The sequence below is a fragment of the Drosophila eugracilis genome, unplaced genomic scaffold, assembly GCF_018153835.1.
Source record: "Drosophila eugracilis isolate 14026-0451.02 unplaced genomic scaffold, ASM1815383v1 contig_367, whole genome shotgun sequence".
NCBI lineage: Eukaryota > Metazoa > Arthropoda > Insecta > Diptera > Drosophilidae > Drosophila > Drosophila eugracilis.
The window spans coordinates 325,156-386,586 of record NW_024573224.1 but is presented as its reverse complement, the minus strand read 5'-3'; the positions used below and the strand labels follow the sequence as shown (position 1 = coordinate 386,586).

Below are 61,431 nucleotides of genomic sequence, written 5' to 3'. Positions count from 1 at the left end.
ATGTATTGCTAAAGGTCATCAGTTTTGTAATCAAAGTTAAAATTGGAATTAATGATTGCGAATGTAATTTTATTTGCACTACAAACCATCAACAAAATCTAGTCAATTTTGCTTAGTTCATTAGGTATTAGGAAATCGCCTATTTTAGCTCTAGAACAGCTGAATATTCATATTTCAAAAGGAATGTTGTAGAAAATAAAGAATCATAAGATCGCTATTAACTTAATGCAGGGCTTATGAGCCATAGACACTTTTCTAGCCACCAGTGTGTTCTGACATGCAGTTCGAAGTGCTTGAATTAAGCTAATGCAAACATATAATTATTGTATCTAATGCTAAGCTATGCAAATGCGAAAATGCAGCCGTAGCCATATAAGTTTGTGAGCGGATTAAGCCGAACTTGGCTCTATTAAAAACGACGTTTGTAAAAAATGGAGAGCAGGCTTTAATCTGGAAAAGTGTTTGGCTAATTACACTGTGCAACAAAGTGTTGATTCCGATTGCTTATAGTTTGGAAGAATATGTTTCGAGAAAAGAAAATATATTTAGCATAAATTTGTAGATTCTAAAATTTTTGTTATCGACTTTAGCTAATGTAAACTTTTGTTGCACAGTGTTTAATAAGGGTTCAAGCTGTATAATGTTTTTGTTTGCCTGTCTTTGAATTGTCTGAGTGTATGTACGTAAAACCTTAATTTAAAGAATATTTTCGAGACAGAAATAAAACTGATAACTATTTTAATTAAAAGACTATAAAAGCGAGTTTTCAATTTGAGTCCAAGCATAAACTGGAAAAATGTTCTTTCAAACCGTTGGCTTTCTATTTCTGGCGGTTTTTATCGGCGGACCCTTCCTTGTTAACTCCGAAGGGATCGAGTCCTATGAGAACTATTACAATGAAATCCATGTGGATGATGAGCAGGCGGAGGCCAAGACCAGAAATGCATTGACTTCACCGCTGCAACGCTGGCCTGGTAATAAGATATATTATAAAATATCTAAGGACTACAATGAGCAGGAGGTGGCTAATGTCAGGACAGCAATGGCAAGTTTTGGTGAACAAACCTGCGTGCAGTTCGAGGAGATCGAAGGCTCTGCACCCTCAGGCAAACGGTATGTGTCCTTCAAGAAATCACCCAATATGTGCGGCACTCGAGTTGGCTATCAACCTTTATCCTTTGGCCCGCATGAAGTCGTTTTAAATGAGAAATGTCTAACTATGCCGGCTGTAATCCAACATGAAACCCTTCATTTGTTGGGTCTTTTCCATGAGCAAAGTCGTCCTGATCGTGATGAGTATGTGGAAATCGACTATGATAATATCCCTAGGAAATATTGGTCGCAGTTTATGGCCATGGATCAGACTACTACTTTCAATGTTCCCTATGACTATGAGAGTGTAATGCACTATTCAAAGAATGCCTTCGCCAAGGATCCCTCAAAGCCAACGATTCGAGCCTTAATCGAAGGCAAGGCTGTGGAGAGGGAAATGGGACAGGTGCGAGGTCCTTCGGAGGGGGATTGGACCAAGATTCGGCTTATGTACAAATGCTAAACGAGGAAATGAAACCGGCGAGGACTGGGATTGGTAGGCGGCTTACTGAAGATGTGTTTAAATCGGTTTGTGAAAATAATATATTACTTATGAACAACAAAGTTATGGATTTATTTTATGTCTTTTAATTACAAAATATTTCTTGTAATACCGGAAGACCTTTTTTCTGTCATTTACACATTCAAAAGTGTTAGCAATGTAAAGCCCGTTAACTGAAAAAGCGTTTTTCCAGCCCCTTGAATGGTTAGTCGTTTTAACAAAAAAAAAATGCAATCCAAATCCAAACCCAAGGCGAATGCATTTGATTTCACAGAAGTGCAAGTGTAAGTGTCAGTTAACTCTGAAGCAGTTGAAGAAGAAGAAGGGGCTTTTCGATGCTGAAAAGGGACTGCAATGGATTGGGCATGGGGCCAAACGACTGGGCAGCAGCAAACAATCCAAATCCCTGGCACTTAATGTGCACTAAGTGCTTAAGAAGGCCGAGTGTCTGGAGCTGCCTTTTTGATCTCTCTTACACCCTTAGCCAGTGTCCACCCACCATCTATCGTTCTTAAAAAATAGTTTGTGCCTGGTTTTTGGAATTAAAATAAAGGTTTTTATAGTTAGGAAGACTAAGAGAAAGATACGTTAAAGTATTAAATAAAACAGTGAAAGCAGGTTTAATATTACCTTTTTGTAATGCGTTCTAGGCAAGCGAGTAGAGCATTTAATTCAAGGTTAAGATTGAATGACAGTGAACTTTAAAAGAAATTAAAGGTAGAGGTATGCTTGGCGATATTAAATCTGTTTTGAATTATTTTCAGGAAAAGGGTATACTGTTTGACATTTGAAAAAGGTCTGCGGGTTTTTGGTTTATTATTTCAAGTGACATATTACATTAAAATAAGGTTCCATATCTTAAAAGTCATTAAAGGTGGCAAGGTAAAAGATTCTTAACTAAGAAAAACATTCTTAAATGTTTATTAAAGTGGAATCGTATCATAGCCCTCCTTTAAATGCGTCGAAAACAAGCCCCACGCGAAGAATGCTGAATACCTTAAAGCAGGCCGAAGAGCTGTGGCATTGTAAGGATGTCAACAAATGGCCATAAAATGCTGCATTTAAGAGAGTGAAAAATAAAAGAGTTCAAAGCCAAATAAGAAGTTCGAAAACACCATTCGTGAGAGAGAAATCAACTGGAAGGAACCACACAGGATGAACTAATTTCGACCCACTGTGCTAGGCGAAAAAGCTCGCTCTCGTTGGCCATAAAAATGAGGGGAAGAGGAAAATGAAAGCTTTGGCTGGTCGCCTGGCTTTTCAAGCCGATGCCGTTCGTGTGGCTTTCAGTGTATTAAGTGCAGTCGTATCGTTCGGTTCGTTCTCACGGTGAAAAGTGGTGGAATAGGTCCTGTTCGGAGGACAACCTCAATACGGCACCAACACATACGCACAACTCGGCCAACTCACACGGACACGGGTGCGGTAGTTGAAAGTAAAAGTTGTCCAATGTGCAATAACGGTAAATAATAAATGAGCCAATGTGAGATATATGGGCACGCAATGTGAAAAATAAGGAAAAATAATACAAAAAAGAAATATAACCTGCGTGCCAGGATGCCAAAATCAAGTATGCAACATTAAAGTGAAACGGAATAAACCTAAATAAAGTGTGCTAAAGTGCCAGCGATCCTTGCATACTTAAATTCTATACTAAAAAAGAAGCAAACTGAGTAACCTTAGTAACTACACTTGTTCCAAAACTGATCCTTCACCTCAATTCTCACCTGTCAAGGCCACACGGCGGCTGTGGAATATTATTACATTCAGCCATCAACGAACATAAAAAATATTTTTCAACTTTGTTTGCAGTTTGTTTAGAACGCCAAGGTCGTCCAGGAATATAACTCCTCTTAAAGGAGGCTTGGGAATTTAAGAAATAATAATTTTAAATACTTTTTAAATTTCGCGGAAAATGTTACGATTTTCCCTCATCTGAACTTTTGCTTTTGAACTTTTTTCGCCTTTCTTTCGTATCTCCTTTGGGGCCCATAAATTAGGGTCGCATTCTGCTTAACCAGAAATATTTGCATAAAATGGGGAAAATGTGGAAAAAGGGCGAGAAATGGTTTAAATACGGGAATCACACGGCCGAGATATTCGACACATGAAAAAAGGGGCAAAATGAAATGATTTTACATGCTTTGATGGGCTGAGATAGCCCGGCCAAACATTAAAGTCCCTTTTTTTTATACGCAGATAAAAAATTGTGAAAATTAGCAGAGAGAAAATTTCAAGGTCTATAAAGCTCGTGACCCGAAACTTTTGACTAAACCTTAATTCAATCAAAATCCAATCAATCAACGAAAAGCCACCACAGAAACGGGAACAAAGGACACAAAAACAGCGTTGAGAAGGTAAGCCCGATTAATTTTATTGAACTAATTATCCGATAATTTCTTATTTTATTATCTAGTTAACACCGATAATCATGTAATGCTCCGAAAAAACAAAAAAAAGGGGGGAAATCCCACACAATTGTGTCATTGTTTGTCCTAGGCTGTGGTTGGGGGCGACGGTTTTTCCGGTGCTGGTGGAAAAAAAAGAGGGAAGTGCCTGGCTCATTGTTATATTTGTTTATTGTTTTATTTTCCCTCTTTCACTTTGTTGTGGTCAGCGGTTGGTCAGTGAAAGTGGGCGGGGTGATGGGTTTTGGATTGTCAACTCAATTTAATTATGAAAATGCCAAGATGGGCTCTGTGCATACCCTTGTGCCTAAGCACACAGGTGGGTGTGGATCCAATCAGCTTATTAGCAGTCCTTGCAGAAGGATTGAGGTACACTTATTGTTTGCTTATGCTAATGAAAGTCATAGGGAGCTTCTAATCAGGATCAGTGATGAAATGTGGATGATAAATATGTTTTCAAGGATGGAAATGAAAGCATAAAATGAATATCAGATGGGGAAAACCGAAAAATTATTATTGATTTGGTTCTTTGAAATGCATTAAGTTCTAGTAGTGCCTACAATTTTGGGTTGTAATCATTTCTCTTTCTTGAATTAATCATAAATCAAAATTCAAAATTGTTCCAGTAGAAAGTATAAATCACAAACCAGACAAACTGCTTACAAATATTTTAAATTTTATGAAAAAAGAAATTCGCAGTTAGCCCATCCAAGTAACACATATTCCTTTCCCAATCACCACAATAATCCATTACTAAGATTGCCTTAGAAAATATGCTTAGATACCTCTCCATAGCCCAGTTTTCTATAGGAAAAGGTAACTAAGATTCTCTGACAGGTAAAATTGCTACTTTTTTATGCAAAACATTTCTGAGAAAATAAAGCAGAATTTCATTTACCTCTTTCCCCGGCAAGGTCATGTCTCATGGCTGCAAGATTTAACTTTGTGCCCCCAAAAAGTTACCCAAATACATAAATTATTTTTATTGTACTTAACCTTTTTCATTGCCTCAACTTTCCTTGTACATTGTCTGCCCCAAATCAGCTTAGGTCGCCTCAAAAAAGAAAATTCATAAGCCTGCTTTAACATGCGAGTCTTCTATATATACGTATATAGGAATATTTATATTTTTGTGAGTTTTGGCAGCCCAAAAGCGGGATCTTAGGTAGGCCGAACAGAAAAGGCATTTAAGCTTTGTAAAAATAAATAAATTCAAGGAGTAAATTAATTCAAAAGTTCATTTTTTCTTATTTTTATAGAAGTCTTTTTTTAGATATAGTCAAAACGGAAATTACTTTCCAAGACTAGACACTGCAGAGAAAATGCATAAATAATGAAGCTAGAAAAACTTTTCTTACGCTTGATGAAACTTCCAAGGATTAAAAAGCTTAAAATTATTAAAATCTTATTTGATTTTCCTTGCAATTTAGCGAGTAGGATTGATTTAAATAGTAATTTAAGCTGATTAATGCTGACCTAAATTGCCCTTCTGCTCATATTTGCAACATAATCAGCTTACCGTTTATTAATTTGTTGTATTTTAAAACTGCACAATAAACTTGAATATTTAATGCAAGTGCAATACAATGCATTCAATGTGTTTGCTTTGGCATTGACATATTTATTTAATTTCAATTTTTATGAATACCCCTTTGTTGTGCGCGGCCTCGAACTCTTTGAGCGTACAATTTTGAATGAATGAAATATTATGCAAATGTTTGACAAATAGCAGGAAATCAAAAGCAAACAAAAGGAGCAAATTGTACAGGGAAAAAATGAAAGAGAAAAATAATAGATGGGCAAAATGCATATGCATTGAAACGGAGAGAAGACATAATTAAAGCAAAAATGTATACGTATATGTGGGTGTTAATCAAACATAATTACTCTGGTCATGCATATTTGATTAATCGGCGGTGTGGTGGGAGATCCTGCCGTCGTGTTCCACTTTTGTTTAACCTGACAGCTGTCGCTTTAAATGTCAATGCATTGATGTCCCATCAAAAGTTCACTCAATTGGCCTTGTTTCACTAAGAAAAAATGGGAATAACATAAAAAATATTTTAATGAAATATTTAAGTTTAAAAAATGTCTTTATGGTCTCAGAATTATCTCTTGATTTGATACTAAACTAAGATAATTTTCTCATTAAGACTTCTAACATAATGTCAAATTAACTAATACATCCTCCTAATTGATATTACCAACATTAATTACTTTGGCATTAACTACTGTTTTGTGATTTATTAATAGCAAATCGATATTTTTCCCTGTGCAGAGGATTAATTTATCCTTGGAATGGGGTTTTGTATGGATGGCTTCCTACTTTTTAATGGAAATTATAATGAGACGTTGGTCTTTAATTATGCATAGACTTGGACTTGGGTTCAGGTGGGCTTTCAATGGGTGGATCAGTGGGTGGTTGCACGTTGTCAGGATGGCTGCCTGGCTGACTGGCTGGCTGGTTTGGTAAACTGGGAGCTTGGTTAGCCGGTCACGCCCTGGCACTTACAACTTAATGCCCGGCCATCAGCGTGACGTGCTTAACCCACGACGGACCTTGGCACTAATTAAAACTAACCACCGACAGCAGCCACAAAAAAATGCTTGAGAAAAAGGAAAAATTACGGCAGGCATCACCTTGAAGCTTTTCCTTTTTCCACATTTCGACAGGGTTTTCCTCTCCATCGTCCATTGTTTGGCCGGCGAAAGTTTTGTGGCACATTTCCCTCGGATTTGCCACGCATTGACACTCTGAATGGTGAAGGAGATGGTTGGGAAGAGATGCTGTGAGGGACGCTGCTGCATATTTTGTCAAGCTCTGACATTGCACTTGATGACTTTTCCTCCATCCCCCACCATTCCACCAGCCACCGCCGTCCCATGGAGGACACACATTTTTTTTGCAACTTTCAAAGTGCCAAGAGGGGGGCAGGTTGAAAAGTTTCGGCGACTCAGCTCGACAGTTTTAAATGAAACTTTTGCTGTAACTTACACTGTGACGAGTCTGGGTTTTGTTTCCTTTTTTTTCGCCCTTTTGTTTAACGCTTTGTGCCCCATTATTTCGGATTCTGTCAGGCACTTTGTATCTCTGTTCCTCCCTTACTTCCTCTCATTCCACTTTTCAACAGTCGGTTCTCTCGTTTTCATTTGTTGCAAAAATGAATAATGAAAGTTGTAAATAGACATAATACGATCAGCGCTGGGAGGCATTAGCGAAAAGTTTTTCCTGCAAATGGAATGCAAGTGCTCTCCAGGGTCGCTCTCGCCCGAAAACAAATGCCGAATCGAGTGAAAAGTTATCTCTAAATTAGCCAGTGGGCCACCTACAGTTTTTCATTCTCGCCTTCTGATCTCGAGTTTGCGAAAAGGATTTATAGGGAAAGTTGCCAAAGGGACTTAAATTATTGCGACCCGAACTTTTAATGGGATTTATCTGCGGTTATTTATATTAAACAAAGTTTAAGTTTGTAAATATTATTTGTTGTTCTCAAAAACAAGATTAGAATTTAGTTATTTTTGGAAAATATTTTACTAAAATTGCTGTTTTTAAGCTTATAATATTCTTAGCTTTTCCCTAGCTTAATTTTTGCCAACATTTCTTTATTTCATTTTCTTCTTAAAGACTTCAAATTCAAATTCCTAGCCCTGTTCATTTTCCCTCCTGCTTGTTAGAAATTCCAGAATTCAAGCTCTGTCGCATTTAATTTATTATTTGTTGCCTTTAATAAAAAATCGCATTACGATATTGCCAGCGCAGCGCGAATTTCTGTTTTCCTTTTACAAATTTCTTGGATTCCCACAAATATAAAAAAAGAAGGAAAAACTGTTGTCGCCAGTTAGGGAAACACATTCATAAAGCAAACAGAGCCAATCCAACAAGACAGTCGAGCCACGCGCCAACAGATAATATATATATATATATATATATATATTCAGAATACAAGTCTTGTTTGCAGGTGGAAAGGGCGGGGTGATTTTTGGGCGGTTTGCGTAGCAAGGACAACAGCACGTGCCAAGCGGGGCCACCAGCACCAACAAACAGGCACACAAATTTCCATTTATTTTGACATTGACGTTTGAATTTTTAATGAAATTCCAAACATTTTTAACGCCCCGAAACTGTTTTTCTGTTTTGGCCTTTTCATCCCGCAGGCAGCTGAATCCCGGCATCCGTGGAAATCCTACAATCCCGAATGGCCAGCAATCGGCTAATGAAGATGAAGTGAAATTGTGTTCGAGCCGAAATTAAATAGAATATAAATCGCTGGAAAAATGGCGGCGATTTGTCAGCCTCTGTTGAGCAGAACAAATGCAAAGTAGTTCTACATTTAACCGAAGGATAACTAAGGATATATATTTAGAGAGAGACAGAGAGAGAGAGAGAGAAGGAAATTCGGAAGTGGATTTTCTTTTTCGAACTTGTTGTTGTTGCGGCAATTTCACGCATCGCAGCGGAATGATGATGACGGCAGGCGCTAATCAGGCCGCCCCCAGCCACGCCCCACAGTTATTCCGCAAACACATTTTCAAATAGGTTTCCGTTGCAAAAAGAGAAGGAGCCAAGCAGAAGGAAAAAAAGGGAAAACCCAAAAGAAGCGTAGGGGGTGGCAGCACCACGCTCGCAAGTGAAATATTATGGCAACTTTTCAAATGGAAATGCGCCAGCAGCACCAGCAGCAGCAACAACAGCAACAACAAACGAATTTAAAGCAACGAGCAACGGCAACGGCAACGGCAGTGGCAGTGGCAACATCCAAAGCCAGGCGACAACGACAACAACATTTACAGCCGGAGCCCTTTGACCCACCACAATTCTGCGAGGATTGCACAAGACTGTGGCCAGGAAGTGGCTCAACCACTGCTGACAGGGTCAACAGCAACAACCCACTCACCTGCAACACCATCAGCAGCAGCAACAGCAACATCACTGGGCCCAGCTGCAACATCAGTCGCCCAAGAGCGCTGATAATGCTCAGCATGCTTGTCGTTGTCGTCGCTCTGATATCAGGCAATGGAGGTGAGTGTTACACTTAAAGAAATATTTGTGGTCTAGTAGTTGAAGAACTAAGAAAAAGTTATGTACTTAAAATCTTATAGTTGAATTTTAAATTCGAATAAAAATTCATAAAACTTGATACTTAAAACCTGACTACATATATATTTCCAAAATTCTTAGCAAGGCTTTTATCAATTATTTCCCCAAGCCATTAGCAATTCTAAAAAAGTTAAACTTACCCCAGTTTCCCATAAAAGACAACTCAAATATTGATAATCTGCTGGCTTGAAAACTTTCCCGTTTTCCATGCAAGAGAAAGTTGCATTCAGAATGCCTTTTCCCCCACCTCCTTAATTCTGGCTACAATTTTGGCTTTATCCACAAGCCAAGCTCATTTCCCATTCCAATTGCTTTTTCATTTTACGGCAGGCACAAGACCAAGCAAACAGGGTAAAACGAAAACTTTAATCAAATTTTGTGCTCCAGTTTCCTTCTCTTTTTTTCCTCTGTGTGCCCCATTCAGAAAAGTGCAATTGTTGCCAAATTGATTTGACCAATTTCATTTATTGATTTCGATTTTCGATATCATTCATTTTGGCCGTTGTCATGCCCAAATGAGTCAGCAGAAAAACCCGAGCCAAATCAAAGCGAGCCGGGGAAAATCGAGAGGGAAAATCTATCAGCATCGAGTGGCTGGGAGAAATGAGAGTGAGCCTCCTTTTTGTTGGGGCTCGGCAATTTCTGTTCTTACATAATTTTTACGTCTTTCGTGTTCTGGTTTTGGTTTTTCTCTGATTTTTTTTTTTTTTGGGTGTATTTTTTGTATTTTGTGTTCTGTATTTTACTGCCTTGTGGGCTGAGTTTTTAGGTTAGGTAATTAATTTTGTGTGCCTGAAAAGTCTTGGGAAATCAATGTTTTGGCCAGGCCAGAAGGAGAACTCCCAGGCGATGTGGATATTCCAAGACCTGATTGCGTGGGTCTCAGCCCCAAGTATTCGGTAGAGTGTGTATTTGTGCCTTGGCTTCGTTTATTTGACTTTCATTTTTCATATGCCGTGCGGCTGGCTTAATGACGCGCCAGCCTTTGGGCCAAATTCGAATGCCATGCCAAAGGATTAGCAGAGGGTTGGAGTTAAATCATCATTAGGCCCTAATGAACCGGGCAGCCGTGGGCAGAGCAAGACAGATCCACAGATAAAGAACATGCCATCGGGTTATTCTAATTAGTTTACAACATTTTCATTTTCCAAGGAAAATCAATTCGGAGAAGTCATGATTTATTTTCATTTCTCATTGAATTATTAGGAAAAATTTTAATTTATCTTACGTGATGATAAAGTAGTTTGGGTTTTCCCTTAATAATAATAAATTGATCATTAATTTCGCTTTTAAGCTTATCTTTATGAACATTTTGCCAGATATTATTTATTCTATTGTTAAATTTTCCGCTTATCTAAAGTCATTCATCTCTAAGCACCTGTCTTTATTGCCAGTTCACCTGTAACACAGCAATGTTAGCCACAAAGTTTTTCCCAGAAAAGAAAAGAAAAGTTATCTCGCGGCCATTGAAGCTTGTCCAAGGCTAACCAAGAATATTAACCTGCGGCTCAAATTACCATTACTAGGAGTTCTTCACGCAATTCCAAAGAAAAATCACCTTCGAAATTAAACAAGAAAAAAGAAAGAACAGAACGAACAGAAGACCCCTTAGGAACTTTTCCTTTTTAGCCAAGAGTCAGGTTAAAAGCCGCACAAACAATGCCCAAGGCTCCTTGACAAATGGAAACCTTTAAATATTTAAATATACAATTCCATTGCAAATTGTTTTGGGGGTCACAAATGATTTTTAATTTTTTAAGTGAATTTAAAAATTTAAGCGTGACTGTCGTTTTGTCTTCTGTTTTTTTTCTTTCCTCTCCTTCTGATGATATTTTTTTGCGAGTTCACCTTAGGAAGGCAGACTAACAAACACTCACATAACACGTGCAACGAGGGGGGAGCTAAAAGTTTTGACATTTCAAATGTTTCTGACAACAACAACCGCAAGAACATCACATCGCACACCCCCTCCCTTGTTAATAATAACTGTGCGGGCGTAAAATTTCAGCAAGCCACGCGAGCTCAACTGAATGAGAGGGGAGATGTGGCGAAGACCAAGAACAAGACAAAGACGAGGCTACAGATGAGCAACAGGAACATGCCCTGCGGTCTACTTGTGTTCAAGTTGCTGACGTTGACGTCGACGTAACAAACCCGGACACAAGACATAGGACTCAGGACGCTGTACCCAGGACTCGGTACCCGGGACATGAGACATGAACACGGCAAGGACTGCGACAGCCACTGCCACTGCCACTGAAACTGAAACTGCGACCCCGGTACATGACTTTCTGGCTCCTGCAGGGCGCTTTTAAGACAAAACAGAAATGAAACTCAAAATAAGACGTAAAATTAAAGTATACGAAAGAAATTGGTTTTGAAATACTCTATAAATAAAGAAGTTAGATAAAATATTTAAAGATTTTTTTTAAACTTAACTAATTACTACGACTAACAAAGTGAACTTTCCCAAACTGAGGTCTAAGCCCTTTCAAAACTTAACATCCCTTTAGACTGCACCGCCCAACTAACAAAAGCTAATTGAGCTTAATTATAGTTTAATAAATTAAAATATATTTGTTTAAATAACTAAAAAAACCTTTATTTTCATTATAATATGATCCTTAACTAGGGTAAAAAGATACCAAAAAAAGAAAATAAATATTTTCGTTTTGCGGTCTAATTTATGTTTGGCAGCCAACAGTTGACGGTGCGGTCTTTTGTCCCAGGCAGTCAATTTATTTTAATTTCTAGCCAGAGGCGTTTTATTTATTATCATGTTTGGCCCACATTCCCGCCCACGTACGCCCCATCCCTATAACTCCCACGCAACAGAACATGGGTGGAGTCAAGTTATTAGCAACATTGTTTGGGTCTTGCCAATTGAAGCCAGCCGGCAGACCAAAGAGCAGATCCAAACTGCAGACGGCTCCAAACGGCTTGGCTGTCAATAGCAGTTGGCTTAGGGAAAATGGAAGAGCAAGGGAAATATTGGCTGTGTAGAAGGGAAAACCTCTGTGGGAAAGGAAGGGAAAAGCGAAAGCTGGAGCTAAAGCAGTTGAAGCTGAAGCAGATGATGAAGGATATTCGACTTATCTGGTAGGAACATGGCCAGCGGGCTAAAGCTGATGCTCAGCTAATAGTTCGGGTAGTAAACGTAAGGGGGCGTTGCGAAGGCCAGAGACAGGAACAATTCAGAGAAAGAGAAAGAGAAAGAGAAAGAGAGAGAGGGAGTACACGATAAGAAGACCATGCATGTAGGATGTGTGTTGGTTGTATGGGCGATGAGCTGAATCGCACATTACGTGACCAGAACTTTGCGAAATGCAAGATTTTGTTACTAAAGATAATGGTAACTTATGATAGATTTGTTATGAAAAGTTTAGAAATTTTAGACAATATTTTTAGGATCTTTTGGATGTTTTTGAAGAATTTACTTTATTCTGAAGATATAATTCTAAAAATTAAAAAATGTATCATAAAACAATCTCTTCATTCATATTAAGGCCAATTTAGGCATTCAAAAGCTTACATTTTCGTGAAAAACTCCTAGTAGTAAATATATATTATTAGATTATTGTTTCTAAACCGTGACTTCTCTCAATGTGACTTGGTCACTGTAAGCATCACAGTCTGTTTAGAGGATTTGTTCGATGTCTGGTTCTCCGGGCAGCGATGTGCACAACATGTTTAATCTAATAAAGTCGCTAGCCAGACTTGCCGGCTTGGTCCATAAAACTGGTGGAGAAGAGAGTGTCATAAAAAGACGTTAGCTGCGACGTAATAAGCGTATCAAGTGCCCCGAGATATATCCGAGCCATATTCGAGGGTTTCTGTGGGTGGAAGAGAAAGAAGCAGCTTGGTTCCTGGACCAGACGCAGTGGCGTCCTCGCCAGCTAAGTGATGGATAAATGCCGGATAAAAATTGCTCGTAACTACGACAACAACCAGTTTTTTTTTGCACACAAACGCAAACACACTTGCCTGTGGGGGCTGTGCGGGAAAACATGAAAATTTGATAAACGAAAAATTGCAAACAAACAAAAAATGCGGAAAAATTGGAAGGAGAGAGAGAGAACAAACCGAAAAAAAGTTGGATTTACCTGCGAACGAACCAAAAACTTTGTTTTTCTCCCCACACCCCACAAAAAAAGTTGTTAACGTATGTTCCGCATGGTGTGGGTGTGGGTGCTGGTATATGTGTGTGCGTAATTCGCTAATTACCTAAATGGCTGCCACAAAAGGTGGAAGTATTTGGTAGTCCGGGCTGTTGGTTGTTAAAAGTTCAACCCAAACGAGTTACAAGGTTTCCCCCATTCGGGTTTCCAGTTTGTTGTTATGGCCATCGATTGAAGGACTTTATGGCATAGTTTTCGAATTTGAAACAGTTGTAAACGAAAAACCACTCTGGGAATTACATCGATTTAAATAGGAGCGCAGGGCAGAGGCTATGAACGGGAAACCTTTAGATTTTGAAAATAAAACTAGTTTGCAGTAAAAAATCCACAAAAATTCTATCAAAAAATCCTTAAAAAATAGAATGAATCCACTTCTAAATCAACCATTCATCTTCCTCCCTTTCCATAGTTTATGCCGCTCAGCGTGACTCGTACAAGTCGAAGGATATGAGCAGCAGTAATAATGCCTTGCCCAACGAAGGAGTGGGAGGATCGGTTGCTGGAGCGGGCGAGGCTGCTGGTCCCACTGGTGTCGCCGGAAGCGGAAACGGAAGCGGCAACAATAGCAGCGGAAATAACAAAAATGGCCAGGCAGCTGGCGGATCGAGCTCGGTCTCAGAATCCGCCGCTTTGACAACCGATGCCAGTCGAAGTTCTATTGGCAGCTCCACCACCGTCACGGGGATTCCCAGCAGTAGTTTGCACAAGGCCAGCAACAGCGGCAGCAACAGCAACACATTCTCATCCCAGATTGCATCCGGTTTCCATCGCAACAGCATCGATTTGGAGGAGGCCCGCAATGCGGGTCCCTACTTCGACAAGGCCTTCTCCAAGAATGTCACCGCCCTGCTGGGCAAGACGGCCTATTTGAACTGCCGGGTCAAGAATCTGGGCAACAAGACGGTGAGTTTGCTAGTTAGATTTAGCTTATTGCGTTTAAGAATGATTTATATTTTTTCATTTAAAAAAACAATAATGAAGATTTAGAATTATATTTTGATTAATTTCACCTTCCAGTCTAATTCTTGCCATCATTTGACAATTTGCCTTGTAATTATCGTGTAATTCCTTTGTCGCTGCCATCAAAATGCGATTTGTGCCTGTGCATGAGTTCCTGCTGCTGCCCCACTGTGTATTTGGGGTTTTTTCTTCTTTTTTTTTGGCAGGCTAATTAGCACGTTGACTGGGTCCCGCAAAAATGTGGGTGGAGCTTTTGGGGGAGGTGCTGGTGGCTAATTGTTCCGCTTGCCAAAGAACAAAATGATTAATTATACCCAAACAGGAAACAGATTTTACTTTATTCAACTTTTTCGTCGTGAGCGGAAGGAAATGCCGCAAACATTTCACAAACACAATCTCCAGCACCGCCACCATCGCCACTTCCACTTCCGGTTGAGGCCTTCATCTACCTGAACTATTCAAATGCCAGGAAAAAAAGCCAAAAAATTTATTTTGTTTTTTCTCTCTGGGCTCTCAGCAGGAGTTCAGTCCGGTTACTTTTAGGCCGTAGTCATTCGGTTTCCGTCACTTCCGGCGGCGTCGACGACCGGAGAAGGTCCCTGCCCGTTTTTCCGATAATAATATGTTACATGTCCCGGTTTCCTAGGCATGCACCACCCACCCACTGGGCGTTCCCACTTTCTAGTAAACTTTCTGGCAGCCTGTGATTAGCCCAGGGCTCTGGCTTGTTTGGGTTGCGGTTTCGAAAACTAATTTGCGTGATTATTAAATTGTAGAAAATGGGTAAGAGAGCAGGCCAGGCAACCTCAATTCGGGGTGGGTGGGAAATCAAGCACGCTGAATGCCTTTCACCTTGCGGTAGGACGATGGGAAAGTTTCAGGCTCGAGGATGTGTGGCAGTCTCCATTCCTGGGATAACTTCATTAGACGTGTTAAGTGGGATAACCTCATCGATCTCTTACTACCAATGTCTCTTGGAAAATGAGTTAATTAATGATAGGAAACTCTTAGTTTGATGTAGGGGAATGGAGAGATAAACTTTAAATATATAAAAACTGAAAAACCTTGACTCTGTAAATATTTTTCTCTGAACAAAAGAGTTTCTTTCTAAATATTTTTCAAAGCTTACCATAAAAATGCTTCTAAATAAACAAACAAATTTTCTCACACTGCTTTGTAGCATTTTGTACGTAATTTGTATAATCTTGAGACCTTATATCCCTCCCATAAAACGCTATTCGCCAGACAGCTTAAGAAAATATCCATTTCTTTCTCATCAGCTGCCTTGAAAAAAACCTCAACACATTAGGCAACCTGTAAAATATATTCATTACCTTCGTGTGGCAGCTTAAAATCTAATTAGCTTTCAGTTCTGCGGCGAACCACAAGCTCACCCAATGGCCACCCACTTCCGCCCTTGCGCTTTTTTTTTTCTCCCAGTTTTTCTCATACCTCCTTGTCTTACCTCAAGCCACCCACCTACACCCACCTGGAGTAATACATCATTGCTGCTGAGATTTGGCAGCATCTGGGCGAGAATTAAGCTTGGGTGCGATGGGAAAATGCCAAGGAGAGGAAAGATAAAGAAAAATCCTTCTGTTTTATGCTCGTGTATATAGAGAGGTGGTACATACTCGTATACGTGTGCTCTTTGCTTCACACCGTCTATAATGATAAACAGCGAACGGATGCTGATGGTCCCTGCATTATTAATGACGTTTTTCATTTGCGCTTTGCTCGGGGAAAAGCTTTATGTTTTAATACCCAGACACACACTCACATACATAGCAGGAGTATGAAAGTACGTCGTTTTTTTCATAATTCTAAAGAACTAAGGTGGACCATTTAAGAGAAAAGGTGAAAGGTACAAGCGATAGAGATTTATTTAAAAAAGGTGTAAAGGTCCTTTCACTATTTTTTTTTCAGTTTTCACTGGTTCGTAGGAAAATATAATCATGCTAAAAGAAATACGTAATCTAACTCTCCTGTATTGAAATGCAAAAATGTATTACTTTCCATTAATAAGCTTCATTTATTGAATTTTTCTTGATTTTATATCAAGGTATTTCCCCACAACATCAAAGTACTTTCCTTACCCCGAAAAATCGCAAAAGGTGGCAGGCAAATATTTCTCTCGTAATTTATGTACTTTTACTCGGCTTCACAAATTGAGCTGTAAAAGAATATTTTTTCAGATTTTGATGTTCGTTTGGCAAGCAGTAAATGAAAGAAAATATTGATATGCTTAAAATTTTACGATACTGTAAACAAGCTTAATGCGCATAAAAAAGAAGCCGTGAAAATTTGTGTGAGTGTGCGTGGTTGAGGGAGAAAAGTTGTTGCCTCCCAGCCTTCGTTATCACTGCTTGAGGACTTTTGGGTGTTAATTACATGCAACTTTGCTTAAGCAGCTGGTAAAGTTTACCTTTGTGTCTGGCAACTAACACCTGGTCGAGGTCTCCGCCCCCTATCATCGCTCATAGCTCCACCTTCCTTCCTGCCCAGAGTTTCTTCTTGTCCATTAACTTTGGCAAAGTCGTCCTCGACGTCGTTCATCGTTAGGCAGGATGTTGCTAAGCTGTTGTCATTGAAATTGAAAATTCTCGCAGCTGACGTATGACACGCAACACAGCCAGGTGTGTCCTTCTTCCCCATCTACTTTTCCACCCACCCTTTAGCAATGCCACTGCCTCCTCCACTCGAATTTTTAGGCCCTCCCTACCTTGGCCGTGACTTAGGCAACCCCTAAATCAGCGTCACTTAAAAATGTTGCGCCCTTGGGCAGGGAAAAGTTAAGCATTAAACAGCAGGTGGTTGCCAAAGGCGTTAGGGGCGTGGTTCCATGTTTACAGAAAAAAAAAAATTTTGCTTTTTTTAATTATTTATGTCTAGCCAAAAATGACTTTAATTTTAATGATTTAATTCACAAAAATTTAAAAAAAAATACTGGAAAAGAAAGAAAAATTTTCAAAATAAATCTATTTTCTTTGACAAATATTTCTTTCAGTTTAGGCATGTGTGTTAGACCTTGTTATATTCAATTTTTTCATCCCGTTTGTGCCTGGCAAAAGAAATCACTTCACCGTTGTATTGGCCCTTTCAAAGTTTTCTTTGCCAAAGCACACAAAGCACAGGACGAGGAAAAAATGTGTAAAAATCATATAAAATATTTGAAAATAAATTTGCATTTTACACGTATGGCTGTGACACAAAGGGCGAACCACACGTTCAAGCAGCTGCTTATGAAATTGACTTTTTAAAACTGTTTGTCAAACAAATGAAATCTGAAAATCTGAAGTTCTTTTTGCTGAAAACTTTCCCGCTTTCTCTAAATCATTTTAGATGTTGCTTCAGGTGTCGTGGGTGCGACATCGGGACATACATTTGCTGACAGTTGGCCGATATACATACACGTCGGATCAGCGCTTTCGGGCCATACATCAGCCGCAAACCGAAGACTGGATGCTGCAAATCAAATACCCGCAACATCGCGATTCTGGTATTTATGAATGCCAGGTATCTACCACGCCCCATATGAGTCACTACATTCATCTAAATGTCGTTGGTAAGTTGAGAAAGTGATTTATTTATGATAAACACCTTGGAATAGAGACAAAATGAAAACAAATTAAAGGCTATATTGGTATAGATTGACTATTAGGATACCACCTGGAATATTCTTTCTTAAAATTTATCCCCACAAGGTTTTTACATTGTAAATTTCCACTCAGACACTTTTATTGTCTGCAATAATTTTGCCAAGTGCTTAAGAAACTTTTGTTTCTTTATGGCATCGAAACTTGAGCTTTAACTTTACACTTTACTTTTACACTTTAAAGTTTACTGCAAACTTAAACTTACTTTATTTGTAGAGCCACCTACCAAATGTGTCCCTTTTATCCTCCTTTCTCGTTAAAGTTTTCGCGTTAAATTCTGATTGAATTAAATAACAAAAGGCCAAGGCAAAAATACTTTCATCTCACTTTCCGCGCGATTCGATTGCCGCGCTTGTAAAGGATGAACATGATTTTCCTATCATTTCGTGAAAAGTCTCTAATAAAAATCTTGCTCTTAGCTAATTGTTATTTTATTCCAGTTCGACTCGCAATGAAATTCCTTAAACTTAACCTTTTTAATTAAATGATTTTCTTTTTATTACTTTTCAGAACCTTCAACGGAAATTATCGGGGCACCCGATTTGTATATAGAAAGTGGCTCCACTATAAACCTTACCTGTATCATACAAAACTCACCGGAACCGCCAGCCTATATCTTCTGGAATCATAATAACGCTGTGAGTTTGAGTTCCTTAATCCCACCGAACCCTTTTTCATTTTCCAGGACAAGCAATTACTTTGGGGCGTCATTATCGCTTCCCCACATTCCCCAAAAAGAGAAAAAACCCACCCAAGTCTGGGAACCCTTTAGTGTTCAATTTAGTAACTTTTAAATTAGCTTTGCCGAGCGAAAACTTTCCTTCTTTCGGTGTTTTTTTATTTTTTTATACGAGTATATATTAGGAAATGCCATTTAAGGAAGGAAGTGGGTGCAGAGCTTGGGGAAAAGGGTTAGGGTTTGGGAGCTTTAAATGGATTTTGGTTTTGTTTGGACTGAGCCACGTTTTAGTTTTCCACTTTAGGTGTTTTCCTCACACTTCATGCTTTTGGTCCCTGGCTTATTGTATTGGGCTTTAAGGGTTGACGGTCTTCTATTGTTATGTATTTTCTATAGAGAGCCAGCGACAAGAAAGGGAAAAAAAATATTGCCATTAGTGGTGGGAGTTCCTTCCTGCCTCATCTTTTTCTCTTTCTTCTTTGTGCCCCCAAAACAGATTTAATTTTATTGTTTTGCTTCGGTTTTATTTGCAATCTCTCTTTCCTTACTTTGCATATTTTCCGGACTTTTCGTCTTATCCCCAGTCCACTGAATTTAATTTGCCAAGTGTGCAACAGTGCGTATGCGTAATCTGGGCTAGATTTTATGGCTTAGAAAATTGTGTGTGTAGCGGCGCCCTTCCAAATTAAAACAAGAGGAAACGCTTTAGTCGAGTGCCGCGACTATAAGATACCCGTTACTGTTTTACAAAATTTTAAAATATTATTTTGCTAGTGGAAATTCACAATGCTCCACCTATTGTCAGAGGAAGTATGTTGAGTATGCTTACAGTGACGTCACTACCCATGTGAGGCCTTATAACTTAATTTCTTTATAAATAGCGAAATAATGTTCCGATTTGAAAAATCTTTTGTAAATCGATAGATATTAACAGAAATAAGTTACACAAGGTCAAACGAAGGCATTCATAATAATATTATAGACTCCACAGTTTTCCGCGGTTTGTGGGCGTTAGAGTGGGCGTGGCCGGATGCAACTTCGTGGCAAGTTGCAGAGGCATCTCCTAAATAGGTGTTCTTAAGCAAAATTGTGTAGCTTTTATAGTTTTTGAGATTTTTGCATTTTTGGTTTTTCGGGTTTTGTGGGCGTTAGAGTGGGCGTGGCGTGATCGGAAAAAAACAATTCCCATTGGGAGCATCATAGAAACATACATGCTTGATCCGAACTTTCTATCTCTTATAGTTACCGAGATATCAGCTTTTCTAGAAAATCCGAAAACCGTCTTTTGAGCCTTGTGGGCGTATGGGTGGGTGTGGCCGGATAGTAGCAGCACTATAAGATGCGCTGTCATCTGAAGATTATACTCTCTGAATTTCAACTTTCTATCTGCAATAGTTCCTGAGATTTCAGCAATTTTAGTTTTTTGCGATTTGTGGGCGTTAGAGTGGGCGTGGCAGGATGCTGTAATAAACTTGCGCTGTCCCGGGACCTCAAGAATCTTCATGCATAATCTCAACTTTGTATCTGCTATAGTTCCTGAGATCTCAGCGTTCATACGGACGGACGGACGGACGGACGGACGGACGGACGGACGGACGGACGGTCGGACGGACGGACGGACGGACGGACGGACGGACGGACGGACAGACGGACATGGCTCAATCGACTTCGCTAATGATCCTGATCAAGAATATATATACTTTATAGGGTCGCAAAAGCTTCCTTCTATCTGTTACATACTTTTCAACGAATCTAGTATACCCTTTTACTCTACGAGTAACGGGTATAAAAATGTTGAAAAATATTTTATAACTTTCAAAAGTTTCCCGCTCACCCGCAGATTATCAACTATGATTCGCCGCGCGGAGGCGTGTCCGTCGTTACCAACAAGGGAGATACGACCACCTCATTCCTCCTAATCAAATCGGCGCGTCCTTCTGATTCCGGGCATTATCAGTGTAATCCATCAAATGCGAAGCCCAAAAGCGTTACGGTACATGTGCTCAATGGTAAGTAAAATCAACGACAACACACACACAGCCACAGGACATCAGCAAATAAAACAATGGGTCTTGAAAACAACGAAAAGCTAAAAAAAATGCAAGGGAATATGCTAAATGAAACTGGGCAAAAAAGTGAATAGGACAATGGGATGGCTAATGGGTTACACGACGAGTTTTTGGCCTGGAAGACAGCAAAAAATAATGGCCTGAATGGGGTGGTAAAAAGTTACAGCGAAAAGGAAACCAAGTGCAACCAAATAAAAAACTAGAAGTCGAAATGAGCTAATGGTGTAGACAAAAGGTTTCAAATTGCATTCCCATTTAGCTGGTAAAGTGATGTGCGGTGGTGTTGGAGAGACATGGTAAAAATTTAATTGTATTTTTCCACTTTAAATACATGCTGAAAGCTTGCAAATAAATAAAGTGATAGTACATTTTTAAAAATCATTTTTATATATGAGAGCTCTAAAATGTTAGAGTGCCGAAGAATACATTTATTTTTCGTATATTTCCTCTAATATATGGAAATGTCATGCATAAAATTCCAAATTAGGCAATCAAATTTCACTTCAAAATACTTTTACAGACATTTGTTGAAATGACTTTAAAATGTTCGGATTTTTGAGTATTATAAAAAGTACTTCAGCTTCAGGGCATTCGTTGCTAAGCGAGTTTTTAAGAAGCCATTAAATAAACCCAAGAGGTTTTAGGGATTACTGTAAATGCAGATACCTTAATCATTTAAGGAGTAAATACACTTTTAATTTGAGCTCATTTTGAAACTTTTAACCTAGGCAATTTCTGCGCCAAGTTAAATACTGAGACTTGCTGAAGAATTTGTGTCTCAGACCTAGAACCAAGATCCAAATCCCCTTAGAGCAGTTAATACGAACGACCTGGGCCTGAGTCAGCATATCAATGGTTAAAATCTGTCTAAAGGCAGCCATAGAAATTGCAGCTGCTAAAGCTCCTCGGGCAGCCCAAGAAGTGACACAAAAGCCCAGAAAGAAAGATCCAGGGCAACGTTAAAGAGCGCCACAGGCGATGGAAACGTGGGGGTAGGGGAAGGGGAAGGGTCATAGTAAGTAAGCTACGAAGAGGTGACAATAACTATCCAACAAAGTGTTGTTTAAACTCAGCCAAACTAAGTGAAAACATCAACAAAAGAGTGTAAAGGAATCGATTCGGAAGCCAATGGGTAAATATTGATTAGTCAATAGACTCGCTATATATAAATATATATGTGGGGGAAAATTCCGAAGAAAGGGAGCATTGAGGGGGAAAAGGTGTCTATTTCAATATTTCCACGTATATTCAGTTAAACCAGACAAGAGCTCAGCTAAGTGAAAACAGCTAAAAGTGGCACGTGAAAATTATAGGGAATAGGGAGTGACAGTTGCTTTTCCCTTTTCCCGCTATCCAGCTGTATAATCATTATCCTCGGAACCCCTCATCCATTTATCCTCATCTCATGCCGTGTCTGTAGCCAACCACTCTGGAAGCCATCAATGTTTGCCGAGCAAATCTGGCCAGGGGGTAAAATCTGAAGCTGACGGGATATCCTTACTTTCGAGGGAGCATATGAGCTTTGTAATCTGAGATAGCTAAATGCTGATAATAAAAACTGTATAGAAATGACTTCTTATTAAAAATATAGTTCTTAAACATTTTCAGAATAATCCTTTTCTATATACAAATTCCTCTTGAAATCTAAACTACATTTTCCCTAGTTAAATTTGAGAAAAATTCAACTTAATCAGCATAACACACTTTTCTTTACTAAGTCATTTCTAAAACAGAGTATATAAAATGCACTTGGCTTGCAAACTTTGGGGTCTTGGCGTCCTGCTAAATCTAGCACGCGTGCCACATGAAAATTATGTTTATGTTACGCCCCTAACCCCACGATCGCCCTCTGCTCATTCTAACCATCTCCTACCCTAACTGTCTCGGAAAACTCACAGCGGCAGCAGGAAAAGCTGGAAAAGCTAAAAAAGCAGTTGCTGCACGCTACTTCCTTTGCGACTTTCACTAATGTCAAGTTGTCGTCGTTGTCGCAGCAACCGTGTCTGCTAGATAATGTCACACGGCGTTGTCTTTTCGCAGAGCACATACAATTATGCATACACTGAGAAAAATGTTAAAGATATTTGTATATATAATTAAACGAAAACAAAGTTATTGACTGCTTTTTTATTTTTTAAATATTTTTTTTAGTGATCCCAAAGAGTATGCTATGAAATAATCATTTAAAGATGGCGAAAGCGGAAGTAGCTTAGCATTACTAGCATACTTTTCAGGGCTTAAGAACAAATTGAGTTACTTTCGAATAGTAAAACCAATTTTCTTTCTGTGTATCCATGTATTAGGGGTGTGATGTTAGGGGCACTCATCCCTGTCAGCATATTGCGCATGCAGTGCGCGTTGTTTCCGTTAACTGCTTTGGCACACTTGTTTCTGATTATTATTATGTTTTGTCTCTTGTTCTGCCACTTTCACCATTGTTGTATACCGTAACATTTTGCTTTGTTTGTTTGTTGTTATTATTGTTATTATTATTATTATACTAAGCCCGTCAACATTGTTGTTTCTGCCTGCTGCTTCCATTCGACTTTTGTTGTCATCGCGTTGCAGTGCAAAGTTTTCCATTTTTACTCCTCTGTGGCCATCTTGTGCTTACTTTTTGCATTATTTTCCTTTTTATTGCTCATTGTTACCCGTAATGCATATATACAGGTGGGAATGTACATACGACAATGTGAGGCGGGGGGAATTTTCATCTTGTTTGGCTTGCCGCATCACCAGCGACTGCGTCATCAATGGGGTCAGAGTTTTCGGTCTGATTCGCTTTCTGACTTTCAGGTTTCCCGACTTTCCGCTTTTAAGTTTCTGCCAGAGTAACGAAGGACTTAAAGTTGGGTCCTCTAAGGCACTCCGAACCGTGCCAGCTGCAGTGCATAAAAATTGTTTTTCTACTTTTTGAGAATCAAAAGTTATTAGAGGCAACATAAAGTTTTTTGATATCTTTAGTTCGCTGATGGAAATAAGAATTCCATTAAAAAGAAAGGCTTATGAGTGGCAAAAGTTGTTTACTTTTTGAGTTTTTAAAAGGAACTTAGTAATTTTCATTATGGAATGTAAATAATTTTTGTCAACTAATTATATTTATTCTCGTTACTCGCACTGTTATGGGTATTTATACTGGATACCTGTTCTACTTAAATTTGGAATGATTTTTTCAAGCAACTCAATTCTGAACAATAGAATTTCGTGACCCAAGTAAGCTTCGTTTGCAATTCTTTGCTAAGTCTTTCGCAGTGTTGATTTCTTGCTTTATGTTTGCAAACTCTAGTTGCAAGTTACAGGTAAAATTGCTGCTTTTGTTCCTGCATCTGTTGCAGAAAGTTGTAAACAGTCAACGGTTTCACTAGTTTTGTTTTCCGTTGCCTTCATTTCAAGCCGCAGAGCAGCGGATTCTTTTTGTTAGTTTTATTTAGCTGCTTGTTGTTTTGACTTTTGTGACAATCCAAGTATTGTTTCGTGCTTTCGGTTTATCTGTGCAGTTTTATTGTTTGACAGCTTTTCGGGTGTTACCACCCACTGCCCTTTTTGTGGCCGCTAGTAATCCGTTTACAGTAGCGGGATTATTTGGCAGTAAGTCGTGGGATTTAAATGGAAAGAAGGAATATTTTCCGCTATTAAATTGAGTCTACAAGGACTGCTGTGAGTATCACATATTGTGTTAACCATCCAAATATGCAAAATTTTGTGTATCCTGATTCTGGGCTCAACTAATCAGCAATTTTACCAGAACAATGACAAAAATTGTCCAAAAATGGAATCTTGTACCTCGTTGAGCTCGTAATTCAATCTATTTCAAACTTTAATCGATGTGCATCCAAAAATATGAAATTTAATTTTTGGCCATTTTTGGAAAAAAAGACGAGGGTACCCCTTATAAAAAAATGCAAAAATTGATCAAAAATTATTTTTCCAATTTCGGGTTGACAGTCAAATAGGTCGTTAATTGGGTTCGTTAGCTGCACAAAACTGTCTTTACTTCAGCTGTATGACTTGTTTTGACTATTTTATGGACTAAAAACCAAAAAAATATAGCGAATTCTCTAAAAAATTGTTTTCTTATTTTTCCAGTTTAAAAAAATCAGTATTTCCCTCCTAGTAAGCCTGAAAATGGTCCAAATTTGGAATGTTATACCTCCCTGAGCTCGAAATTTAAACTATTTCAAACTTTAATCAATGTGCATCCAAAAATACAAAATTTAATTTTTGGCCATTTTTGGAAAAAAAGACGATGGTACCCCTTACAAAAAATGCAAAAATTGCTCAAAAATTATTTTTCCAATTTCGGGTTGACAGTCAAATAGGTCGTTAATGGGGTTCGTTACCTGCACAAAACTGTCTTTACTTCAGCTGTATGACTTGTTTTGACTATTTTATGGACTAAAAACCAAAAAAATATAGCGAATTCTCTAAAAAATTGTTTTCTTATTTTTCCAGTTTAAAAAAAACAGTATTTCCCTCCTAGTAAGCCTGAAAATGGTCCAAATTTGGAATGTTATACCTCCCTGAGCTCGAAATTTAAACTATTTCAAACTTTAATCGATGTGCATCCAAAAATATGAAATTTAATTTTTGGCCATTTTTGGAAAAAAAGACGATGGTACCCCTTATAAAAAATGCAAAAATTGCTCAAAAATTATTTTTCCAATTTCGGGTTGACAGTCAAATAGGTCGTTAATGGGGTTCGTTAGCTGCACAAAACTGTCTTTATTTTGGCTGTATGACTTGTTTTGACCATTTTATGGACTGAAAACCAAAAAAATATAGCGAATTCTCTAAAAAATTGTTTTCTTATTTTTCCAGTTTAAAAAAATCAGTATTTCCCTCCTAGTAAGCCTGAAAATGGTCCAAATTTGGAATGTTATACCTCCCTGAGCTCGAAATTTAAACTATTTCAAACTTTAATCGATGTGCATCCAAAAATATGAAATTTAATTTTTGGCCATTTTTGGAAAAAAAGACGATGGTACCCCTTATAAAAAATGCAAAAATTGCTCAAAAATTATTTTTCCAATTTCGGGTTGACAGTCAAATAGGTCGTTATGGGGTTCGTTAGCTGCACAAAACTGTCTTTATTTTGGCTGTATGACGTGTTTTGACTATTTTATGGACTAAAAACTAAAAAAAATAAGTATTTTTTTCCTGGTAAGCTTAAAAATAGTCCAAATGTCGAATTTTATACTTCCCTGAGCTAGAAATTTGATCTATTTTATATTTTAATCAATGTGCATCAAAATATGGAAAATTTAATTTTTGGCCATTTTTGCAAAAAAAGACGATGGCCGAAAAATTAAACTTTCAAAATCAATCAGGGGGTCATAGATTTGGTTAGTTCTGGTCGTTAGCTGCACAAAACAGTTCTTCTTTTGGTTGTACGTCATGTTTTGACTATTTTATAGGATGAAAACCTGGAAGAAGTATGAGAAATATTGCTTGAAAGCGTTCCTTTGCATTATAGTCAAGAAAGTCAGTATTTTGTTAATAAAAATGCCAAAAATGTTCGGAATATGGAATGTCATACATCGTTGAACTTGAAATTTTATTTCTATCACAACTGTATTCACTCCTTAAAACGCCATGATTTGGCCATTTTTCGAAAAAAACACGAATGCGAATCAAAAATGCGAAAATTAATCAAAAAATTAAATTATAAAAATCAATCAAGGGGTGAAAGATTTGTATCGTTTTGGTCGTTAGCTGCACCAAATAGTTATCCTTTTGGCTGTACGTCATGTTTTGACTATTTTATAGGATGAAAACGTGAAAGAAATATTGCAAATATTACTTGACAATCTTGGTTCCGATAAGCCATAAAATAAGTCAGTATTATGCTCATAAAAATGATAAATGTTTTTTTATAATTAAATACCATATAAGTATTATTTAAAATATCTGAAAGAAACATTTTTAACATTTGTTTGATATTTAAAAAAAAAACTTTTTTTTTTAGATATCACCAATTTTGGTGATATTTTCGCACCGTACACACTCACTCACTGCTCCAAAAAGAAACTACTTAACGACTTTTCAGTTCGCCGAATGTCTGTGTATGAGGACAGCAATAAAGATGTAAATTAAACAGGTGTTTCCCATTCCGTTTCCAGGGGAGTTCCCAGCAGCAATGCAGCACGCGGCACCAGTGCATCATCGCCCCTCGCCCATTCGCTGTCTGTTTGTGTACCTGTTTGTGTGCTTTTGCAGCTGGGCGCTTGCAGGTGGATCGCTGCGCTGCTGGGCGCCGTTCTTAGCACGTCCCCGCCCCGCCGCTCCACACAGCGAGATAGGAAGCGTCCTAAAAATTCATCAGGATATTCGAAACTTGCCAGCGAATTGCGGCATTTCCTCGCAAGCGTTTTGAGTTGGCAATGGCGATGGTGTTGGCGCTGGCATTGGAAAGGTACACAGCGGCAACAGCATCAGCAGATGCAGCAGCAACATCAACATGAGCAACAGCATCAACTGAAACTACAATCACGCCAGGAGGCGGCAACGTGTAGGCAACTTTTCGAGGCAGACATAAGGTGAGCTACCCGCCCAACACCCTCCTCAAGGCCACTCTAAACTCAACCGTAAGCTGTAAACTATAATAACTATAAAGTAAACATACAACATACAACAACTCTATTGGCTATTGCGTTTTTCTATGAATCAGCGACGTATACGTAATATTTAGCACAAAACAGAATAAAAAAATAAAGAAAAACGAAAAGGTAAAGATATTATATATACTTAACTATAGATAAAACCGAAAATCAAGCCAAGTTGTCGCCTTTTTTTATGTACGACTTTGTATCATACAATGAAGCTATCTAAGTCCTTGGTTCTTGTTTATAAATTGGAAATTGTGTAAATAGGCTGCATAGCATACCTAGAGGCGCTTTTTTCGATCGACTCTTTCCAACCTTTGTAACTTTTATAGCCAAAACAAAATTCAGCGGAACGTACCCTTCACGAAACCTGCTCAAAAAGCCTGCATTAAAATCAAGAGAAAAATATTTTCTAGCAAATACCAGAACAGGAAACGCTTCTCGACTGCCACTTCTGCGACTGTTCCCCTCGAATGCCAAATGAGAAATTCTCATTTGCATTTTGCGAAATCCTAATAGACAGATAAATGTTCAACCGAAAGGCAATTAGCAAAACGCAAACTAAAAACATTCAACTTCAAGTACAGGCTATAGCAAAGAAAACAAAAACGAAAATGAATCCTAGAAATTAAAGCGAAAAAGAAAAACTGTGTAAAATATAAAAGAAACCTAAACCCAAAGGGGGGGAAATTTAGCTACAAGTTAAAGCAAAAAAAAATAAAATAAAAACATAAGCGGAGATGGAGATGGTGATGGAGACGAAAAGCAGAACTCGTTGAGGGGAGAATTTTTCTTTTGGCTGCATCTGAATGGTTAGAAATTAAGTCATAAAATATATGAAAAGAGAAACCCTCGAATAAGTTGTTTCGTTTCGTTCTTGTGTAATGTACAAATTAAATAAACTTAAGAATTACCCAGCGTGCAGAGGGAAAGGTTTGAATTTAGGATACAATCGGCATAGATGGAAAATTGTTGCACATTTCATACATTTATTTGTTGTTACTCAATGCGAAACGAAAATTAGTCAAGTGTTAAAAACAAGGAAACAAAAAACGATTAAGAGATATTTGAAAAGAGCTCTGGGTAAAAAGTATTTTACATCTAACTACAATGTTAAATTTCTATGATTGTTCTCAGGTTCTTTCCATATAAAAATGGTTTATTTTCAATTTCCAATGTCCAACTTGTTTCTGTTTTGGGTCCTTTTAAGAACACAAAGCTTTTATCTAGCTAATTTCTGTCATCACATCAAACTTTGCCATAGAGCACATAGAGCTAACCAAATACATAAAAATAAATCCAAACGTTACAGAAAAAAAAAACAAAAGAAAAAAACTATTGATAGAATTTAAAGTAAAGGGAAAAGTTTCATTAATCAAGCTAAGCATTAAGCAAAAATAAAAACTAAACAAGGATAACAGACAAAAAAGAAAAACACTATTGAAATACAGCATGAGTATTCAGAGACTAAAAACCCAATCCCGACAGGTTTTCCCCAAAGCTTTTTCCAATTACCATGTAAAATATCCACAAAGCATAAACACATTCAAATTCCATTCATATGAAATTTCATGCGAGTAATTTCTATTTAAATTGTGCAGGCTATAGAAATGTGGGAAAAAAAAGACGAGTTCAAATTAGAATTCGCATTGTGTTTGATGAGGCGTTTTATGGTTATTCGATATTTATTGCAAAAATGTTGTCAACGGTTGATTATCGCCGATCAAATGCACACAATATTCTTTGTGCTGTATTAAATATTCAAGGTGTTTTCATATCACTCTGCCAAATAAAATTCTTTTCAAATTTCCAATTTCATCGGACAATGCAAATGTCAAATTCTTGAGATACTTTTAGTCTAAGCTAACAAAAACAGAAAAACAGAAACAGAAATGAAAACTAAGAGACCGCATAAAACTGAAGTAAATATTGTATATGTAAATGTGTATTTATAAAATTATGATATAAAGAAAAGCTATATATATATATATACATTAAAGAAACTTAGTTTATTTAACACACAAAACCGAAAAGAAAACTGAATCAACAATGTTATTAAAGCTAAACGAAAAACATAACATTTGAAAGTAACCTTCAATTAAATATGAGCCACACAGAAATACGATAAATACGAAAGGAAAGGGAAGTAAAACGGAAATCTTTTAAAAGTGTAAGAATTTAAAATGTGCAAAAAAAAAACCAATGAATGAATGAATGAGAAAAACTGGAAATAAAAGGAAAAACTGAAAAAAAAAAACGTAAACTAAAAGAAAACTAAAGCATATTATGTCAACTGTTAATTGAGTTGTTTTAATGGTCAGGCGATGGAGGGGCGTGTTTAATGGCCCAGCAAATGCGTAATAAATTATGCGTAAGTAAAAGTGAAACAAATCCTGGCTAGAGTCCACTAGCTAAATGCAAACAAAACAACAAGGGGAAACCCATTTTTCATGCTCGCTACAAAGGAGGAAGGCTACAAGGGGTAAGATGTGGTATAAGCGATAATATAATGAAATGGGATTAATCATACGACATGTAGGCCAGCCCGAAGGGAGGCATAATGAATGCCGAGTCCTTGCAGCACATTACACACACATTTACTGGGTTAACATCGTGTTTTCCCTCCTATTTTCATACATCCATCCATTCATCCTCCTCTCCTGCGACAAAATTTAGAGCCCTTACGCCATTACGTGCCATTACGTTACGTGTGGCCTTACGTAGCTCGTTTTTAATAAATATTAGCACATAGTTAAACAGTTGAGCGCACGCTGATGGAAAATCAATATACATATACACCCTGCACTTCCCCAAAGTCACCCACCCACCCCCACCTTTTATCCTACTTCCTGTGGCGCTGCAAAGTATGCTACATACACATATTTTATTGACGAAAAATTTCGCGGAAAAGCGAGGGGAAATTGCGGTTGGACAGTGGGCCGGACTTAATGCAAAAACCACTCAAGGACAAGTGGGCAATAAGCGAAAAACTTTTATATATATTTTTATGTCGACAAAAGTTTACAGAGGGGGAAATATTAAAGTAGCCAATCCATGGTGATTCTATTTTTAATTTATTTCTTTTAGAGTTAAACTATTTTGTCTTTCAATATATCTACTTAAATTCTTTACTTTATAAAGAACAATTTCTTTTTCGTGCAAATTTTCCCTCTCTGTAACTGTGGCTGCTGTTGTTGTGTCGGTGTCAAGTGGCAACAACAGCGGCAACGACATCATCATTATGTTTCATATATTATGTCCAGCCCTATAATTTCCTCTCCCGTATGCATGACTTTACCACTACCCGTAGTCACCGCTTTTCCGCAAGTTCCTCATCCATGTGTAATTTGGCACTTTCAAGTGCTGCAACTGCAACGGCAACTGCAAAATGCAATTGCATTCATTGGGTGTGAGTTGGTTTGGATGGTGGCATGTCATGACTAAAAGTGGGCATGGGCCGCACCCGCATTATAATGCAGCAGTTGTACGGTGTCGTAGGTGTTAATAGCCTGTTTATGGATGTTGCGCCATGTGTGAATCCTGCGCCAGTTGCAACGATGACATTCGGTGGTCTGGCATATTGGGTTTTGTGTGGGATTAGTATTCGTCCGCAGGTTGGATGTTAGATTTCGGTTTCAAGCGAACATGGAATCCATCAAACAGATGGGGATTCGTTGATTGGTTGGGCAAGGAATGCCATTGGTGATCAGTCAAATCTGAATTGGTGAAATGATTAGATTATGCAGTGTTACAGGAATTCCAGAAATTAACATAGTTTGACGCCATGTTGTGGCTTCGAAACAGTGTTGGTAGATTCATCCATTATTTGATACTAAAGAAGAGCATTCTGTGGATTTTTGTAATGCCAGTTCACTTTGCTTTTCGCTAGCTTATTTTCCCGTCAGTTGGGTAACAGAAAAAAATCCATATGTTAATACAACCGAAAGCGAAAAGCTTTCCATACAGCGGATAACAGGGGGATCCTCACTCAGTGAGGAGTGTTCGGTCATCAGTCAGTCGGTCAATTGGCCAGGCCCAAAGGAAGAAAAAAGCCCAGCTGACATATATGGATGTAAACTTGGTTGTTGTTATTGTGTTGGCTGTTTGCTGGCTGGGCCTGCTGCAGTTTATGGCCGTAATACATTTCGCGCGAACACTCCTCTCGTCCCAGATAGCCTTTCACTCTGTTCGTTTCTCTTTAGCATTCTCAGTTGTTTGCGGCTTTTTTCGGGCGAAAAGTTATTGAATTGTTACAGCAGCCAATTGTGATATAAATCAATGACAAGGCGGCCGGCGAAATCCGTGCGTTAATAAATGGCCGAGTTCCGTGCGGTTTATTTAATTTGCCATAAATATGTATACATTTGGGATTCTGGCATAAAGTCCATCACTCAGCAGTTTGATTCGGTGGCCAGGCCATTGCTTAATTAAGGCCAAGCTGTGGGCTTCTTCTCTGATTTCCATCTGCAGCGGCCAAAAAACACAATCTGCCCACACCGAAAGTATTTTATTAGATTTCTCGCCCAGCTGAGCAGCCCCAAGATAATCAGCAGTAAAATATATATATATTCGTATATGCAAGGGGAAAAGTTGCAGTCAGATACAGTCGGAGTCAAGATAATAGCTTTCTTAATAAGAAAGAAAGAAAGAAATTACAAAGACTGCTTTTTAGGTCATCTTCAATAAATCGAAAGAAAATATTTAAAACATTTTAGAAATAGAATAGAAGTTCATTTCAATTTCTAATTTTCCGATCACATCTGTTTAACTGCTGGATCCTTTTGCACCATGGCAACTGCAACGTTCAACTCTTATTGGTTTAAGTGCCCCTCTGTGGAAATGTGTGCATAAATACAAAGGCTTGCCCAGTTTGCTTACGTGTGTACGGACATTTATTACGCTCCATAATCCGCAAAGTCTTATGCGTGTCTGTTTCTCCCTATCTATCCCCCCGCTTGAACCCTTCACCCTGCTGCATATGTGCAGTGCCCACAAATGGAACTATAATTAAATTAAAAGTTTTACCAGCAGTTGCAGCTCAGCAAAAAGAATGGTTGAAAAAGAGCAGCCAAAGTCCAGAGAAATTCCTTCTACTATTAAAATGAAATTATAAAGCAGGAACCGCACTAGAACTAACACAAAGAACTAAATGCGCTTTGTAGCGGTCATTGGTCCAACACGTCGTATACTTAACGCTATAAGCTGTTTTTCGGATTAGCCGCCGAGTGGTTTAAGTACATCGCAAGTTAGCAGTGGAAGTTTGAACTAAGGAAAGGGCTTTGTTTAGGGATAGCTTAAGTAAGCTTGAGTGAAATGCCTTAACTTTGTTAACTAATAAGAAGAAGTTACCTTTGTGTTTTTAATGTTAATTTTAAAAGTTGTTCTGTACTGCTGTTAGATTTATTAGCAAAACTACAGGCTTCTATGTTACTAGCACTTAACTCTACCCGCTTAATAGCCTTTAGACCTGAGGGCGTGGCAAGGCGGATTATTACCAGAAACTAGAACTGAAAAAAGAGCTAAGATAGATGGAAGTGCCCTTCACTTTTAAAAGTCATTACGATTGATTTTGTAATGATACCTAGGATATTCTGTTTCCTGAACTAAATTGATCACTAGGATGTAGGAAAATAGATTTAAAAAAAAATTTGAATACTTTTTTAAGCGTATTTTTAAATGAATTGGAAAATATATAAAAAACTTGGTAAGACTTTTTGTTTAAATAAATTTTCATTTTCAATTTAAACTCTATTCGCTGCCAGAATAGTAAGCAGAGACATTCTTGTACGAGTATTCACCCACCATACAGATGCATATTTTCTCGGCACATTTGTTGTTTTTCCAACTTTTAAAGGTTTTTCCCCCGAATAGGGGTCAGTTCTAAGCTGGAGGCTCCCTACTTGTTCTTCCCTTGGCTACCACTTGCTGCAGTTAGATTTAGATTTAGAGATATAGATACGAGACTACCGAGCAAGTGTGCGGCTATAAATACATATGTTTTAATTTCCGCACTTTTGGGTCAGTCCTGGGACCCCAAAACTTCCACTTCATTCCTGCATCTCTTTCGATCCGGCAGCCATGTCGAAATGAGGTTCGGATTAAAGGCAAATGCGGATGTGAATGTTGCGTGTTTCCGTTGCCCCAAACCTTTCCATTCCTTTTTCTTCTTGTGCCTCTTGTTTGTATTTATGAGCACACAATAACCAACACTGAGAAAAATATATTTGTAATTAAGCTAAGGTTTTGGTTATTTTAAATGCTAAAAACATGAATAGCTAAGTTATCGTTGATAATTCGCAATATTTTGATTCTATCTATCAACTTCATTGTGAAAATATTAATTGTTTGTGAATTTTGATCAAAGAAAAGTAAACTTTGCATTAAAATATTTTTGTTTTACAAGAAGATCACCTCTTTTTTTTCAGTGCCCACATTTCTGTAAGGGATAACGCACACTGGCCACTCGTATCCGTTGCAAGTTTTTATTTTTTTCGATTCTGTGTTTATGTTTTTGTGCGCACTTCAACGGCATGAATGTCCAATAACACACGCCCACCCACCCACACACACACACACGCAGCACACACACAATGCCACTTTCATAAACATAATCATGTGGCATACGACAACGGCAGTCCGAAAAACATCCATCGATCCTTCCGTTCTGCCTCTCATTTCTTTTCAGTTGCTCGTCTCGCTCAACTCGGTTAAATGACTCATGAAATTGCCGCTGCGACCCATTTTGGATCTGTATTAGTGAGGCTGTAAGTGTGTGTTTGTATTTGGTATGTGCGTGTGTATGTGTTAGTTTCAAGTGCTCGTTTATGGCAAAGCAATATTGTTTGCTCCTGCTGCCGTTCGGTTAATAATTTAGGCTTAAATACATACAAGCAACTACCCGGGACATTGCGTATACGCAGTGTTGGACATTTTGCCAAACTGTTGACACGTGCAAACACACGCACACTGACAGATTGGTATTACATGTAAATACACATGGAGAAAGTACTAAAGCTAAGAATGATTTATACGAAATTCGACTCAAATTTAACTTTTATTCCTCTCTTTATTCCTCCTTTCTATTTTTATTGACTTTTAGGCCAATATTAATAAGACTTTAATGATTTTATATGATAAAGATGTTAACCCTTATTTCTTAAAGTGCAGAAGTAGAAGGGCCTAAGTAGCCGCAAAGCCAATTGTCGAGAACAGAGGCGGCTGGCAATTTCGGGGGAGTGGCATATAAATCAAAGCGCGTTCCGAAAGCGAGTGCAAGAGGTGCGGGCGTGTTAAGTGGGCTCAAGACAGGGTTGATTGAGCGCGAACTTTGTGTAAGTGCGTGGCTGGTAAAAGGAGGGGGCGTTGCGGCGGGCTGCAGGTAGAAGTTTACCTGTCCTTGTGAGCTGCCGAAAGCTTCTCTCGCCTGTTTAAGCCACTTAAATGTAAATACAATTCTGGCAAACACAAAATAAAGGCAGTTGAGTATGAAGAACATATTTTATAGAAGGAAGTGGTTAGGGCAAAAATCTGAAGTAAATGTGTACAGTGGGAAAGTTTTCATTAAAACTTTAGTGATGAGAAATTTATAACGTTTCGCTTGAATATTCGAGAGAGCCTTTCTTTATTTGAGCAACCTCTGTAGCATTTTAAGTAAAGACAGACGGTATCTGATTATATTAAAAGTGATTAATTAAAAGTTTAAAAGTTTGCTTTTTTTATGTAATCGTATGGATGTGTAGGGTAGGTCCCAGGGTGGCTTGAGTTTGTTTAGTTTTTGTGGTTCAAAAGGTAGGTGAAATTGCTGGCAGAGATTCATTATACGGTCTATAATTGGTGGAGATTTCTTTTTAAGTTTACTTTGTTTTACGACCCTCGAACTTTGTTTGTTACCCTCGAACACGGTCTGCCAATTAATTAAATCATTGCAAATGCCTTAAATTGAGTGCGCAAATAACCAGTCGGACCTCAGACCACTACGTCTGCTTTTTATTATCGCTACCCAAGAAATTTTCAATCGGCATCACATTTATCATATTTCCGGCAGCTGCGATTTCCAAATATATAAAATATTTCAGAAAGATTGCAATCTGTTATTGTGTCTCAGAAATTTTTGATAAGAACAAAAAGGAGATTAAAGTGAAATACATCAAAGTACTATATATACCCAGGAACCAAGTAAACACACCAAAGTTTGATTGTAAAAACATTATAATTTATTTGTCACAATCATTTTATGTATATGCATATGGAATATATATATATATCTATATATATATATTCTAAATATATAGAAGAAACCCTTTAATAGGTGTAATAACTTTTAAGTTTGATTTTTTGAACAATCGAAAGCCTTGGCAAACGAGTGCACCTTTGGTAAGAAATTGTTAGTCATTTCATCAAACTCAAACTCATTTGGAAGATTCAACTGTTTAGCAGAACTCTGGACCAACGTCAACCAAGATAGCTGACTTAATGTTTTCGTAGTGAAGCTGGGCTGGATGTGACTAAAAGGTGATCCCTCAGCAAAGTAGGCTTCACGGACCAAATTAAGGATGATGACGATTATCTGTTGCGCTCCCAATAATTTCTCACTTTCGGAGTTCCGCGAGCAGAATGGATCTATTGTTAATACCTGATGATCGTCAAACATTTTAAATAGGGTACCATTATGTTGACTGCAAATATTATTCCTGTAAATTTCGAATATACGTAAAGCTATATTACAGCCTAGTGGAGTCATCCTAAATATGTCGTGAGTCTCATTTTCAAAAATCGAATCCGGCATTTCAATGTAAGGATCAATAATGATTTTGAATTTGTTAACATTTTTATTATTTCTGAACTCCAAAGCTTTCGCAAAGGCAGAATCATAGTCGTCTTCAATGGAAAAGTTAAGTTCCTTGTAGAAGTCGGTCACGTAATCTCGATGGTTGACGTTCTCAGGTATGTTATCAAAACTTAACGTGAATTTTTTCAAATTTTCTTGAAGATCTGAAATCTCCGATGTCGACCAGTTAAGTGAGTTCCTTTGCAGTCTTATTTGAAGTTGTTGGCGAATCGCTTCGAAAATATTTTGTACCTGCGTTTGGAACCAACTCACTTTTTCGGGTCCCAAAAAACGTTCTTCGTAGATAAGTTTGGCGGCTGAGTTGAGGTAACGGTAACAGTTGCGAACCCTTTCAAAAGTAGGTATTCTTATTGCCGTGGCTAACAGAAATCTAATCTCTTTTTTGGCACCCTTTTGGCCCCAGAGAGTTTTTATCCTGTTTATGTCTTTCGAACTCCATATGATGACTTTGGTGCTCTGCGGTATCGGCAGACCGTAAATTTTCTCAAGGCTTTTGCTCACGGAGACTCCAAGTGTATTCTCCAGTTCCTGCAGAGTTCTTTCTTCAAACCCAAAATCTGAGTATACAAAACTTTTATAACTCGTTAGACAGATATTGTAGAAACGCTTCACTTTTCCCTCCAGGCTAACCTCATCGAAATCATTATCCATTAGTTCGTCAAAAAGGTTTTGCATTTTTGCGATTGGTGAGTTCTTGGGGACGTACTTCGCTGAATAGTTTCGAAAGTTTTTGCAGGGATCCACACTTTCATCCATATAACCAAGCATTTCGTCAAGCAATAAAGTATTTGGATCGGTCCTGGTACTGTCCTTAACCTTTTCGACCGCAGTTACTGCACTGAAAAGCAGGAGGCTGCTGATCCAAAAAAGAGGTCTAGTTCTCGCCATCGCAAATATAAAACTGAAAAACCAAATAAGCAGCCGGAAAGCCAGTCGTATTTTGTAGAGTTCTTGAGAGGAAAGACCCTGAAAATTTTCAGTGATTAAGCTCAGCTTATCAACTGATACATACAAACTCAGAACTACATTTGAAAACAATACAATTAAGTGGTGATTTGAAGTTTTATTTAAACAAATTCTGATAAGGCATGTGTCTTAACACATCGCACTTTGTATTAGGAGTCAAGGCAGTGCGAGGACTGTTGAAGGCTTGCTGTCTTCAGGGTCCAGCTTCACGTTAAATTGAAATATATAAAAGAACAATGTATGCCCAAGAATCGAATAATAACACCAAAATTTGATTGTACACCATTACAGCTTATTTGAGTATACAATCTTTTATGTATATGCATATAGTGAAAAAATTCTGAAATAGGTATAATAACTTTTAAGTTTAATATTTTTGACAACCAAAAGCCTCGGCTAATGAGGGCATCTTTGGTAATACATTATCAAGCAGCTCATTTAGTTTGCAAACCTTTTCTGTAGCATGTTGGACCAACTTCAACCAAAATAACTGACCTAATGTTTTCGTAGTGAAGCTGGGCTGGATTTGACTAAACGGTGATGCTGCGGCAAAGTAGGCTTCATGGACCAAATTAAGGAGGATGCCGATTATCTGTTGGATTCCCAATAATTTCTCAGTTTGGGAGTTCCGCGAGCAGAATGGATCTATTGTTAATACCTGATGATCGTCAAACATTTTAAATAGGGTACCATTATGTTGGCTACAAATATTTTTTCTGTAAAAATTGATTATACCAGAGTTTATTTTTAATATAATAAAAGGTTATCCAAATTAACTCAACGAGTAGTTAGCTTACAAATACAGCTGTGTATGCAGACTTACTGGTTAAGTTGTCCGTCTTTTCTGTTTTGGGACCTGCCACAAAATGAGTCATGAACTATGTGCACCTCCCCCTTTGGCAAACATCCTTCAAAAGTTATCTGTGAATTTCACCACACGAATCCTGGCCACACACGCACACTAACCCACATCAGGTCAGGTTCAGAGGGGGAAGAAAGGGGAAAAGTGGACCGCAGGCTGCCTATATTTGCCTACAATGTGGTGCCATCAAATTACCGGTCTCATTTTCTATGCAGAGTCTATTATGGCCGAAAAATGTTGCCAGGCCAAAAATGCGACAAAAACTGGCGCTAAATTTCACACTGACACACACGCACCCAAAAAAAAGCAACGAAATACGAGAGCCACGAAAAATGTCCAACAGGAAAAAAGAAGAGGGACAAGGACAAGGAGCTGAAAGGAGGATAAGGATAAAAAAGTATTTCACATGCGTCGGACACCGCAACCGCAAATATGCAAATTTGTGCCTCGGACAGGAAAGCTGAGAATCCTCAGCTCGGATGGAATGTTGAACTTTGAACCGGCTCCTGACTCCTCCTGACTTGGCCAGAGTTAATGCGCTGAAGTTGGCATTACCCTGGTCCGAAAAGTCAGCTCAAAACAAAAAGCAACTTGCCAAAAATGAAAAAGTCCACGGAAGAAAAGGTTTTCGTGTGATGTAATGATATATTACATCGAAGATTTAAGGCGGTATTGGAAAAAAGTAAATTTATCTTTTCTTAGCTTTTCATGTTTTGTTTCTATTTCATAAATTTCAGGTTTAATTACATTTTTGATGAATTTTTAAAAGACAGTTTCGTGCGTTTGTTTCTTACAGTGCCTGTACTCTAAAAAAATACATCTTTTTTTATTTTTTAAAATTTAAGTTGGCATCCGACATCCATTCTGCTGATGATGGGGCTAGTAGAAAAGCTAAAACGTACACACACTCACACAGCCGTAAATAGGGGAAATCTCTTTCTGGTGCCAAATTGGCCAAAAGTCGAGGCTCAAAAATCTGGACCCAAAAAGCGGGCTTTAAAAAGCCATCAACGGACATCATTTTGGTGTGCAGAAAGGAAAACTTAAATTAGTTTATTTATGCTTTGTTTGGGCGGCACTTTCCCCAATATTTCAGCGTGGCCAAAAAGAGCGAGATAACTTTGTGGGAAAGACTTGGGCATTAAGATTTCACTGATTGAGTTGGGCTTTCTGCAGCTTTGTTTTGCCAATCCCAACTCCTCGTCTTTTTTATTTTTTTTTTGCCAACTTTCGTCTTAAAGTTGTCAGCGAAGATCTCTCTGTTGAGTGTCTTACACCAAAGACAAAAGACAAGCAAACAGTGCGTAAAATGTTTGAGAAGAGCGAATTAATTACACTCAACATCAGCCAGCTAAGGAAAAACCCTTTTCGCAGAGGGTGCGAGGGAGGGGAGGGGGGCGTGGCTTTTAATTGTGCCTTCGCATTTCCGCTTGCCTGGGTTTTTACCAGCAGCGACGCTAACTGCGAAAAAGTTGCGACGAAAATTTACTTAAGAATTTTCCCCATGCAACGCAATATTAACTTTGCCGCAGTTTCAAGCCAATGATGACTCAGTAATGATCTATTTGTGTGTTTTAGTGAAACATTTCCCCCAGGCTTTTAATAATTCATTTTAAACTATGCAGCTTATGGAGAGCAAACATGTCAAACTTATTTCAATGAGCTTATTTAATAAGTATTTACTTTTCACCACATGTAATAGTTTGATATTTTATTGACTTAAGTGATTAGAAGATTTGAATCTTTTGTTAGTTTATGTTTTATTTATTCCACGCTTTTGAATAACTTCATTTTAGGGGAGAAATCAAGACAAAACAACGAAATTTCCAATAATTTCCATTTAAGAAGTAAAAGGTATTAAGACGTTATACCTAATAAATCATTCTCAAGAGTATATACCCCACAACGACTTGCTGGGAAAACATAAATTAGCTTGCCTTTTTCAATATTTTATTTTGTCAAATTTTTCTTGATGTTTAATTTGGCGCAAGCGATTAAATTTCATCGCTCTCGCACTCTTGTTTTTTGCTGTCTTTACATTTAACAATTTTTTTTTCTTGATGGAGGACAACGCGTGGCCCGGCTTTTGAATCAGAATTTTATGGTGCGTGAGGAGTTTTTAGGTGGCAAATAAAGTTCGGGTTTTGGGCCAGCAGCTATAGGAGACTTGATTCCGGGGACTGACTGACATATCACTCGACAGGGGGCTCATGGCCACCTGTAAATGTGTCTGAGATATGGCCCTGGCAAATGACAAATTAGCAACATCAATTACTGAAATTTATTTTGCCAGCCTTGTTTGCCTTGCCACTGGGATTGTGACCCTGCTAGCCCTCCTAGCTCACTTTAGTCTGCCGCTGCCTACGAACTCATTTGTTGTACTTAATTTGGGTTCCATTCGTTTTGACATGCACTTGAAGAAAATATGTAGTTGGTTTAAGACTTTTAAGTTTAAAGGAAAATAATAATTATTTACATTTTCTTCTGGAAAAAACTGTTTTTATAAAGGTTCCATTACTTTTTCGTCTTCTTTTTAAACATTTTTTTGGTTTCTGAAATGGCATTTTTCATTTAGCCACAAATATTTCCCACCATTTTCCTCTATTTAGCCCATTGAGGAAAAAAGTTTTAAACAAAATATGTTTTTTGTTTGAGTGCCTGTTCATTTTTGTGGTCATGAAACGGAAACTGCACAAAAAAAGTCAACGAAATGAGCATTTTGGCATTGTCCTCTCCCTTTTTCACTATTATCCCCTATCACTCTCACCCCTCCCTTCCGGTCAAGTGCTTTAAAGGACTAAGGGTAGGTGGGTGGTTGTCCGGAAGTAGGTGGAAAGGGAAAGGGTTTGACTGAACCAAATGAGTTTTATGATGAGCTGCTGCGGCTGCTGTTGATTTACGTTTGTTTTGTTTGTGTTCCACTAGCTGAAAATGCTTAGAAGGCAACATCAACTAACTAACTGTTTTGACACACACATATAGCCATATATATATAGATAGATAGCCGCCCATACACATGCACTTGTCTGGGTGTCTAGTGATAACTGAAAACAAAAGTTTGCCCTGTGATTTATGTGCATTTCGGGTTTAACTTTGGCTTTAGCGTGAAATAGTTTAGGGATCCGCCATTTAAGAGTGGGAAAATGGGTCCACCAGCACTTCATAAACTCTTAATCATTATGAATGTTCAGGCTAAGCTATTTTAAGCTGCATAGCCAAAGCTTTAGACTTTACCAAAACTGTTGCTAACCTATAAATTGTAGTTCAAAAAGGGTACTTAATGCTGTAAATGTGATTGGTATTATAAAAGGTTTCTTTACTTATGTTTTTACTTAATAAACTATCTACACATGTTCCCTGACAAAAGCCAAGATAACTCCTACAAGGAGAAAGATTAAATGAATGGGAAATGTATGACACAGTAAATATCGAATAAAAAATTAATATGCTCGTCTATTTCTGTATTGAACACTTTTCCGTAATTCCCGGAAACTGACATTCAATCATTAACTACATATCTGGCTGCCCCAATCAAAAGCAAAGCCCAACTTCTATTTATATTTATCATTTGTATTCCTCCCCTTTTTTTACCCAACAACAAAACATTCACCAACATCAAGAACAACACAGCCAGACCATAGATTTCCACCCGAAAGAAACTCATATCGATGTCGCCATCGGAACGGCAAACCAATCAAACATCAAACAGTATTCCATCATTGTCAGCAGCAGCAGCAGCTACTCCCACTACCAGAAATATGGCAATATTTTCGGGGTATAGAGACAATGATGACCCAGAGATGTGGGGGTAAGGGAGGTGAAACATTTATGAGTCCATGTGACATAATGTTAAATATTCAAAGAGCAAATGTTGATGCATCCATCGGGCCAGTACCATTCATTGATGGACCCATTTTCCATGGCGGAAACTACAGTTTGCGGCTCATGAATTTCGTTGTCATTGGCCACAGTTTTGCTCTTCGCTGGAATCGAACTCTTTAGCCACTTCAAACAATGGGGCCGCCATTTATGCCACGCAATTTGTAGTACCCCTTACACTGGCCAAAAGTATTTAAAAATAGTAGAAAAAGTTTGAAATTTAACTTTGAAATCATGACCCCACACCCCTGTAAAGGCAATAAAGTTACAAATTTCTTATCATTTCTTTGATTTCTAAGTTTTCTATTTTATTTTCTCGCCATGTACGCTTTACTGCAACTTTTTCGATTTGCAAAACTATGTTTTATGAGATGCCAGATTGCCGAATGGCTGATTGCTCGATTGCAGAATTCAACTGAAGTGAAATCACTTGCACACGCTCCCCTTATTGACGCACATCCATCAGATTCACAAAATATATATATATCTATATATAGATTCGTATATTTGCCCACTTAAGTGCATTATATATAATTTGGTGTGTGTGCAATGGAGCTGAGCAAGCTGGAGCTGGAACATCTTGGCCAGCTTATCTATGGAAAATACACATTTAAATCTGAATCGATTTCGGTTGTCTGGCGTGAAAGGGCCAAAAGGAAAAGCGGGGAGCTGGTCGCTTTGGTCAACCCCTATCAACAAGTCTTTGGTCTAAAGCTCTTGAGCCACAAAATCCCTGGGTTTGGGTTTCCCTTCGAAACAGGCAGGACAGGAACACTCAATGTGTGAGTGAGTGTGTGATGGAAGGGGCGAATTTCAAATTGAGAAGCAGGAATCACAATCACCATTCAAGAGAGACATAAGATGGTGTTATTTTTATGCAAATATTACGCATATGACGTTAAAATCTGACTAAGTGGATGCACGAATGGGTATCAGGGGTGGTTTGGCTTTTGGGATAATGAAGTTATAAGATATAAAAATATTGAAAACGAGATTAAAGTTCTTGCATTAAAAGTAGTTTTAGCTCAATTTTCAAATAGCATTAGATGTAGTCGTTAGTTTATTTGATGACAAGACTTACCCTTTCTAATCTGAGGTATTTTTATACCCGTTACTCGTAGAGTAAAAGGGTATACTAGATTCGTTGAAAAGTATGTAACAGATAGAAGGAAGCTTTTGCGACCCTATAAAGTATATATATTCTTGATCAGGATCAATAGCGAAGTCGATTGAGCCATGTCCGTCTGTCCGTCCGTCCGTCCGTCCGTCCGTCCGTCCGTCCGTCCGTCCGTCCGTCCGTCCGTCCGTCCGTCCGTCCGTCCGTCCGTATGAACGCTGAGATCTCAGGAACTATAGCAGATACAAAGCTGAGTTAAGCATGAAGATTCTTGAGGTCCGGGACAGCGCAAGTTTATTACAGCATCCTGCCACGCCCATCTAACGCCCACAAATCGCAAAAAACTAAAATTGCTGAAATCTCAGGAACTATTGCAGTTAGAAAGTTGAAATTCAAAAGTATAATCTTTAGATGGCAGCGCATCTTATAGTGGTACTACTATCCGGCCAACCCACCCAACGCCCACAAGGCTCAAAAGACGGTTTTCGGATTTTCTAGAAAAGCTGATATCTCGGTAACTTATAAGAGATAGAAAGTTCGGATTAAGCATGTATGTTTCTATAATGCTCCCAATGCGAATTGTTTTTTCCAATCACGCCACGCCCACGAACGCCCACAAAACCCGAAAAACCAAAAATGCAAAAATCTCGAAAACTATAAAAGCTACACAATTTTGCTTAAGAACACGTATTTAGGAGATGCCTCTGCAACTTGCCACGAAGTTGCATCCGGCCACGCCCACTCTAACGCCCACAAACCGCGGAAAACTGTGGAGTCTATAATATTATTATGAATGCCTTCGTTTGACCTTGTGTAACTTATTTTTGTTAATATCTATCGACTTACAAAAGATTTTTCAAATCGGAACATTATTTCGCTATTTATGAAGAAATTAAGGTTATAAGGCTCCACATGGGCAGTGACGTCACTATAAGCATACTCAACATACTTCCTCTGACAATAGGTGGCGCCTTGTGAATTTCCACTAGCAAAATTTATATTTTAAAATTGTGTAAAACAGTAACGGGTATCTTATAGTCGCGGCACTCGACTATAGCGTTTCCTCTTGTTTCACCTGGATTGCCATTCCACTTGTTATTTGAATCATTGATTTCAATTTTTTTTTTACAAAACCAATCCATTTGTGATTTAAAGAATGTTTTTAGATTTTCTGTAAACAAAAGAGTACTCTGTGAGTGAAATGATGTGTAAATGTGAAGGGTATGTCGGTTGTAATTTGCATTTCCCTATCCCTTTTAATTCACGGGAAAATGCTTTTTGATTACAAACAAATTTGCATTTCTGGCGGGCCAATATAATTTCCGAATCACGTGATATATGTAATGGGACCAACACAAAATCACATGCGATTCAGTCATAATTTAGGGCACAAATTTGCCCTCTGCCACCATGGGTTAAACAAATACCGAGGTCATGTCGCTGGCGTCTTAAATAAATTAGCTTTGGTTATTGGCCAGGCCAGGCCATGGGCATTCGGCGAACTCGAGTGCCGTTTGGCATAATAATATTATGCGACGCAGATTGAAACAAATACAGCAAAGAGCGTAATTATATTTTGTTTGTCAACCATGATGAAGAAGATTTTGGCCTAAGAATGGGGTCTTAAATGCAGGCCAAACAAATCGGTCCTGGAATGCCAAGTGAGTTTCTCTCAATCTAAAGATATGAAAAGATGGTTTACTTATATTAAATTTAATAACTAAAGACTACGCTAATTTGTCATTTCATTTCCTTTTCTTAAGTTTATTTTCCACATTTGCCTCATTCTTATCATTGTCTTAACTTTGCTGTCTTCGTTTAGGCCATAAAAACGAAAGTAGTTCACTCAAAAAGCCATATTCCTTACCTAGGGACTTCCCCACACAAACATGAAAAACAAAAAAAGAACTTAAGATGGTCTGGAACTTTAGCCAAGAATGGTCAGTGTCCCACGATTCCCCAAAGTGAAGTCGGGAAATGAAGGAAAAATCAGTTTCCCTATTTTCTTTGGCTCAACTTTCCATTTGTTTTTGCCCAAGTTTCGGGTTTTTCTGGGTCTGCTGAAGCTCTTTTCCTTTACACAGAATGTTTATTTTTTGCTTACACTTATCAAAATATTGGGCGTACACATATTGTTTTGCCTGGCTGTCTGCATCAAGCATAAAGATATCGAAGTTGGGTCAACTGGAGAGAGCTCGGACCCTGACCCTTGGATATACCCAATCCACACTTTGTTTGGCCTGTGCCAACACAACAAAACACAAAAAACAAATGGAGATAACAACTTAAAGAGCGAAATTTACCGAAGATGAGATGCTCTCGGAATAATAGTTTTCCTTCCGATTGAATATTTATAAATAAGGAAATGAAAGGGCAAAATAATGAAAGATTATCAGAGGTTTTGAGATTAGTAAGATGAGTCTTACTCGCAGTTTTTCGGTTATATATGAAAATAGTTTTGAATATGTTTAAATGGTGGATGGAACTGACAAGTCCTTAAAGATGTTTCTTAACTGAACTATCTTTTTCCCTTAGCTACTACTCCTTTTAAAAATAAAATTCTTAACAAAATGACTTATAGCCGAAGTTAAGTTAAATTGTTTTAACTCCTCACTAAAGAGAGTGCAATACCCTTAACCGAGAATATTAAGACAGTGGAGAGAAACAATAGAAAAGAGATTGAGATGGGGAGCCATACACAAAAAAATTATCTGCCATGCCACATTCTGTTGAATTTTTCAGCATGTGCGTGTGCGTATATGTGTGTGTTTGTGTGTGTGTGTGAGTGGCGTAACTTTCACTTTGTTGTCCGGGTTCAACCACCCACTGGAAACGACCTTCCCCACACCCACCCACTCACACCGTCAGCCCACTTTATTTGCCCAGTTTTCCACTGCTTAAGTTACTTTTGCTTTACGCTTGAATTTCTTTTTCTTGCCGCTTCCTTAGCCTTTTGGTTTTTCCTTGAATTCCGAGTCGGTTGCCTTTTGCCGCTTTCTGGTTTTCCCCTTCAGCTGTCGCCTGATTTTTCCTTAGCTCAGCAGCTCATTTTCCATCGAGCATGTGTGCGTGATTTCTTTTGCTACGCTTTGTTTCTGTATTTCCTTCGTCTGTTATTTTCATAAATAAATTTGCATGTCAAATGACATTGTTTATGGTATTCCTATATGAAAGACATATATCACTTGGCCAGATGGAATTGTTGTGCCCTCATCAGTCGTCGTTTTCTGGCGAATGCCAGTATGCGCATCACACGTTGTTGACATCTTTGTTAAAATATGTTTACAAGCTCAAATTAGTAACAGAGAGAGAGAGAGTTTGCCATCTCCTATCTGTATATATATATATTTTTCTGTTTCTCCGACTTCGTTTGTCTGGCTGTCAAAGTTGACAAGCGAAATGAATTCGTAATTGAGTTTTCCGATATGTTTTCCAAGAACCCAAAGTTGGACGCATCCACTCATATTTAATTTGAATAAGAAATTAGTAACAAGAAGATACATTTTTATACCTCGTTTGTTTGCTTTCCACTGAAAATATTCATAGTCTTAATATTTCTCTTTAAAATTCAAATCAATCTAGTTTCCCTATTGATAAGAGGCGCCTTTCTGGCGTCGTTTTTCCCCATCTACCTCAGAGTTCTGGCCTAGGCCATAATTATTTCAACGCTCTTATCGACGCAGCAACAAAACAGCCATAATTATTAAGGATAAGTCAAGCGCAGCACATTTGTTGCCTCTTCTGTTGGGTCCCCCAATAAAAATGCCTTCCTGATTAGCCTGCTCAGCATGTGCCGTGAACTTGTCTTATCTTCCTGGCTTTGGCTTAGGCCAATCTCCACCCAACCTAGAAAAAAAACTCCAAGAAATTTATAATATATCGCTGAGCTAACAAAGGGGATTGTCTATAAGCCAAATAAAGAGTGGGATGTGAGGCAAAAGAAATTATGTCACAGCTTACAGAGATTTGGTTAAATACTTGGAGAGGGAGAAGGATGGAGAAGGGAAAAGGATAAAGACAGGACAATATGCTCAGAAGATATGGTATTAATTGTTAATGCTTGAGATTCTAGAATATTTAAAACCCAATCGATTTCAGACAACACGTGATACTTTATTACACTTGATTCACACTTTCTTCTCTTTAACTTAAGAGTTATCTAGTACAGACGAAGAGGAACACCCAAAGATGACTTGATATGAAGTGAGCTAACATTTCGCCAGTTATCTTTCAGCAGGGATACCAGAAAATTAATCGAAATAGTTAAGTTTTGAGTTAACTCCTCTGCCTGCATGCCAACATGTCCAACATTAACCGAAAGACACACCATCTTTTTCATCAGCAACTTCTTGGTGGATAGTACCTTGATTTTGTAACTCATCGATTCCTTGTGAGTCAAAGGGACAAGAAACTTTCCTGCATTGGTGAAACCATGACCCACTAGCTTTGGGATCTGCTTGATTATCGATTCGGAGGCCAAGAAGGCATCATAGGACTTGGCCAGCTTCTTAATCAACTTTTGATCCTTGTTGAGTTTCCTGATGGCATCCATATCCAGGCAATCCAAGCCAATGGCCTTGGCCTGATAACAATGCTGTTGATCTCCGAAGATGCAGACCTTAAATCGTGGAACTGCCAGATGATGTAGAGTAACACTTCCATGGAAGCTCTTGTATTTTTCAGGATCATAGTCCCGAAGTCCAATCTGCAGCTCTACATTTTGCAGGCGGTCACTATCCTGGTCCGGCGAGTTTTGTAGTATATTTTTGACAGCCGCATAGAGCAGTTCATGAGATACTTTCGATGTCATAATTTACGATTTACTGTATATATATTATACAATTTTTGGAGACTTTTTTCTAACGTGTTGTCAGCACAAAATTTAAAATGAATTATGAAGTTAAAAGAGATTTTGTAGGTAAATACGATGACAGCAAAATAAATGATATAGAAATTTCGAAATTGAAATTTAGTCAGTGAGTTTCTGTTTCAGTTTAATCTGAAATGCTTTAAATTTATTATTAAATAAAAAATCAATATTTTTAATCAACTTAGAGATAATTTATTTGAATAAACTTAAATTTGATTAAACTTAATTTGATTACTCTGCACATGTTTAATTTTATTATTAACTCGAATTCATTTAAACTCATAAATCGCATGACGGAGTTCTCTTTATGACTGCAAGACCTTGTGTCACTTTGGTCCCAGGCTGTGCATAATTGATTGGCCAAACTGCAATCGATTTACCAACCTGAGGCTCCAGTGCATTTTGCCACTGGCCAAATTGGAAATTTCGCATGCCGCACGGCAGATGCCAGTTACCAGATGCCACTTTCCACTCTCCACTCGAAATTCAGGAGCTCAGCTGGTTAAGTTCAGCAGTTCAGGCCAGTTCAGGTCAGTACTCATCAGGTTAGCTGAGGTTTCAGGTTCCTTCGGTTGGGTTCACATCCGCCGAGTTTTGCGCTAATTAGGATAGTGTTGCCGCCAGGTTTCTTTTATTTTGGGGCACAGGAACACACAGTACAGCACTTTTGCACCGTTGACAACATTTGTCGTCCTGAGGTCACATTGCTAGCTGGAAATGCAGGCTGGGCTTTCTGGCTTGTGTGTAATTATAAACGAAATTATAAGCTGTGGCCGTGCGCCGTGTGCAGCGGAGATTAAACTGGAAATTGCAATTCGGTCTGCTGTCTGACATGATCAAGATCCTTGTAACGGGTAGGATGTGAACGGACATCACGGCGGCGATGAGGATTTGTTGCCTGCCAGTGCTAATTTACACATTTTGATTGCTCCCACAACTGGCGGTGGGAATCACCTTCTCTTCCAATCCCCACTCAGTCGCGTTTTCGCCTCCGCTGATAACATTATGCGGCATTTTTCTACAGCTTAATGCATAATTTGCGTCCTGGGAATAACGACAGTCAGCCGTAGTAAAGCACTGAGAGAAAATGTTACTAGAAAGTTAAGCTCTTTGATGATTAAAAAGGGAATTCTATCTTTATCTTTCAAACTTTCCTTATATCACGGATTACAGCTTAAAATATTTGATGATTTTTCATTTGACTTTATTAATATCTGTTTTTTCCAGTGCAGCAGTTTCCTAAGCGTCGTAGAAGATTTTCCGGGTGACGATGGCTGAGTTCTTTGGAAGTACTTACTGCCCTAAGATTATTTCACGTTGAGCTGCTTATTGGGCGGCATTTTCGGGATTTGGTTCTGGCACAGCGCCCACTTCCTTGACACTGGCTTTTCCTTCATTCAGTGTTTATCAAGATGTTGCTACTATTTCCCGGGTTCCAATTGAATTGTCACCAAAGTGGGTGCATTTAAGCCAGGAAGCAGCTCAAGGTGAGTGTACGTTATGCTGGTTCGGTAGGCTTAACGAAAAATAATCATATATGGAAAATTCTAAGAAGAAATATTAAACTTTTTCATTATATTAAAGAAGAAAAGAGAGACAAATAACTAATTGGTTTTTAATTATGTATCGAGTGACTAAATTCTAATATACAAGTTCTTAGTAAGTTATCTGGTTCCCATACGAAATTGCTTATTTTATGAAGTGGCCGGCCAACTCTGAGGTATTTCTCCTAACCATTACCCAAATAGTCCCTTTTTCTGCTGTTCAACTCACATTTGGGGTGACCCTCCTACAAGCCATCGCACAACTCATAAATGTTAAGTGTCTCGTAGTCGATCTGTGAATGCCAAAACGTTCAATCGCCTTCCTCAGCCATATCATATATCGAATATATATATATATAGTATGTGTCCGAACTTATACTCCTGGCCTAAGACATTGCCAGAGTTTTTCGCATTTTTGCACTTTCAGGCCAAACCTTTTTCTAATAGCAAATGTCAATTTATTTTTGGGGTAGAGAGAAAAAAACGTAATAAGCAAATACTTGGCATAATTTGGTCCGAAGCTTCTGGACTTTAACACGCCAGGGGACATGGACTTTTGGGCTCGGACCACTGACGTAATCAAATCGGCAATCAGTAAGAGATATATATGCGCATCAATGTGCCTGAAGGGTTGGGTCTTTCGGCCCATATCCTTCCTATATCACTCACCATATCCTCCTCAACCCTCCTCCTATCGTCCATGCCATATATGTACAAAAAATCCGTATTGGATGGCCATGGCAAACATTTTGGATGAGAAAGGGACCCACTGGTTGCCTTGCCTGCAGCTGAATCTTTTTTTGAACTGTCCCTAACAGTGCGTAAATTGCCATTTTCAAATACATTTCAATCCGCACATACATATCTGAATGTATATTCACAGATTTTTCCAGAGGACAACAAAAGTTTAAATACTCTTGCGGGCCAATTTTCAAACTGGCCAAATGGTCGTTGAATGTTTTGCATTGCAAATCGATAAAGGGAATTAGTTTTACGGCAGTTAAGCTGCTCGATTGTAAATAAAGATGATTTCAGGTTTTCAGTTTATCTGCATAAATGGAGTATAAAGAGAAGTTGCTTGGCTTAGACAATAGCTGAGTTTGCTTGTTTTATTACTTAACTTGCTTCTTTTTGTTTTTAAGTTAAGAAAACCATAAAATAAGGAATTAGGAATCATTCTTAGCTTTTTTATTTATCAGCCTTTCTACACCATTACTTATTGATATTTTCATCTAGAGTCAGCGCATTGCAACGTCGTTAAATATTTATGAAAAATCCCTAAGATTATGCCTAGAGTTCAGTTTATAGATGCTGCCGCTGTTTCTCTTCGGATGAATGCGAATTTTATTGCTTCTGATGCCTGACCTTTCCCCTGTCAATCGACATCGAATGGCGACTACTGGCATGTCTCGCATTGCGCAAACGCCCCGTTAGCCCGTTGTCGTAATGCGAGTGCCAAACAAAAACTTCAATTGTCAACTGCTGACGCCCGATTCACGCTTTCGTTTGTAGCCAGCACTGCTGCTGTGTTTTGGCCCGTTATTGCTCTGTCATTTTATCGTCAGCGGAGACTGTCTTTGATCTCGGCACGCGCCTCGAACTATGCAAAGCATTTTTTCGCCACCAGTCGACCTTTTCGCACGCACGTGCCTGAAATGTCAGCAGAGCCTTTCACAATCCCACCCCCACACACACACGGTCTTTGCCAGAATAGTGTAGCATACTTTCGGACCACTAAATACCAGAGGATACTCGAGGAAAGTCCGGAAATGATAATGAAATTCAATCGAAATTTTATAGTTTTTTTGCTTATGGTCTGCATAATTTTTTGGGGGATAACTTCATACTTTGGTTGGCATACAGATGGAGCTACATTAAAAGGAATATGCGAGAGGAGTTTCATAAGTTAAGAAGGTAATTTTTGATATCGTTTTTAAAGAAAACTGTTTTTTTACTCACTTACTTACTTTTTCCACATAAGTTATGTAATACTATAAATGCACAGACTATCTTTACGAAAAAATCTTAAACTATATATTTTTCCTGACTACCTTATCTTCAAACGTTAGCGGATTTTACGATCTGCTCATCATCGCCCCCAAGTTCCCAAGCTTTACATCAGCTACTTGAGTTACCTTCCAACAGCCAACGACACCTCCACCGACCACCTCCCGTATAGTAGCTGCTCCACCATTATGTTTTATAATCATTTTACAACCGGTGTGATATTTAGAATATGACCAAAAGTTGCTTCATCGTTTCTGTTTTTAGGGAAAGTTTTGGCCATGGCCACAGCATATCTGAGCAGCTGCCCCTTTAGCCCACCGAATATGGTTTTTAGTTGCAGGCGTGGGCGGAAAAGTTGGTAGCAACGCCACATGGCAGATGTGTTTGGTTGCCGTTGCTGCTGCTGGTGTTGTTTTTATTTCGTTTTTTTTTTTTTTATAGTGCTGGCCATAAAGTACTTAAAAGTTTCATTTTACGCCTATTTTGCCGGACGAGAGGACCATTATCAGAGAGAGAGAGAGAGCCGGAGCCACCAAGTGACCAACTGACCTGGCCAGAATTCACCAGATTTCCATGCCCCCGGCTGGCTGGCAAAAATCCAATTTGCCAACATTTTAACAATCATTGCCGACGGGCACTTCAGCAACTCATATTGTGGCCATCCACTTTTAATTGCTTGCCTAAACAAATAATATTTGAGTAGCATATTTCCGGAGGTTTGGGTGTTGGGTACACAGAGGGAAAAGTCTTGATTTTACTCATAAAAATAAGCCAGCAAAAGCTGTTTTAAATAAATTCTAGTAAATTATCTGAAGTTGGACATTTTTTTATGATTTTTTTATTTAAAGATAGATAGATCTTATGATGCCTAAGAAAATGTCTTCTTCGAGTGCACCAATTAATAGCTGAGAAAGAGCGTAAAGTGGATTTAAGTCAGCCGAAAAGGTCAAGGGAAAGGGCCAAGATGCTGGGCGATTGGGAGGTAATTGCACGTCAGCTCGTCGAGATCTCCAACCTAAGGCTCGTCCTTCTGTCAGAGAAAGTTGTGCCTATCAATATGCGCCAGCCTGATGAATGCCATCATCATCATCATCTTCTTCTTCTTGGGCTCCGTCGTTCGTCGTAGTAAAAATTTTAATAACTGTATTCTGCAAAGGACATTGAATGTCCTGAGCCAGCTTGTTTATATTTCCTTTCGCGAGTTCTCTCTCTCTCTCTCTCTCTCTCCCTTTCTCTCTGTCTGCAGCAAAGTTTTTTAACAATTTATTTTTATTTTAGATACATTTTTTGAACAGCTCCCTCGGTTTTTGCCTTTTGCCGTTTGCCGTTTGCTCCACTTAAATACAAAACGTCCGCCCGCCTGCTAATGGGTTTTCTGCCCGGGAAAATGGGCGTGGAAAAGTGGGCAGAATCTGGTTCAGTTTGGCCGTTCTCGTAAACTATGAGTGCCTTTGGCCTGAGTGGTCAGAATGGAAAACGGAAAACTGATAGCTGAAAATTCTTGGGCTCTTCGGGCAGCAGCTGATCAATGCAATACCGCCCCGCCTTACTTGGCCACTTAAAAATTGTAAGGCAAATTTATCATGATTATGAAGAGTTTTCAGCAAAAGTTAGAAGGCCAAGGAGATGGTCAAAGAAGGCTTACAAACGTAATTGGTCATCGTGGCAAAAATAAGATTTAATCCGGTTGACTTTTAAGAGGAATTCTCATTTATCAAAGAATAAGTAACAAGGCTGGTCAACAATTAAGAACTAAGAACCATTAATTCCATGACATCAAGGAACTATTTTTAATCATACCTAAGTAGGTTTTAATTTATATAATATAACTTTGATCTTTTCTTTTCCAAATAGTTTAAAGTGCATTTGCTATATCATAACGAAAGGTTATATAATCCAGAACTACCTTTATTTAAATTTGAAAAGCCTTCATTTGGCCAGAAAAACTTGCTTTTAAAATTTAATAACCAGGCATTATGCTTGTTCAAATAGTTTTCCTGCTTTCTCATACTAAAAGAGAGCCAGAGAGAGGGAAGCCATAAATGTGGCTCCGCAAAATGACAAACATTTTGTGGACGACCTTTGTGCGGCTTGATTGCAACATTTGTTGCACCCTGCGAGTCTCAACGTCTGTGTGCAAATTTTTTATGTGCGCTAATAAAAATGCAAAATGAGTGCCAACTAAAGTAAACATAAATCGCATAAAATACAAATTAAATGCTTGGTCAATGGGGCGACTCTCCTTGCATTTCTGCACCCTTTCTCTTTCTTTTATCTGTGTTTTTTTTTTGTTCTCTGTCTCCAATGCATGTCGACCATTTATATGCGGGGCTTTCTGTCTACGTAATTGTCCTGCCGCCTCACCTACGCCCACCTCTTTCGCATTCTCTGTTGTGGGTGTCGCCCTTGTGGCCTGGCATTCCATAGATTGCTTAGTTTCTTCGAGCCAGACTCCTACACTGCAACTGAATTGTCTTCCTAATGCATTATTATGATTAATTTAATCATTTTAAAAAAGTTTTTCATTATAATAATACTTCCCAAACTAATAAACGCAATCTTAAACTTACTTTTTCTGTATTACATATTTCTGGAATATTTTTGTGTGTTTTTACAGTGTTCTCTCCTTTTCCTGCTTTTGGCCAGCTGCATGTCTATGCATGCAAAATGTTTTCCATGCTGGAGAGGACGGGGTTGCAAAAGGGGTAGGAAAGAGGCTAAAGGAAGACTTGAACTGTAGGATCTCGTTTCCAGTTGCTTTCTACTTTTTGTGTTTGCACAAGTGTCCGTTGCGGTTGAAAGGTGAACATGACGTTGGCACATTGCAGGTGTTCACCCTGCCACACACAGCCCCAGCCCCCAACCCCACCCATAAAGCCCACCCCCTCCATACAAACCCTTGTGTTAGATGAAAAATAAACACTATGCAGCATGTCCAGTTCCAACATTTTTCCCTTTCTTTTTTTTTTTTTTTATTCTTTGGCATTCTTTGGCGCCCCCTGTTCAAGATGATTTACAATGCTTTGTGCTTCTACCTGTCTGGCCACTCACCCCACTCGATTTTCCTTTCCCCTTAATTTCCTCCATTCAATGCCCCGCCCCCCTTTCACTCCACCTAATGTCCCGAACTCATTTACCTGGTTCTTGAGTTTGTCGCATAATCGTTTCGGTCTTAAAGGCTACACCATCGGTTTAACATGCATTGAAAGCCATTCCCTCGGCGGTTGATCCTTGCCACGCCCCCCTATTACACTCCCCTTTCGTCTAGCCTTGCATAATGAAAAACAACACAGCACGAGGAAAAAATGAGGAAAATCGAGAAGAAAATAATAATAAAGCACTTGAAACAAACGTTTTCAGTAAATTTAACATTAGCTCCTTTTGTTGGGCCATAAAAAATCTGCCAGGCAGAAAGAGCTAGGCGATGGCTACACTGGAGAATAAATGTGGGATAATTATATCCCAAAGTTTAAGACATTTTTAAGCACAACCTTAATATCATTTCAATCTCTTTTCAGGGGATCAAAGTTGAAGATCATTATTTCTGGCACTAAGATTTCGATATTTCCATGATATAAAGTAGTTTTCATGTTCTTTTACGAAATATCCTTTCTATTAGAATTAAGTTATGTTTTTCTCAGTGCATGACTTTTGCGTGCGCTCCAACGAACGGCGGCTAAAAAACTTTGGCTGCCTTCCGCGCAGCGCCTGCAAGTAGGCAACAATATTCTTTGTTGTTTGTTGTGAGCGCCAGCCATGAAGTTATTATTATATGCGCCGCACTTGCATGTATGTGTGTGTGTGTGTGTGTTTGTGTTGGAGTGTGCTTCGTGTATTTACTAGCTCTGTGTAGCATACTTTTCAGCTTGCGTGGCTGTTGTGTGTTAAAGTTGGCCAGTTCTCTGCCACTGCCGCTGCCACGCCCCCACCAGCCCGCATCGACTCTGTCAACTTGGCCGCACATTTGTGATTTATGTGGCAAGCCAACTGGAATTTTACACAGGCCAGCCTGGCATTCTTTCGGGCCTGCTCAAAAGTGGGCAAATTATTTCAATTTCCATTATCGTATTGCCATGATTGCCATCCGGAGTTTGGCTCTTTGCTGTTTTTTTTTTATTTGCCGGAATGTCGAACGGATTTTCGTTGGCTGGTTTTTGTGGTTTATTAACCTACTTCTCATGCAGAATTGCTATTAGCCCGCCATTAGTTATGCATTGTTTTGTTATTCTTTTTTCTGGATTTTTCTTCTGACAAAAGGTCAAAGGACTGGCTTATCGATTTGTTTTATCCGTAATCAGACAAGGGTAAATTAAGATTTTCATGTTGAGTGTCTATTTCTGTCAGGTTTGAGTGAATTAAGTGGGCTATTAGCCGGTAGACACCAAGCACTAAGCATGACATTGTTAAGATAATATCTACGTTTTTCCCAAAATGAATTTACCATTAAAATAGTACCAATTAGTAGACTTTCACTAACATAAATGAGATAGTTTCTACGTTATATATTCCATCAAAAATGATTGAATTTTCTATTCTACAGAAACTTAAGAAAAATAACCTCTCAAAAATTGTGTAAAAAGAAATTTATGAAGTATTTCCTAAGATACAGTGAGGATTGTTGATTGTTCTGCCTCTTTTTGTTAGTTCTGCTCACTTTAACTTTCGGAAACATTTCACAAACAAAAGTTCTTGGCACAAATTGGCCACAAATTGCTCATATTGTAACAACTCACTTAGGAGTCTCCATCTTCCTCTTGCCACTGCGGCCATTTCCCATTTCCGTTTTAGACTTTTATGTTTGCATTTCCAGGCACACTCACTCACTCCCACATGGCGACTGAAGTTGAGTTTTATGTGAACGTTGCGCTCTAATTTTTTGAAGCCAATAGTTGTCCAATCAATTTCAAGTGCCCGGCACTAACTTAAATCTACATAAAAATGGCCAAACACGCACACGCTGAAACGGGAAAGAAAAATGGGGGAAATCCGTACTAACACACGCACAAGGCCAGCCATAAAATTCATTGTTGACGCGATGGCGATGGTAACGGAGGGTGAAAGCGAGAGGGGAACAATGTTGGGAAATGGCGTCGGCGTCTAGGAATTTCGCATATATAAAACTGCACAACCGCCGACGAGAAGAAGACGCAGGGAGACTAAAAAAAAAAAACAACAAAACAAACTGCAGCGAAAGGAAATGCAGACAGGCTGAAGAATGACTGCCAAAATAATGACAACAATGGAAGCGATTCAAAAACGGAATGTTGGGAATGCCAGGATGGCAGCAGGAAGCAACTTAAAGGGTTTGCTTTTGATGTAAAAATGTAACAATAAAAGGTCATGGAATATAACAAAATCTGTTTGCCAACGTTTCAATCTTTCTCTAAACACAAGATCCAATCCTGAAATAAAAATCTTGCGAATGGAAAACGTATTCAAATCGATTTTAAAAATGCAGCTAAGCAGCTGAGTAACATTCTAGACTAATACCCTGTCAAAATCAACTTAGTCTCCACCCAAAGATCCTCAAATTAAGGCTTGTACGAGCATGTTGTGTTTATCATCTCCCCTTGCCTGGAATATTTTATTTAAGTCCCAAAGCATTGCCTTTTCTGCAGTTGGGACAAGGCGAATGGCCCTTCTGATTGGTATTCCAACTGGCTCCCTTGGCTGCCTGATTTTCGAGTACAAGCAGCAATCCCCTTCTGACAAAAGGCATATAATATTGAAAGAGCCAGCCAGGCATCAAGCCAGTAAGCCAACGTTTTGGCCTGCTCGTGCGCCAGCCTATTTTGCAATTAATGAAAAAATCTAGCGAAATGAATTTTTTAAGTCAATAGCTGAGGCAACGAGAGAGAGCCTGCCATCGAAATGGGTCATGTTTGCTTTGCCATGGTGTAATGTGTAGAATGATTGCAACTTTAAAAAGCAAACAAACAAAGCCCAGGCTATGGCTATGGCTACGGCTATGGCTAGGGATCTGGATCTGAATCTGCAGCTCACAGCCGGCAAGATAAATAGCAAGCTGGCTCGTAAGGGCGGGGTAAACAAACAAGGAACGAGCCAAACGAATGTCAGCGCCCTGCTTTGCCCAGTCGACCCATTTCATCTTTCTTTTTTTTTGCACACCAAAGATGGTGAAGAACACATTGAAATTTAAATATTCAAGCGATGATAAAGTGAGGAAGATGAGAAATATATCCTTAAAAGTTTAGGATAATATATATATAGCAATCAAAGCGAATTTTAACATTTTCATGTTCGAAATTTGGTTAATATTTTCCCACAGTGCAGGCATCATTCCTGCAGTTGGCAGTGGTAGACTTTGAATGGCAGCCGTCAGTTGGAAAGTTGCTGGAGAGGAAAGGAGTAGAGCAGGAGGCCAACTGGAAGGAGCCATCGATGCTGCACTTGGCCAATGCACCGAAGTACTTACTGACTGTCTGAAACTCCTGCCATCCTGTCTCATCCCATCCTCCGATTTTCTCGCTTCCTGCCGCTTCCATCCACAATGGTCGCTGATTGCCAGAGTCGCAAGATGGCCAAAAGGACGTCTGTTTGAGCCGCCCTCAAGTGGCCAAAGGTGGATGGCTGTTGAGCGAAGTTCTTGGCACTTTAAAGGAGTTTTGGTTGTCCCTTAGTTTCTACCCTTTCACTCGCTTATCCCGCCCCCAATCTACAAATCCGTCGGCTCATCTAAATGCAGCCTGCAGGCGGTATTCCCTTTCGACAAGTTTCCGACCTCTTCAGTTGCCCACATTGATTACGAGCCCAGGCAGATGGAGGTAAACAAAGAGCCTCATCATCTGCATCCAGCTGGGACAGCTCACCTGCTGTCTGCCACCGATCTCAAGCTGCCGAATGGCAATAAAATGGCACACGAGTAAGCCGCTTTCAAAGGAGCAAGGATTGCGGGATAGCATGGTGAGCTGTGGAGCAACGGAGCACTGGAATAGTAACCGCTTGAATACGGCTGATTTTGTTAAATCGAAACAAATACTCAGTGCTGGCTGAGCAGCTTTGAGTTACAAAGGCACTGGGAGAAATGTTCTAAGAAAATATTTTATAAAAATAAAATAAAAGAAAGTTGATTCCTTCAAGATTGATTACCTTTTCTAACAAATCTTTTAGCATTTCCTTAATTGAAAAATACAAATTAAATAAGCAATTTATAACCCTTTACTAGTGTATCTAATCCAAGTCATTGACTCAGTTTTACTCCCACTAACACAGATATGGGATAAAAAGATACTGTTTCTGCTAGCTGGGCGTAATTAAAAACTCGCTTTTAAACGTTTTATAAGTGCCTGGCAAATGAATTGCAAATGATTTGTAAAAACATCAGCCAGCAGTTTACAATTACGAACACTCACACACACACAAAAACATCGCTGAATGGCTGCTCCTTTGGATCCTTTGGCTCCTCTACGGTGCTCAAAGGGTTTTGCCTTCTGATTAAAAATGTTGAGCGCCAGCTGCAACATCAGGGCAATCGGATGGGTATGGCTGTTGGAGCGACCCTTTTAACCCAGATTGAAAAAACTGGAAATTAGTTTTCATTTATGTTCGCTGCTCTCCACCTCCGCCCTCACATTTGGCCCCTCAAGTTTGCTTTTTACTGCGCTGGCAGTTAATTTTTAATGGCTGGCATCTAAACTGTTGCTTGGCATGTAATTATGCGTGTTATGGCTACCAAAGGCATCCCGTTAAGCAGGAGCAGGAGCAGGAACAGTGGAAATACCAATGGATTCCGCCAACAGGCCACAACAGAGTACCCCAGGAACCCACAACAATGGTCAAGGCAACGAAGCTCAGAAATGCAGTTTGTTGGCGGCTAAATGCTTATGCATAAAACGCTCGCCTCCTAAATGTGTTTGTACCTACACACAGATGCATAATGCCATTCCGCAAACGATGCCTGGTTGGTGTTTCGCTAAAATTTGCCCTAAGAAAAAATAGTCAAGTTAAATGAGAAATGCTTTGAAGGAAGAAAAATCAAAAGCAATACTTATTTGAGTATTTATTAAAATAAAAAAAAACGTCTTTAAAACTCAAAAACCTACTTCTTTCAATGACCACCACATTGAGACATTTTAAACCCACACTTTTCGATTCCTAAAAACCTCTCAAAGGGTTCAGCTCATCCCTGTGCTATCGCTCAATCGTTGTCACTCGAGTTTTCTCCAAAAAGTTTGTGGAAAAAGAGCGATTCGAAAGGCGATAGTTGGGAACGCTTTTTCCCGGCGATAAGCCAAACAATGTGCGAGCGAGTTCAAGGAGGGAGTTTCCATCGATTTCCGTTTAGCAAACGATGGAACACTAAAACAGAACAACACTATAGCAGAAGAGTAGGTTGGAGAGGAGAGAGGTTTTTGCTGTTCGCTGTTCGATGTTCGATGGCTGCTTTTTGTTGCTGGCATTTTCACCCAGCACTTTCACTGCGGCGCTTTGCACGTTTGCGTTGTTATCGTTTTGGTTTCTGCTGTTGTGCAAATTATTACATTGACCCAGTAAGCGGAAAAACTTTACTACACATGCATACAGAAAGCGAGTGGTCATAAAGAAAATCTGGGAAAATCAGAGGGAAAACGAATCAGAAGTCAAAAATTAATTGCCCCAGCAGGCAGCAGCAAGTGTAATTAACTTATGACTGTAAACATTTCTTGAATACTTCCTTGAATTTCCTTAATGCCCAGCCATAAATCATGGCACTAAAATATATAACCAAAAACTGGTTTCCCTCTCTAATTTTCCGAGAAAGGAATGTCAAGGATGTCGTCTGCTGCTTTAGTTGGTTTAAAATATATTTAATACTTCTTACATGGTTACATTTTCATTTAAAGGAGAAAGCAATGTTTATACGGATATGTACCCAATTTCCGAATTCGTCCAAAAATTGGGTTTATGGATTGTAAGTTTCGGTCGAAAGCTGCACAGTCTTTGACTTAGGTCTAGTCTCTGTTTTGGCAAATTTATGGCATAAAAACCAGGAAAAATTTACATTTTTTTGTTGTTTTCTTTTCTAAAAAATGTATTTTAAATTTTATTTAATTTTTGTTGGCCCGCCTCCACGTTTAGTCAGTTTTAATCAATTTTTGCACTATTATTTTTCCGTCTCCTCCGTTTCGAATGTTGCCCACTCCTTTCTACTGGCTGAACCACAAAGCCTAATTCAATAATGGCCGCAAGCGACAATGCCTAGACACAAAAAATTGGCAACAATTTAAAGCGTAACCGCAGGCGTTGTCCATATTTTTTTGGCTCACTCGCTTCTGCCTATTTCCATTTTTGCAGTTGTCAGCTGTAAGAGAAACAATTTTTTTGTATGGCCAAACATGAAAGGAGAATGCCAAAAAAAAATTTGTTGAGGCGTTGCAATTAATAAAGGCCACAACCACATACACACACACACACATTCGGGGGCAGAGTCTGTGTGTGTGTTGTGAGTGGTGGAAGGACATTGGACACAGGACATTGACACGGCAACAACGACGAGTAACAACTTGCAGCTTGTCCAGACGATTGCCGCAAAAAGCTACGAGGCAGGACCCACAAAAAAATTGCGGAAAGAAGGCGTGACCATAGACTTGCTTGCAGTTGAAGGCACATAAATTAGGGGCGTGTCGGGCAGAGCAACAAATAAACAAAGGCACAGGAAAAAAATTATATGCTTATGCCAAATTTTTATTTTTCTTGATTTTCTTTCCTAACAAAATAGGTAGATAAATTAATATTAAATTATATAATAAAAAATAGTTTTATTAAAACATTTTTCAAAGAAAAAACTATATAGTAGTATATTTTTTCCTGTGTATACAAATACACTGCGAGTATAATGCCCATTCCTCTGACTTTTTTGCGAAAAGGGGCGTGTTTGTCGGCTGGCTGAGTAAATCTTCAATGTTGTTGCACAGGCGATAAGAAAAGATAAATGGGGCTTTAATGCAAAATAAATTAAGCACTTGTCGTGTGTATTATGGGTGGGGCGCCAACTGCTGCCGGGCGGTATGGTTGGAATGACATTTGATTATCAGGCGGTTGCAGGGCGACTGCCACGCGACTTTGGCGCGACTTTAACCGCGTGCGCGTTAAAT

General features: G+C 38.7%; 3 protein-coding genes across 9 annotated transcripts; 2 read left to right on the top strand and 1 right to left on the bottom strand.

Annotated features, from left to right (window-relative positions):
- Nucleotides 1-796: 796 nt before the first annotated feature.
- LOC108116159 (low choriolytic enzyme) lies at nt 797-1,661 on the top strand. The gene has a single exon (XM_017227894.2). The coding sequence runs from the start codon at nt 797-799 to the stop codon at nt 1,553-1,555; it is 759 nt and encodes a 252-aa protein (XP_017083383.2). The 3' UTR covers nt 1,556-1,661.
- A 1,219-nt stretch (nt 1,662-2,880) lies between these two features.
- LOC108116153 lies at nt 2,881-30,230 on the top strand. 7 transcript variants are annotated; one of them, XM_041818713.1, is made up of 8 exons: nt 2,882-3,164; nt 3,794-3,951; nt 8,158-9,022; nt 13,688-14,181; nt 17,581-17,803; nt 18,405-18,532; nt 20,396-20,582; nt 26,762-27,130. In XM_041818713.1, the coding sequence occupies exons 3-8, from the start codon at nt 8,641-8,643 to the stop codon at nt 27,013-27,015; spliced, it is 1,668 nt and encodes a 555-aa protein (XP_041674647.1). In that variant the 5' UTR covers nt 2,882-3,164; nt 3,794-3,951; nt 8,158-8,640; the 3' UTR covers nt 27,016-27,130. The 7 variants fall into 7 exon arrangements, with proteins under 7 accessions (XP_041674648.1, XP_041674647.1, XP_041674645.1 ...); XM_041818711.1 differs by having other exon boundaries at nt 2,883-3,014; nt 26,740-30,230; XM_041818710.1 differs by having other exon boundaries at nt 2,883-3,029; nt 26,740-30,230.
- Nucleotides 30,231-47,008: 16,778 nt separating this feature from the next.
- Nucleotides 47,009-47,826, bottom strand: LOC108116160 (60S ribosomal protein L10a-2). The gene has a single exon (XM_017227895.2). It carries the CDS (start codon nt 47,724-47,726, stop codon nt 47,076-47,078), a length of 651 nt encoding a protein of 216 aa, XP_017083384.1. The 5' UTR covers nt 47,727-47,826; the 3' UTR covers nt 47,009-47,075.
- Nucleotides 47,827-61,431: the final 13,605 nt, after the last annotated feature.

Excerpts from the sequence above, each read along its gene's own strand:
- LOC108116160 (XM_017227895.2), bottom strand. The coding sequence starts at position 47,726 with ATGACATCGAAAGTATCTCATGAACTGCTCTATGCGGCTGTCAAAAAT.
- LOC108116159 (XM_017227894.2), top strand. The coding sequence starts at position 797 with ATGTTCTTTCAAACCGTTGGCTTTCTATTTCTGGCGGTTTTTATCGGC.
- LOC108116153 (XM_041818711.1), top strand. The coding sequence starts at position 8,641 with ATGGCAACTTTTCAAATGGAAATGCGCCAGCAGCACCAGCAGCAGCAA. Across the intron at positions 14,182-17,580 it reads AGAATCTGGGCAACAAGACG|ATGTTGCTTCAGGTGTCGTG; the intron begins GTGAGTTTGCTA and ends AAATCATTTTAG. Across the intron at positions 18,533-20,395 it reads TCTGGAATCATAATAACGCT|TTTCCCGCTCACCCGCAGAT; the intron begins GTGAGTTTGAGT and ends AACTTTCAAAAG.